We start from the raw sequence: 69,401 nt of genomic DNA, 5'->3' as shown, positions 1-69,401 counted from the left end.
GAGGAGGCTGTGTGTGAGAGGAGGCCGCGCTGCAGACGTGCGTGTGAGGGGAGGCCGCGCTGCAGACGCGCGTGTGAGGGCGCGCGTGTGAGGGGAGGCCGCGCTGCAGACGCGTGTGTGAGGGGAGGCCGCATGTGAGAAGAGGCCGTGCTGCAGACGCGCGTGTGAGGGGAGGCCACGCTGCAGACGCGCGTGTGAGGGGAGGCCGCGCTGGAGACGCGCGTGTGAGAAGAGGAGGCTGTGTGTGAGAGGAGGCCGAGCTGCAGACGCGCGTGTGAGAGGAAGCCGCGCTGGAGATGCGCGTGTGAGAGGAGGCCGCGCTGCAGACGCGCGTGTGAGAGGAGGCCGCGCTGCAGACACGTGTGTGAGAAGAGGAGGCTGTGTGTGAGAGGAGGCCGCGCTGCAGACGCGCGTGAGAGGAGGCCGCATGTGAGAAGAGGCCATGCTGCAGACGCGCGTGTGAGGGGAGGCCGCGCTGCAGACGCGCGTGTGAGGGGAGGCCGCGCTGCAGTCGCGCGTGTGAGGGGAGGCCGCGCTGCAGACGCGCGTGTGAGGGGAGGCCGCGCTGCAGACGCGCGTGTGAGGGGAGGCCGCGCTGCAGACGCGCGTGTGAGGGGAGGCCGCGCTGCAGACGCGCGTGTGAGAGGAGGCCGCATGTGAGAAGAGGCCGTGCTGCAGACGCGCGTGTGAGGGGAGGCCGCGCTGCAGACGCGCGTGTGAGGGGAGGCCGCGCTGCAGACGTGCGTGTGAGAAGAGGAGGCTGTGTGTGAGAGGAGGCCGAGCTGCAGACACGCGTGTGAGAGGAAGCCGCGCTGGAGATGCGCGTGTGAGAGGAGGCCGCGCTGCAGACGCGCGTGTGAGAGGAGGCCGCGCTGCAGACACGTGTGTGAGAAGAGGAGGCTGTGTGTGAGAGGAGGCCGTGCTGCAGACACGTGTGTGAGAAGAGGAGGCTGTGTGTGAGAGGAGGCCGCGCTGCAGACGCGCGTGTGAGAGGAGGCCGCGCTGCAGACACGTGTGTGAGAAGAGGAGGCTGTGTGTGAGAGGAGGCCGCGCTGCAGACGCGTGTGTGAGAAGAGGAGGCTGTGTGTGAGAGGAGGCCGCGCTGCAGATGCGCGTGTGAGAGGAGGCCGCATGTGAGAAGAGGCCGTGCTGCAGACGCGCGTGTGAGGGGAGGCCGTGCTGCAGACGCGCGTGTGAGGGGAGGCCGTGCTGCAGACGCGCGTGTGAGGGGAGGCCGCGCTGCAGACGTGCGTGTGAGAAGAGGAGGCTGTGTGTGAGAGGAGGCCGTGCTGCAGACACGTGTGTGAGAAGAGGAGGCTGTGTGTGAGAGGAGGCCGCGCTGCAGACGCGCGTGTGAGAGGAGGCCGCGCTGCAGACACGTGTGTGAGAAGAGGAGGCTGTGTGTGAGAGGAGGCCGCGCTGCAGACGCGCGTGTGAGAGGAGGCCGCATGTGAGAAGAGGCCGTGCTGCAGACGTGCGTGTGAGGGGAGGCCGTGCTGCAGACGCGCGTGTGAGGGGAGGCCGCGCTGCAGACGCGCGTGTGAGAGGAGGCCGCATGTGAGAAGAGGCCGTGCTGCAGACGCGCGTGTGAGGGGAGGCCGCGCTGCAGACGCGCGTGTGAGGGGAGGCCGCGCTGCAGACACGTGTGTGAGAAGAGGAGGCTGTGTGTGAGAGGAGGCCGCGCTGCAGACGCGCGTGTGAGAGGAGGCCGCATGTGAGAAGAGGCCGTGCTGCAGACGCGCGTGTGAGGGGAGGCCGCGCTGCAGACGTGCGTGTGAGAAGAGGAGGCTGTGTGTGAGAGGAGGCCGAGCTGCAGACACGCGTGTGAGAGGAAGCCGCGCTGGAGATGCGCGTGTGAGAGGAGGCCGCGCTGCAGACGCGCGTGTGAGAGGAGGCCGCGCTGCAGACACGTGTGTGAGAAGAGGAGGCTGTGTGTGAGAGGAGGCCGTGCTGCAGACACGTGTGTGAGAAGAGGAGGCTGTGTGTGAGAGGAGGCCGCGCTGCAGACGCGCGTGTGAGAGGAGGCCGCGCTGCAGACACGTGTGTGAGAAGAGGAGGCTGTGTGTGAGAGGAGGCCGCGCTGCAGACGCGTGTGTGAGAAGAGGAGGCTGTGTGTGAGAGGAGGCCGCGCTGCAGATGCGCGTGTGAGAGGAGGCCGCATGTGAGAAGAGGCCGTGCTGCAGACGCGCGTGTGAGGGGAGGCCGTGCTGCAGACGCGCGTGTGAGGGGAGGCCGTGCTGCAGACGCGCGTGTGAGGGGAGGCCGCGCTGCAGACGTGCGTGTGAGAAGAGGAGGCTGTGTGTGAGAGGAGGCCGTGCTGCAGACACGTGTGTGAGAAGAGGAGGCTGTGTGTGAGAGGAGGCCGCGCTGCAGACGTGCGTGTGAGAGGAGGCCGCGCTGCAGACACGTGTGTGAGAAGAGGAGGCTGTGTGTGAGAGGAGGCCGCGCTGCAGACGCGCGTGTGAGAGGAGGCCGTATGTGAGAAGAGGCCGTGCTGCAGACGCGCGTGTGAGGGGAGGCCGCGCTGCAGACGTGCGTGTGAGAAGAGGAGGCTGTGTGTGAGAGGAGGCCGAGCTGCAGACGCGCGTGTGAGGGGAGGCCGCGCTGCAGACGCGCGTGTGAGGGGAGGCCGCGCTGCAGACGCGCGTGTGAGGGGAGGCCGCGCTGCAGACGCGCGTGTGAGGGGAGGCCGCGCTGCAGACGCGCGTGAGAGGAGGCCGCGCTGGCCTCCTGTCCCCTCACCCTGGACTCTGTGGGCGCTGCCTTCACACCTTACAGACCCTCACTAACTACAGGGCTATTATTGTTCTCTAGTTATCTTTTAAAGAGACTTCCATAAAATGAGCAAAAAGTCCTAAAAAGCCGGCATGTATCCGCGTGACCGCCGTCCCAGCCGCCTCCGGCTGTGTGACCCACGCTACCAGTGCGGATTGTTCCCTTCTGCCCCGAGGACCGGCGTGAGCCTCCCCCGTGCGGTGGCGGGTCTGAGAACACACTCGCTGCCTCTGCGTCTGGACAGTGCTTTGTAGGGTGACCACTCTCTCTGTTCTGATGCTTCTTCATCTTCTGTGTGCTCCCTCACCCTGGCTTTTTATTTTGGCCGCATCGTGTGACGTGTGGGATGTTGGTTCCCTGAGCAGGGATCAAACCCATGGCCCTGCATTGGAAGTGTGAAGTCTTCGCCACTGGACTGCCAGGGAAGTCTTTTTCTTTAAAAAGTGATTTATGTGGCGGTAGCAGGGCTTGGTTGTGGTGCGTGAGATCCCCTTTTTAATGAATTGACCAGCCGGGCATGGTGTGGCGTGTGGGACCCCGTCCCCGAGCGGGGGCGAGCCCAGCCCCCTGCATCAGGAGCGCAGAGGCCTCTGGACTGCCAGGGAAGCCTTCCTTAGAGCCTCTTTCCGTCACTGGTTTTGAGCGACGTGATGGCTTGTCTCATACAGTTCTCTCCATGTTTCTTGAACTCGGGGCTATTGAGTTCGCGTATCTGTGGGCGTCTGGTTTCCATCATTCTGAGCAAGTTCTGGCCCGTACTTCTCCATTCTGTCTCCTGTCCCTCTCGCCTTTTGGAGGCAGCTGGACACACACGGAACTGGCAGCGTCTCCCCACTGCTCGCGCGAGCTGCTCAGTGTTGGCGTCTTCTCTCTTTCTGTGTCTCGTCTTGGATAGTTTTCACCGCTGTTCCTCAGGCTCACCCGTCTTTTCTTTTGTAGGGTCTGAGTGGATGTTAATCCCTCCGGTGCACTTTTCATCTCGTGTGTGGCCATCGTTTTCATCCCTAGAATCGTAATTTGGACTATATATATATGTATGTGTGTAATGTATATATATTTATCTTCCTTGTCTCCGCTTAACATGGGCAATCGATGCTTATTTTCTATGCTTTATGAATTGGACAGAGGGAATATAATTTTTTAATTTAATGTATTTTAATTCAGGCGACTATAGTTATAATACAGAGAAGGCAATGGTACCCCACTCCAGTACTCTTGCCTGGAAAATCCCATGGACGGAGGAGCCTGGTAGGCTGCAGTCCGTGGGGTCGCTAAGAGTTGGACACGACTGAGTGACTTCACTTTCTCTTTTCACTTTCATGCACTGGAGAAGGAAAAGGCAACCCACTCCAGTGTTCTTGCCTGGAGAGTCCCAGGGACGGTGGAGCCTGGTGGGCTGCCGTCCGTGGGGCCGCACGGAGTCGGACACGCCTGAGGCGCCGCAGCAGCGGCAGCGGCAGAGCTGTGATAACCGGCTTACACCCTTGTCTGCTCACTCTAACATCCGCGTCAGATCTGGGCTGGTTCCGAATGACTGATTTTTCTCCTGATTACGGGTTGGACGGTCCCTTTTCTCTGCCCTGCTGGGATACATCTCGATTGGGTGCCAGGCGCCGGGACTTTTGCCCTGTGGGCAGGTGCTCTCGGCCTCCTCTGTGTCCTGGGCTCTGTGCGGGACACGGTCGAGGCTCGTGGGTGCCGTCTGGTCTGGCAGGGCTTACCCTGGTGGGCCGCCGGTGGGGCCGGCATAGTGCTCTGTGGGCAGGGCCGGGGCCGTCTGCCTGCTGCACCGTGACCCTGGGGTTTGCCCGCATGGCCTGGGGGGCCTGCCCCCTGCCCGTGGGGGCCCTGGCTGCTGCTCTCCTGTCCTTGCAGGTGGCTCCTCCCAGCCTGGGCACATCCCTCACTTGCGTGCCCTGCCCCATGGGGCTTGGGGTTCTGCCCGCCCAGGGCTTGCTCTGTGCAGCCCCGTCTTCTCCAGCATCCCCTGAACTCCATCTACCCTGTCCCCAGGAGTCTCTGTCCCCTCCCCACACCTCGTCCTGGTAGCAGTTTCAGGGCAGTGACCAGGAAATTGTAGCTGGCACCCACCTCGTGGGTGCCCATCTCCTCTGCGTTCCCTGTACTTCGCTGCCTGACGTCCAGGGTCTTGACCACAGTCAACCTCACATGTTTTTTCCCATCCTTTAGTTGTTAAACCTTGTCACGTGGGGAATGCAGGGAAGGGCGGGAAGGAAGGCACTGCCCCCGGAGCCCCCGCCCACAGCCACGCTGCCAGCATGGGCTCTTCGGGCACCTCCCCCTCCTGAGGCGTCGGGCAGCACCACGGGGACTCCCGTTTTACCTTTCCAAGGCGGCCTGAGCACCTGGCGTTTATCAACTCCCGGTTCTAGAGGCTGGAGTCTGAGGGTCAGGCCTCAGCAGAGTTGACTCCCAGAGGCTGGGAGGAGCGTCTGGTCCACGACCTGCCCCTCACCGCAGCGCTTCCTGGCCACCCTTGGGGTTCCGTGCGCTGTGGACGCACCATCCCTATCTCTGCCTGCATTCTCAGGTGGCGTTCTCCCTGTGTGTGTCTGAGTCAAATGCCCCCTCTTTTTATGAGGACACCGCCACGTGGGCGAGGGCCCACCTGTTTTGGTGTGAACTCACCGGAAGCAGTTGCGTCTGTAAGGACCCTACTTGCATGTCCGGCCCCCACTGAGGCTGGGGTCAGCGCCTCCCCCCGTGCGTGCATCTTCAGAGGGGCCGCCTTCCCTTTGGAGACTCCGCTTTGGGGGCTACTTTGTGTGCTTTCCTCATCTTCTGGGGAGCCGGGGGCAGACCCATTCCTCCCGAAGATCTGCCTGCACCCTCCATCCCGCAGACCCCCTGGGCCCCTGTCGCACAGGAGAGGCCCATCTCAGGGGTCCTGCCTGCTGTTGCTGGGGGCCTCCAGAGGCTGTGGGTTCGGCCTCTGAGCTGGAGCACTGTCCCCGCCCCTGCTGGGGGACCACCCCTGGGGAGGAGTCTCCTCGCACCTCCTTCTGAGCATCACTGAGATGGACGGGCACCCCCAGGCCTGGGCCTTGCTGGCCTGAGCCAGCCCCCCGCCCCCTGGGTACAGCCTCACCAAGCACTCATGACTTGTGGATCAAGGGTCCTTTCAGCCACAGTAACGGATGTGGCGGTAGCCGCTGCCGCAGCCCACGCTTGCAGCCCCGTGCCAGGCCCTGCCCTTCGCATGTCTGTGGTTGGTGGGGTTGCCTGGAGTCCAGCGCTGCCCACCGGGCCCCATCCCTGTGTGGCTGCCCCTGGGGTCACGCTGACCCATGGGTGACAGGCAGGGCAGGTCCCTCAGCTGCTCCTTGAGAGCTTTCTGTTGACTTTCCTGCTCACCTGGCTCAGTAATCTGCTGGTGCAAAGGCCACATCCGCTTCCTTGAGGCCCGCTCCCACCACACTGCGTCACCTAGACTTGGCTCTGGTTCCAGCCCTGGCCTCCCGGGGGGTCACCCCTCCTGGGAGGTCACCACTGAAGGCTGCGCTCCCCACCATGGGAAGGCAGGGCATCAGGGGCTCTCTGTACGGTCTCTGTGCCAAGGACACGTTGCCACGCCTAGGAGGACAGGCTCCTCTCTGGGGGAAGCAGGGGCAGATTCTAGTCGTCCAGGAGGGGGCGGTGTTGTGGCCAACTCCAGGCAGGGTCCCACCTCCTCCCAGCCCCAGAGCTGGGGCAGTCATTCTGGGCACTTCTGAACCCTCACACAGCCCCTGCCCTGAGGACCAGCCGGCAGTGCGGGCCCTGTTGCCTCCGTCCTGCCCCCGTTCCAGGCAGTCTGTTTGCAAAGGGCCCTCTAAGGGTGGGGACTGAGGCTGTAGGCAGAACCCCAGGACCACCGGGTGGGGGCTCTTCTCTGGAGGACGGAGGCCATCGGGTTGTCCATTTCCCCCGCACTTGCAGGCTGCCACCTGGTTCCCTGCGCAGGCGCAGAGGTGGGCGGCCCTCTGTGGGGCAGGGCCAGGCAGGGAGGGCCCAGGGCCAGACCAGCAGGGCGGGCTGGTCAGCTGGGGAAGGGTCCCCAGCAGGTGTGATGCTTAGAGCGACTGATGATTCCCAGCCCCCACTGCGCGGACGCCAGTGACCTGCCCAAGGTCAGGCAGAGCTCCCTCCAGCCCAGCCTGTGAGCCCCGCCAGCTGGATGCTGACTCCGCAGCACGCGCTGCTCACCTGGCACAGGGCCGCGATGCGGAGACAGGCGGGCTCAGGGGACGGCGAGACGCCTTCGGACTGACCCCGCCCCCGGCTGCAGGGGCCCTGAGGCCGGCGCAGACCCCACGGATCTCCGGGTGGGCGAGGTCCACTCAAGCCACGCCCACGCGGGGGGGGGGTTCCGAGGGGGCGTGACCCACTCGCTGAGCCACGCCCCCGATCAGGTCCGCCCACGCCCCGGCGCAGGAGTGCACATGCGCAGACTTCCCTCTGGGCGGCTGTGCGGGCGACGCGCGCCACCTGCTGGCCAACGTCTGCATCCCCGGTGCCTCCCGCGCCTGCGACCTTCCTTGGTCCGGTCGCGCTGATCAAGGCGCGCGCGCTTGCCTGGGATGCTGGGACGGGCTGGGGCGGGGGGCGGTGAGCTCCCTGCACGTCTGGCTGCGGGAGCGCCCAGAGGAAGCACTGCAGTGGGCAACGACGAGGTGGCTCTGGGGGGCCCTGGGGCCTCTGGCTCCTGGGACCTCGGGGCCTGGCAGGGCCTGTGCGGGGCTCCGGGGTGGGAGGTGGCGCTCCGCTGGACTTGATCCGAGGGACCTGGTGGTCGCCAGTTCTCCACGGCTGTGCCAGGCCCCCACCCACTCCCGGCCCATCCCTGTGAACGTGCAGAAGGGGCAGCTGTTGCCAAGATCCCAGACCCCAGATACAGGAGGCTTGTTCCAACCCCCTAGGCTGCTCATGGCCCTCCACGGTGATGTGGGGTTTCAGAGCTGACCCCCATTTGCTGCCAGGTCCCTGCAGGCCCCAAGGGGACAGCACCCCTTGCCCCTGCACCCCAGCCTAACGTTCTGCCTGAGTCTGGGGGGAGCACCCCCAGGACCCCGCCCCTCCCAAGGCCACCCTCTGGCAGGAGGGTGCAGGTGGGGGCAGGAGGCGGCAGCCCACACAGGGCCCTGAAGTGCCACAGTATGCAATGGAACTGCCCTCCACCACAGAAAAACTGCAAGCTTTTACTGAGTGTCAGCTGTATGCAGAGCGCATTGGGTGGGGGGGCGCCCGGGAAGCAAAGAGTGGGCTGGCTCAGAGATCCTGGGAGGACCTGGGGAGGACCTGGAACCCCAGGAGGGCCCGGTTCCAGACGCCTCTTCCCACACATTCACCAGGATCAGCGGCGCTAGGATGGAGCTCTCCATGGCTGAGAGAACTCTCCAAGTTCGCCATGGCTATGCCAAGCTCCCCCTCCCTGCCCCGTCCCCCCCACCCTGCCCCATCCCCCCTTACCCTAGCTGTTTGGTGTCCTGCAGGCTGCCTGGGGGAGCTACTTGCAGGGGCTTGGGGGGTGCTACTGGGTAGGTGTGGACGTTGCTCCCTCCTCCCGCCCCCCACCCCCCCAGCCCATAGACGAGCTTGGAGGAAGTAATTTCCCAGTGATCTTACCTGTGGCTGGAGAGGTAGGCCCCAGTGTCTGCATCTCAGCGCCCCACCCCCCAGGGCAGAGCCAGGTGGGCGGCCTGGGCACCAGCCCATCAGCTGTAAGGGGCGCCTGGGGGCCCCACCTGGCGACTCTGGGCCTGAGGGCAGTGGGTCCCCCTGGTGGTCCCCTGGGCCCTGACCAGAGGGAGTGGTCAGTGGCTGTGGCCGTGAGTCCCTGACCTGGGAAAGGGTGCAGGGATGAGGAGGCCCCCAGAGGCTCCTGGAGGCTCTGCTGCACGGGGTGGGCGCCCTCGCTGCCTCCCAGGGCAGTGTGCCCGGCCGCTGGGTGGCTGACGGTGGTCTTGGGCTCTTGATCCTAAGTACCGCCCCCCAAGGCCCCTTGGTTCTGACACTCTAGTCCTCAGACCCAGCCCTGTGCCCAAGCTGTACCCTGACCCCACCCCTGCCCTAACCTGCCTCTTAGAAGCCCCCTGGGCCTCTGGGCTGACCCTGTCCCCCCTTCCTTAGCAGGTTTAACACATGAGGCTCAGGGGAAGCAGGTGGGTCCCCGTCAAGGCTGCACCCTGAGTGTGTGGCCCTGTGCCTGGTCGGGGCACACAGGGCAGAGGGCAGCCTGGGCCACGGGGACGCCTGTCCTCCCCTCGTCCTGACCCCACCCCCGACTCTGCATTGGACCAGGGAGCAGCTGCCTGTGTCTTGCTCTCTGGGGAGCTCCCTCCTGGCCTGCACCCTTGATGGGCCCCCAGAAGCCGCTGGAGGAGGAAGGGCGGGGGTGCTGGAACGGTGCCCCAACAGGACCTGGCCATAAACTGGGGCGGGGCGGGGCTGCGGTCTGGACCGCTGACCCTCCCTGCTGGACTTTCCCCCCAGCCTGGCCCCCAGCTGTCAGCCCTTCCTGGGAATGGGCACCTTTGTTTGTTCCTTGAGAGCTCAGGTGTCACTGACTGCCTGCCCAGGTCCCTGCGGGGCACTCTGCAGGCCTGGGGAGGGGCCGGTGGGGGCTGGGCTCTCCAGGGGGCCTGGGGCTGTAGTGAGGCCCGCCCTCCCACCCAGCAGAGGGGCTCAGGCCTGGAGAGGCCACCAGTGGATCAAAGGCCGGGCCTGCGTGCATCCACTCAGCCATCGCCCAGCCCTGAGCTGGGAGCGCGGCCGGGGGTCGGGGGTGGTGGTGGTCATCTGAGGCAGAAACAACCACTTTTGCCTAGTTTTGAAAGCAGGGAGGTGATAGGGTTTCCCCAGCTCCTTGCTGGCTGCCCTGCGCAGTCGCAACCAGGCGTCAGCCTTCAGCGGGCGGTTGTAACAGAGCCCTCGGGAGGGTGCCCTGCCCCACTCCCAGCACGGCCCGAGACACCCCTGGGGGGAGGCCGGAGCGCTGAGCTAGTTTCATAACAAGACTGAGAAGTCGTTCGCCTTTCTCACGGGGCTCCCGTGGGCACGGATGGTGCAGAAGCCCTGGTGGGTGAAGCCGTTGGCTCCTCGGCGAGGATCCCGGCGTGGCATGGCAGGACCCCCTCACACACGCCCCCCGGAGGAAGCGCCCGAGCGAGCCCGGGGCCTCGGGGAGAGCCGGCAAACGCCCCCGACGCAGCGGGCTGCAGTCTGGGCCCTCGGCGAGAGCCCTCGGGTGCCAGCCTCCCGCAGCGCTCGCTCGGGCGACGGGCGAGCCCCGACCCACGCTGGGCCGGCCGTGCTGTTCACACCTGGGGTCTTGGCAGGCGTTCGCCCCCGAACGAGAAGCAGCAGGCAGTCTTTGCTGCCGCGGCAAATGCGCGCTTTCTACTGGAAGTTAGAGTGTTGGAGCCTGCCAGCGTCAGCGAGCCAGCTCCCCCACCTGCAGGCCCTTCTCCGAGCGTGTGATGCTGGAAAGGGAGGCTCTGAGTCCGCATTTTCCAACAACCGACGCGCGGTGTTACAGAGTCACGGGGCCCAGAGACCCGTCCTTGGAGCGGGAGGGACCAGGAGTCCCCGGGGCCCCAGTGAGCCGCGCCCGGGGTGGGCTCCCCGTCCAGACGGCGGCTGCCCGGAGAGACGCCCCGAGCTGGGGTTCAGTGTCGGTCGGGGGAGAACGTCCCCGATGACCCGGAAAGGCCGCTCACCTGCTCCTGGTTTCTAGCTGCGAGTCCGGGCGAGGCCGGGTTTTCTCCGGATGCTCCGACCAGGATGGTGTCCCCAACAGAACGAAGGTGGGCATGGGGATGAGGTCCAGCTGCCGCTGGGAAGCCCGACGTCAGGGAGAGCCGCAAAGACACGCATTCATGCCACTCTTATTTCTGCATTTTTGTTTTGGAAAACGGTGTTTTTGGTAAAGAGGTTATTTCTCTCAGCATGTAGTATATTTAATTTTTTAATGAAATAACAAACACTAAAAATTTTTCTCATTTTTATTGCCTAACATGGCGAATACTGAGAGATATCACGCTCAGAAGCCGAGGCTCTTTGTGGAGGGGTCTTCAGCTGGGGCAGCCTGTCCGGTCGTCAGGGAGGAGGGAGACTTTGTCCTCGTCCTCTTCGGGGACTCTGACCCTGAGCAGGGTGGGTGACCCCGTGCAGAGGTGCTACTGCTCGGGGGCCCCACTCCACAGACCCGCCCCTCTCTTCCCCATCCCCGAAGGTCTCACTTGGGGGCTGCTTCCCTGATCTGCTTTTATTTACTTATTACTTCAAATAAATTTTCTCTTAAAAATATTTATTTTGTTTTGGAAAAGTACACCCAGCACAGAACTTCTGGGGGTGCAGCTTGGGGCGCTGGAACATTCCCCTGGCTGTGCCTTCCCCACCGCCATCCCCAGGACCTGTTCATCTTCCCTAGCCCCTGGCCCCCCGCTGCTTCCTGTGTCTGGATGCGACCCCTCCAGGGACCTCCCGTGGGGCAGTCAGACAGCATCCGTCCTTCTGTGCCTGGATTTTTTCTCCCAGCATCACGACCTCAAGGGGCAGCCACGCTCACAGTGTGTCAGAACGTCTTCCTCTGTGTGAGCATCGTCCGCGGACGGACGCTGGGCTCTCCCCTTCTTAGCCGTTGTGATCATGTTGCTGTGAACACATGCAGGCACCAGGGAGGCCCACCTGCTCGTCTCTGGGGGTGCGGGAGGCAGGATGGCCCGCTCAGGCTGCGGGCGGGTGGGAAAGGTTCTGAGGCCCCTCCGTGCCATTTCCCACATGCTGCCCTGGGGGTCACACCCACCAGCAGCGCAGAGGGGGTTCGGGTTCTGTGCCTCCCCGAGCACAACTGTCTGGTTCTTGGACAACAGGCAGCCTAGAGGCTGCGCCGTCCTGGCCTCTAGCTCGGGTCCGTTCTCAGCGGGCCCTGGGGCTCAGACACCCCTTTGTCATGGGGCCAGCCCCCTGCCCGGCTCCTGCCCCGCGCTCGAGGTCCCCTCCTGCCCCCAGCAGCCCCTGGCCGTGGCGCCTGTCTGGTAAGAGGCCAGGGATGCTATCGGGACGGGTGTCCTGGGGTCTCTGAACACGGAGCCTCCCCCGGGGCCCAGGTGTCGTGTCTGGGGTCTCAGAACTGAGGCCGGGACAGCAGCTGGAGTCCAGGCCGGGGCCTCCCTGCCCCGCCAGTGGTGGGCACCGGATGTGGGCCCTGGGCTGACGTCTGGCCTTTACTGGGCTGAGTGCTTGCGTCAGGAGGTGCCTGTGGCCGGAAGCGGGCGTTTATAGCCCCGGGCGGGCCGTCGGTGGCTCTGAGGGCCGTGATGTCACCGTGCCCAGGCCGGCGGGCGGGCAGGGCTGGAGGGACGCCAGGCACCTGCCCCTCCCTGCCCCTGGGCCGCTCTCAGCTCAGAGCAGCGGAGGTGCAGGCCGCCTCCCTCCCCGCTCTGCTGCTCTGGGCAGCTGCTCTGCCTGAACGTGGTGGGGACAATTTGCACCTGGTTCTCTTTGCTCACTAGCATTGACTTCCCTGAACCATCAGTGACCTGGGGACCCTGGTGAAGCCCCTGTAGAGGGGCCACGGCCCTGCTCACCCCCCAGCCCTGCCTCTGAGCCCCCAGTTCCCGTGCCCACCTGCGTTCTCCTCATGATGAGTGAGCAGTGATGTGGGCGGTGGGTGAAGAGAGGCTGCTCGCCGCCCACGGGCACCCACCAGCTGGGGGCCGCGGGGTTTCTCAGAATGGGTCGCCCACCCTCCAGTTGAGGGGCTGTGGGCCAGGGTCTCACGCTGGCCGGGGACAGCTGGAGGGCAGGGTGATGTGACCTGTTCTCCTGGAGGCATGAGGCTGGCCTGCGGGGGGCTGGGGAGCCCTTGTGGGTCTGCTGAGGCTTGCAGGGTATTGGTGGGGGCCTGCTGGACCCCCTGCCCTGGCCGTTGCCTTGGCTTGTTTTGTGGACTCCCTGACGCGCCCGTGTGGGTACTTTGCATGACGCCCCCCGATTCGAGTTTGCTGCACGCTTCCTCACAGTTGGGAGGGGTTTGTGCAGGAGGAGGGCCCCCGAGCGCTGTGTGGGAGAGCGTGGCCGCACTGTCCTGCCCTTGGGGTGATGAGAATCCCCCCTTCTCGCCTACTGAGCCCTGCAGGACATTCTCACCCAGAAGCTCACCTGCTTCCCCAAGGAGCCCCAGTTCCTTTTATTGTTTGCAGGCCCCCTAGGCGGACAACGTTAGAAAGACGGCAACTGCGCACACATCTGTCACCCGTCCCTCCACCAACGATCACCCACCTATGTCTGTTGTTACTACCTCGCACCCACCTGTCACCTGCGCACGCATTCACCACCTGCGTATCCATGATCTATGTGTCATCTGTCCGTTCAGTTCAGTTCAGTCGCTCAGCCGTGTCCGACTCTTGTGACCCCGTGGGCTGCAGCACGCCAGGCTTCCTTGTCCATCACCAACTCCCAGAGTTCACTCAGACTCACGTCCATCGAGTTGGTGATGCCATCCAACCATCTCATCCTCTGTCGTCCCCTTCTCCTCCTGCCTCCAATCTTTCCCAGCATCAGGGTCTTTTCCAAGGAGTCAGTTCTTTGCATCAGGTGCCCAAAATATTGGAGTTTCAGCTTCAACATCATCCTTCCAAAGAATAGTCAGGACTGATTTCCTTTAAGATGGACTGGTTGGATCTCCTTGCAGTCCAAGGGACTCTCAAGAGTCTTTTCCAACACCATGGTTCAAAAGCATCAATTCTTCAGTGCTCAGATTTCTTTATGGTCAAACTCTCACATCCATACATGACTACTGGAAAAACCATAGCTTAGACTAGGCGGACCTTTGTCACAAAGTAATGCTCCTGCTTTTTAATACGCCGTCTAGGTCAGTTACAGCTTTTCTTCCAGGAACAAGGCTGTCCATCCTCTGTCTACCACCTGGGCATCAGCTATGTGTCTGTGTATCTCTCTTTCTGTGTGTTTATCTGTCATCTATGAATCCATCATCTGTCTTGGGCTCATGGTTTGAACCCACTGGGTCTAAGGTGCTGTGTTGTGAGCGACAGCTGATTCACACTTGCTGGGGCCTTGGAAACTGTGTTTCCAGCCTCCCTGGCAGCTGGCTCCCTGGAAAGGGCTTTTGGTTGAGGGGAAGGGGAAGCCGTGCTGTCACCGTCAGGGCGGCTCTTGGGCAGGCGGTTCCAGCACCGGCTGTGCCCCCCAGGAGGCCTTCCTCTCTGCCCCTCAGCCCTGCGGCCCCCAGGGCCTCCTGTCCTCGCGGCCTCCAGCTCCTGCGTGACTGGCTCTGAATCACCTTATGCAGTTTCCTTTCTCTGACGGGACAGTAAGGTGGGTTTCTGGGGAAACAGTAGAAACAGTGTCAGACTTTATTTTTTGGGCTCCAAAATCACTGCAGATGGTGACTGCAGCCATGAAATTAAAAGACGCTTACTCCTTGGAAGAAAAGTTATGACCAACCTAGATAGTATATTCAAAAGCAGAGACATTACTTTGCCATCAAAGGTCCGTCTAGTCAAGGCTATGGTTTTTCCTGTGGTCATGTATGGATGTGAGAGTTGGACTGTGAAGAAGGCTGAGTGCCGAAGAAGTGATGCTTTTGAACTGTGGTGTTGGAGAAGACTCTTGAGAGTCCCTTGGACTGCAAGGAGAGCCAACCAGTCCATTCTGAAAGAGATCAACCCTGGGATTTCTTTGGAGAGAATGATGCTAAAGCTGAAGCTCCAGTACTTTGGCCACCTCATGCGAAGAGTTGACTCATTGGAAAAGACTCTGATGCTGGAAGGGATTGGGGGAAGGAGGAGAAGGGGACGGCCGAGGATGAGATGGCTGGATGGCATCACGGACTCGATGGACGTGAGTCTGAGTGAACTCCGGGAGTTGGTGAAGGACAGGGAGGCCTGGCGTGCTGCGATTCATGGGGTCACAAAGAGTCAGACATGACTGAGCAACTGAACTGAACTGAAGGGGGGAAATCTGTAGACCCACCTCCCTCACGAACATAGATGCAAAAAGTCTAAACAAAATTTTAGCAAATTGAATCCAGGAACAAATGAAGATCATGACTAATATTTTTGTCCTGGAATACAGGATAGGTTTGACGTTCATGAGTCAATATAATTCACAATATTACCAGACTAAAGAGGAAAACCTATAGAATCATCTCAATAGATGCAGAAAAGACAGGTAACGAATTTCAACATCCCTGCCTGATAAGATCTGTCAGCAAACTAAAACTAGAAGAGAACTTCCTCAGCCTGGGGAAGGGTGTCTACCAAAAGCCTGCAGCTGGCGTCACACTTGCAGCCTGAGCTCTCTTCTCTGGAAGTGGAAACAAGATCAAGATACGTGTTCGTACCACTTCTAATCAATACCGTGCTGGGGGTCATTGCCAGTGCAACCAGGAACAATGAGGAAAATAATTAGACTAGAAGGGAAGAAGCAAAACGGCCTTCATTCACAGGGAACACGATCTTCTACGTAGAGAACCTGGAATATAACAAAACAGCTACTGTAATTAGTGGGTGAGTTTACCAAGGCTGTTGGTACTACAAGATCAGTTACAAAAATCAATTTTATTTTTATATACTAGGAACAATCAGAGATAAACAGCATAAAAAACCTGAAATCCTCAGACACAAGTCTGACAAAGAAATGAAAGACCTGTACACCGGAAACTGTAAAACGTCGCTGAGAGAAGCCAAAGGGCTGGAGAAATGGAGAGACACGCCTCGTTCGTGGGACGGAGGACTCAGTATTGCTAAGACTTAATTCTTCCAATGCATCTTATTGGTCCAGATAGTCAATGCAATCCCAGTCAAAATACTATCAGGATTTTTCTTGGTGGAAATCAATAGATTCTAAAATTCAGATGGAAGTGCAGAGGACAGAAAGTAGCCAAACAAAACGAAAGAAAACAAATACCACAACTTTGGAAAAGAAAAACACAATTGGAACACGAACCTCAGGGGATGTTACAGTTATTACAAAGCTCCAGTGACCAGAGCAGTGTGGCATTAGCATAAAGACGGACAAATAGATCAGTGCAACAGAAGAGAGAGTCCAGAAATACACACACACACATATAAAGACCTAGCTTTTTACGGGAACAGCGCAAGCAGGCAAGGGCGGCCTTGTCCAGAAGGAGCTGGAACAGCTGGGTTAAGAAAGGAAAGGGAATTTCAGTTCATGCCTCACACTGTAGGAAAAAATAATCTCAACTCATCGTGTAAAACCTAAAGGCATAGGGCTTCCCTGGGGGTCCAGCAGTAAAGAATCCGCCTGCCTAGGCAAAGGACATGGGTTCGAGCCCTGGCTCTGGGAAGATCCCGTGTGCCTTGGGGCAACTAAGCCCACGCCGCAACTGCTGACCTCTCGCGCTAGGGCTCACGCTCTACAACTAGAGGAGCCCCGCCCGGAGGGGCCGCGGTGAAGAGCGGCTCCCGCCTGCTGCAACTAGAGAAAGCCCACCAAGAGCGCAGACCCAGCGCAGACAATGAAAAACGGAGAAAGCAAGCAGACCCCCTCGAAACCTGAAGGTGTGATGCTTCTAGAGGGGAACTCAGGAGGAAGCATTCCTGACCTGGGGCTGGGCAAAGCTTCCTTGCTACGTCACCTTAGTCCTGTCCGACTCTGTGCGACTCCGTGGCCTGCAGCTCCCCAGGCTCCTCCGTCCAAGGGACTCACCAGGCGAGAATCCGGGAGAGGGCTGCCCTGCCTGTACTCCATCATCCCAAGGTACCATCCACAGAAGAGTAAACGGATGCACTGGGCCGCATCAGAATGGAAAGCTCCCACTCTTCCAAAGACGCTGTTATGACACTGAGCAAAACGAGCCACGGAGGGGAAGAAAAATACTTGCGAAGGGTGACTCTCGTGCCGGATGGTGTCATGAGTAGATGAGCCAGACCTGGAGCTGAATAACAAAAATCCACCCAAGTAACCCAATCAATTGGCAAGAGATCTGAGCAGACACTTCCCCAGAGAAGACAGGTAGGTGCCAGGTAGCCTTTCTGGCACGGAAAGGTTCTCAGCTTCGGCAGTGATTAGGAATGCAGCTCCAACCAGGGTGAGGCCTCAGCACAAGTGTGGCTGGGGCGGGGCGTGTGGGGGAGTGGGGCTCGCCCGCCGCTGGGGGGACGTGATGCACGGCCCCTCTGGAGAACAGCCCGCGGTTGCTGAGACTTCGGAACAGTGTGGCCCAGACGCCCGACTCTCAGGAACGCAGGTCCGGCACAAGCTCCTGGTGGTGTGGCCTGTGATGCTGTCAAGCTGGGAGCAGCCCGAGGCCACCAGCAGCGGGAGAAACGGGCGCTTCTGTGTGTGCTCAGCAGCTCAGTCAGGTCCGACTCTTTGCCACCCTGCGGACGGGAGCCGGCCGGGCTCTTCTGCCCGTGGGGTTTTCCAGGAAAGAATACTGGAGCAGGGTGCCACTTCTTCCTCCAGGGTGCCCTCCCGGCCCGGGGATCGAATCTCTTGCCTCTCCTGCATTGGGAGGCAGATTCTTTACCACTCGCGTGACCTGAGATGCCCCGAACACAGTTTTATTTCCACAAAAGAAAGCCACTCAGTCATAAAAAAGAATGGACGGTGCACGCAAGTGACATTGTGTATGGGTCTCAAAATAATTATGCTGACTCTGCGAGGAGCCAGCAGCGATGATGGCAGCAGAGGAAGTAGCCAGAGGTCAGAACCCAGGAAATCAGGATGACCAGCCGTGGGGGCCTCCCTGGAGGCCCAGTGGTCAGGGTGCCGCGCTCCCACTGCAGGGCACGTGGGTGCCACCCCTGGTCCGGGACCTGAGACTCTGCACGCCGCATGGCGCGGCCAAAAGGTGGGAAACAGACAGAAGCCATTGGTGACCCCCCGAGAAACTGGCCGCCCGCGTCTGGAAGCCGGTCCTCCCACGTGAGCTCTCTCTTCCCCTCCACCGTGCGTGAGCAGTACGGATGGAATGCCTCCATTCCAACGAACGCAGGTAGCGGGGAAATTAGTTCAAAGTTTAGACACAAGTGCAGACGGGCTCTCAGAATGAAAAATGGCCGAAAGGTAGGGATATACCCAGAAAAGCAGCCGTTTCCATGATTCGGGAGAGGTGCTTCCCGAGGGTGCTTGCTTCCAGAATCTTTCCCACAGAGAGGTCTCTCTTTTGGGACAAAAGCTATCCTGAGTGAAAGAAATCGAACCAACAAATAGTACCAGTGTATGGGCTGTTTGCATAAGATTCCAGAAACACAAACTAACCCGAGGGGCCAGGAAGCAGACCGAGGGCAAGGGGTGTGAGACTTCCTGGGCGGCAGCTGCGCACACAGGCCCCGTTTCGATTCAGGTGGCGAAGGTTTCAGGTGCGTATTCTGCCCAAACTGGTCAGACCCACACTCAAACACATGCTGTTTATTGTATATCAGTTACACTTCCGTCAAACTGAAAACATATTTCAGATTAGCACTTAGACAAAACTCTAAGCTTTCCAGACCCGTGAATCGTGTTTTCCTTCTAGCAACAGAAAACCACGGCCATAAATTATGGCACAACAAAGAGGCGGCCAGGGCTGAGCGGCTGAGCGCAGCGCGGCCCACGGCACGGTGTCCTAGAATTATTTTAGCAGTTAGAGATTTAGGATTAACCATAAAAATATACTCAAGCCAAGACCATGGTGACGGTGGAAAGGACCGTTGGTCTCCGGGGTTTGGTGGGGAGGGTTGCAGAGGTGGAGAGGGGCTCCACACTGCACTGGGGCTGGAAAAGAGGGGGCTCTGTCCCGGGGCGCCACTCCAGGAGGGAAGGGGAAGAAACCCCTCCCTGGGGCCATGAGCGCGCAGGATTCGGCTTTTCTGCTACTCACCCTGGGCTTCCACAAAGAGCGACAGTCACCCTCCTGCGAAGAATGGCCACACCATTGCCAAGTGGTGGACCGCGTGGGCTGAGGGCCGAGGGGACCACTGCGAGCGGTCTCAGGCTGGGTGAGTGCAGGGGGCTCTTCACACTCTCGGATCCCTGGTTTCCTCGCGTCCAGAATGAAGCAATGTGAGCGCCCGCCTCTCAAGGTTGTGGAGGGCTCTAATGAGGTGGGCTGGCTGAGCTCCTGGCCACTGCCTGCCATGCCCTCGTGAGGTGGTAGCCCTGTGGGGCTGCTGCAGAAGGCACACCCCATCCCTCCTAGAGACTGTCCATCTATCCATCCATTCCCCCCGCAACCCAGCCATCCCCTCACCCAGCCACCCACCCAGCCACCCCCTCACCCATCCATCCACTCCCCCCACCCAGCCACCCATCCATCCATCCCCCCACCCATCCATCCACTCCCCCCACCCAGCCACCCATCCATCCATCCCCCCACCCATCCCCTCACTCATCCATCCACCCATCCACCCAGCCACCCACCCCCCAACCCAGCCACCCACCCATCCATCCATCCACCCACCCATCCATCCATCTACTCCCCCACCCAGAAATGAAGTTTGTAAGCGTCTACTGTGACGCTAGTCCGTGGAGGCGCCCACACAGCTGAGCCCTCAGGCGCTCAGGCTGAAGGCAGCCGTGGTCCCACAGTGCAGTCGGGGCGGTGAGGACGATGCCCAGGGTGAATGCTGGGTCTCACAGTGGGAAACGTGTGAACTGGTCTCTTGAACTGCAGAGGCCCTGTACCCCCAGGGAGGCCATGCCTGTGCCCACCTGCTCCCAGGAGCCCGGGTGAGGAGCCCAGCCCCCTGCCCCGGCCCTGCCCCACTCAAACCTGAACAAACACCTGTGTGTGAACCCGGCCACCCTTCCCATGGTGCAGGGCGGGGGCAGCAGGGGTGGAGAGGTGGTGCCCTCTCGTAAACCCTCGCAGGCTCACGCCTGTGCACCAGGCCTTTCGGATCCTGGGGGGTGTCACCAGGCCTCAGACTCCCCTTCCGACGTCTCGGGGAGCACTCAGGGAGGGGTGGGCACAGCTGACGCTTTGTCAGCCCCTCACCAAGTTTTCAGACACAACTGCCAGGGGCTCCGTCTGGGCCTGGCTGGGGCTGGGGTCTCCCTGGGGTGTTCAGAGGGCTTCCCTGGGTGCACCCTCCAACTGCCCATGGAGGCCGGGCCAGAGCCGAGGGCCTGGGGTGGGGTCTGAGCAGGGTCCACACATACGGAGCCCCTGGCCTCCCCCTCCCTTCCCCTCCCTCGCAGTCCCTCCCCTCCGCTCCCCCCTCCCCTCTCCCCTCCGCCCCCTTCCTGGTGAGCCAGGGTCTCTGGACCTGACTCATCCGTCTTGGGCTGCGTTTTGTGACGTCTCTGGGCCCCTCCCTCGGTCAGCGGTGACCTGTGCGGTCCTCGGGAACAGTGTCTTGTCAGGGTAAACACTGCTGGGTGTGGGGCCTGGCAGGAGGAGGGCCGTGCCTCCCTAGGCTGCTGGTGTGTCTGCGCCCTGCAGAGGTCCGCCCAGCGGGCAGGCACTCAGGCCCCCCGCAGCCCCGGCTGGGCAGAGCGCTGTCCTGGTGGCCTGGGGTGTCACAGCTTCATGAGACAGGGACACTGGGCAGTTTGCTCAGCCCTCTCCCAGCGAGGAGTGGGGGTCCCACTGGGGCTGGAGCGTCAGGGTCTGCAGGGCCTCGTCCCGCGTCCCTGAGTTAGTGTGATGGATAGGTGGACGTATCCAAGCACCCAGGGGTCCGCAGCCCTGCTCAGAGGCTGGAGCCCTCCCCATGCCCGACCCAGTCAGGGGGCTGACGCCACTGCTTGTGGGCCCGCCTGACAGCCTGCGACTGTGCCCAGAGGGGTGGGGGCCGGACACAGGGGCCTCGAGCAGCCTGTTGCCCACCCAGAGGGCCCACAGGGCTGACCTGCTCAGACGCAAGGGGGACCCCACCTCCTCAGTCCCAGGGGGCTCTTCCTTCTCAGACCAGAGGCTGTGCTGGGCACCCTGTGTCTGGCCAGGAATCCCTGACCCCACCAGGGCAGATGGAGCCTGGCAGGGAAAATGACTGCCCCTGGGGCCCACGGCGGGCCCGTCCTCAGGTTTTCCCAGGGCTCGGTGCCAGCCGTGCCAGCCCCATGGGGAAGTGGCATGGCCGGCCTGCTGGCCCTGCAGCTCTGGTTCCCTAATCCCTGGGCCTTCTGCTTCCAGCCTCGTGCTGTGCAGGTCCCTGGGGTCTGCAGGGAGGCATGTCCCCAGACCTGGGGTGGGCGGGATGAGGGGATTCACCCCCAGGAGGGCTGGGTCTGGGGACTGTGGCTCCCAGTCACCCTCTCAGACCCTGGGGTGCCCATCCCTTGATGTCCTGGCCCTGTGGGGGCCCCAGGAGCCATCACCTGTGCTGGGGGGGAGCTCGTGGCCCTGGGCGCGGCCAAGGGAGGATGGGCTGTCAGGAGAGGAAGGCCCGGGAGGGGCCTCTGTGGGGGTGCCGGGCTCAGGGACGCAGGGGGTCCCATGGCCCCCACGGGGCAGCCCCCTCATCCAGAGTAACTGCTGAGATGAGCCCCTCCCGCTCACCCTGAAACCGGGGACTGTGAGGCTGGAGCCTGCAGCTGCCCCCCATCCGAGTGGCCATCCACACTCGTGTGGGCCAGAGTCAAAAGCTGAATTCAGGACGGGTGGACTGCCCGGAGGGGAGGCCCGGCCTCGGTTTATCCAGCAGTAACGGGGGCTGCCCAGAGGCTGCTAAGGTTTGGGGCCGGTGCAGCTCAAGCGCCCCTTTCCAAGGCATTTCCAGACATGCTGGGCTCAGCTTGGAGGGTCTGGAATGAGCCTGAGGCCACAGCTCCTCTCCGGGGCAGGACCCTCTCCTGCAGGAGGCCTGGTCTGGGAGCACCTGTGGGCCGCCTCCCCCAACCCTGGTCCTCCCCACTGTCCTGGGAGGTGGCAGGGCCAGGACCTGGCCCCTGCCGGGACCTGGCCCCTTCCCCTCCGGGATGGCCACTCTTGGCCTGGGGCCAGGTGCCCTGTGTCCCAGAGGATGCTGGGCTCCCCAAGTTCCAATTACATGTAATTCCAGAGGCGGGCTGGGCTGGGGGAGAGGAAGGGATTAGCGAGTGGGCTGGAGCCGGGCCCTCACAGAGCTCGCAGGGTCCAGGAAGGAGCTGTGCTGAAGTGGGGGATCCCTGGGCCCCGAGTAGCCCACACCTGCCCTGCCTCGGGCAGCAAGGTTCAGGGAAGGCAGGGCCCTTGGTGGGGTGGCTGTGGCCCAGATGACCTCTGGCAGGTCCCCAGATGGGAGGGGGTGCCCGCCCTGCATACTAAGCTATCTGGGCCCCTGGGGAGGCCCCCACTGGACCTCGCTGTGCCAGGGGTGCTGGATGGGTGAGGTGGGGACGCGGGGAGCGCGCTGTCTGCTGGGACGAGCTTCCGGCAGGACCCCCAGCCCCAGGCTGGTTCGGCAGCAGGAGGGACGGAGGCCTGCCTTGGGTGTGTGCTGGAATCGGGTGGATGATGCCGCATCCCGGGCACAGCCAGCTCTAGGAGCAATAAAAGATAAGCCCCAGATAACCTGAGTCAATATTTCCCCAGCGGGCCCTCGGAGCCCCCACAGCTGTTTTCCTGATGACCTGGGGGGGCGCCCCACCCATCCCGCGCCCTCCTGCCCTCCCCGCCCTCTGGCGGCTCTGCGGGGCATATAAGGCCTGGCCCCTGCCCCGGGCGCTCTGCCCTGCCTTCCTTCTGGCCACCATGAGGCTGCTGCTAGCCCACCTGGCAGCCCTCTGCCTGGCTCTGACCTGGGCTGGGGGCACGAAGCTCCAGAGAGGTGAGATGGCTGCGGGTGGCCCGGAGCAGACGGTCCTGCCTGGAGGACAGGGGGTCTTCCTCGGCCCAGGCTTTGGGGTGGGCGACCCGGCCCAGCATTTGCGGCCCCACCCCTGCTGATTCTGGGTGCAGGGAGGGAAGGCGGAGTCCCTTTGAAGGTGATGGTCCGGCCAGCATGTCCAGGGGGCAGTCCCAGGTGGATACACTGGGCTGGGCAGCTGCCTGTGGCTCTGAGGGAGGCAGGGGCCCACCAGGAGGGGCCAGGCCCCCAGTCCTGGGTGTCAGGGGCCCTTGGAGGGTCGAGACTAAGAGTCCCCTCGGCAGAGCTGGCTGTTTGCGCCTCTGCTCAGGGGCGGCTTCAGCCAGAGAAGCCCGTGTGAGTGCAGGACGGGGGGCTCTCCATCCAGCAGGGCCACCGGGGACGGGGGTGGGGGGCCGGGGGTGAACCTGGGGGCCCCTCTGAGGGGTCTGGCACCGCCTCTCTGCTGCGTGCGGGCAGGCTGGAGCCGGGGGAGGGGGCGCTGGCTGGGGCATCAGTGGACAGAGTGTGGCAACCACCAGGGTAGGGGCCCGGGGTCAGGCCATGGCTGCAGCCCCTGCAGGGTACGAGTGTGAGGGCGTGGCAGCTGCAGACGCCCTTGCGGGGGCCCAAGACCACGAGGGTGGGTGACCAGGGGCCGGCAGAGGGCCCTGCAGGGTGACCTCCCTGGGGCCTGGCCGAGACCCCGATGGCTCTGAGCAGCTGGCAGGCGCCTCCGGAGCAGAGGGTCCTTGAGGGAGGTGGCCAGGCCACTCACGCCTCCCCCTGCGGCCCCCAGAAGGCAGAACCCGGAACCACGGCCACAGCGTGTGCAGCACCTGGGGCGATTTCCACTACAAGACCTTCGATGGCGACGTCTTCCGCTTCCCCGGGCTGTGCGACTACAACTTCGCCTCCGACTGCCGCGACGCCTACAAGGAGTTCGCCCTGCACCTGAGGCGCGGCCCCAGCAGCAGTGGGGGCCCGTCCCAGGTCGAGCACATCCTGCTGACCGTCAAGGACGACACCATCTACCTCACCCGCCAGCTCACTGTGCTGAACGGGGCCATGTGAGTGGCCGGGCCCGCCCCCTCCTGCGCCCTGGTGACGGGGCTGCTGCCCCTGCCCCCGAGCCCACCAGCTCCCCTGGACCGCATCTATTCTGGCCAACGGCTCAGAAGCAGAGTGTTGGGTCTGAGCCCGGGTCACCGATTCATTCAGCAAACACTGATGAGGCCCTGGCAGGAACTCCCAGGGGTGCGGGGCTGGGGAGGGGGCTCGAGGGATTTATTTATCCCGTGCGTCTCCGCCAGCCCCTCTGCTGGGAGCCCACCAGGCTCTGGGCTCGGCCGTCCTGGCGGCCTGGAGGGCTAGGGTTACGCGGGGCCGCAGGAGGCCGTTCCTCCCCTACGTTGTCCAGCATTGTCTGGGGAACAATGGGGCTCTGAGTGCACTCCCGCCCAGCGGGTCTACACCTGCAGGCTTTGCCCTTTCCCTGCTGCTCCGGGTTTAGTTTCCCTCAGCCTGGGCTCAGCGTCAGGGTGGGCACAGGGCCCCGGAGGTGGTGTGGGGTGGGCACAGGGCCTGCCCTGGGAGGCTGGGTGAGGCTTTCCCAGTTGGCCCGCCCTCCTCCTAGGGCTCCTGGGGATTCCTACCCGGATTGGAGCCTGAGGTGGGGGTGTGGAGAGGGCCCTGGGCAGGTGCATGTGGCCCCACCTGGCCAGGCAGATGGGCAGGGGCTCAGCCACTGCGCGAACGTCCCCAGAGGGTGGCCACCTCACCCACACCCACAGCCTCGGCCCCTCTGCTGGGGGGAGCTGTGCGGGCCAGCGTGACCCCCGTGCCCACCCCCAGGGTCAGCACGCCCCACTACAGCCCGGGGCTGCTCATCCAGAAGACTGACGCCTACACCAAGGTCTACTCCCGCGCTGGACTCGCACTCATGTGGAATCGGGAGGATTCAGTCATGGTGCGTGGCGGGGGAGGGCCGGGGGTGGCTGGGGGCCGCCAGAACCGTCCCTGGGTCTCCCACCGCAGCTGACCAGGCTCTGAGCCCCACTTGGCTGCAGCCGGGGGCGACCCCGCGGCCTGCTCACCTGCCCCCTCCCCCGGCAGCTCGAGCTGGACAGTAAGTTCCGGAACCACACGTGCGGCCTCTGCGGGGACTACAACGGCCTGCAAACCTACTCGGAGTTCCTCTCCGAGGGTGAGCGCCTCCTCGGGGGCTTCAGCGGGCGGTGCGGGCAGCCCCCGGCGCCCTCCAGCCCTGCTGAAGGCCTTGACCCCCCCAGGTGTCCCCTTCAGTCCCGTGGAGTTTGGGAACATGCAGAAGGTGAACAAGCCTGAGGTGGTGTGCGAGGACCCCGAGGACACGGTGGTCCCCGAGTCCTGCTCCGAGCACGTGAGTCCCGGCCGCGGTGGTGGGGGGTGTGTGGGGGGGCGGGGAGAGCAGGGGGCGTGAGCGGCCCCGCCCATGCCCGCCTCCTGCACCGCCCCCACAGCGCGCCGAGTGCGAGCAGCTGCTGACGGCCGCAGCCTTCGAGAGCTGCCAGGGCCTGGTGCCCGTGGAGCTGTACGTGCAGGCCTGCGCGCAGGACCGCTGCCGCTGCCCGCAGAACGCCTCCTGCGTCTGCAGCACCATCGCCGAGTTCTCCCGCCAGTGCTCCCACGCCGGCGGGCGCCCGGAGAACTGGAGGACCGACGCGTTCTGCCGTAAGCAGCGTGCGGGGACAGCGGCGGGAGGACGCGGGGGGCCCTAGGGGGGTGACCCTGGGGAGCGTGCTGGCCTTTGTGGGTGCCGGGCAGGGCGGCCTGGCGTGTCTAGGGCTGGGGGGCCACGTATGTGCACCAGACCCTTCACGCTGTCCGCTGCGCCCGCCCCTCGGCTCAGGGGTCTGCCTTTGCCTGTCCAGCTAAGAGCTGCCCTGGGAACATGGTCTACCTGGAGAGCGGCTCGCCCTGCATGGACACCTGCTCACACCTGGAGGTCAGCAACCTGTGTGAAGAGCACCGCATGGACGGTTGCTTCTGCCCAGAAGGTGAGGGTGAGGGCGGGGGTGGGGGGCGGGATGGGGACAAGCAGGAGAAAGAGCACAAGCGCTGAGACCCTCCTCCCAAACACGCGTGCACACGCACACACACACATGCACACACACGCGCGCACACACACGTGCACACACACAGTGTCAGCTTCCTGCTCCTCACCCCTGGACAGTCCTCCAGCCTGGCCCGTGGCCCTGAGTCTGGAGGCAGGTCCCTCAGACACAGTGTGGGTCCACAGCGCCCCCAAAGAGGGGTCTGTGGGCGGGAGGCCAGGTGTGCCTGTGGCCCTGGGAGCAGCGGGATCGGGGCGGCTGAGAGGGACGTGTCCTGCTGTCGCAGGCACTGTGTTTGATGACATCGCGGGCGGCGGCTGCATCCCCGTGAGCCAGTGTGGCTGCAAGCTGCACGGACACCTGTACACGCCTGGCCAGGAGGTCACCAACGCCTGCGAGCAGTGGTGGGTGCCAGGGCGGGGGGTCCTGGCAGGCGAGGGGTCCCGGCGGGAGGGGGTCCTGGCAGGCTGTGGATCCCGATGGGCTGGGGGGTCTAGGTGGGCTGGGGGGTCCCGGCGGGCGGGGGGGGTCTAGGCCGGCTGGGGGGTCCCGGCGGGCTGTGGATCCCGATGGGCTGGGGGGTCCCGGCGGGCGGGGGGTGGAAGTCGAGCCTGACCCTGGTCCCTCTGCCTCACAGTGTCTGCAACGCTGGCCGCTGGGCGTGCCAGGACCTGCAGTGTCCGGGGACCTGCAGCCTGGAGGGCGGTGCGCACATCTCCACCTTCGACGGGAGGAAGTACACCTTCCACGGGGACTGCTACTACGTGCTGACCAAGGTGGGCTGGCACCCGGGGGTGTGTGGGCACTGGACCCCTGCCCCACCCGCCGTGTGACTACAATGCCCTCTCCCTCCACCCCACAGACCCTGAACGACTCCTACGCCCTCCTGGGCGAGCTGGCCCCCTGCGGCTTCACGGACAAGCAGACCTGCCTGAAGACGGTGGCGCTGCTGGCCGACGGCAAGAAGAACGTGGGTGTCCCTGCCTCCCACCCTCCAGCTCCCCCGGGGCCCACGGCCCTTCTCAGCCCCTGTGTCCCCTTGGCCTTGCCTGCAGGTGGTGGCCTTCAAGTCGGATGGCAGCGTCCTGCTGAATGAGCAGAAGGTGAACCTGCCCCATGTGACGGGTGAGTCCTGCTCCGGGCACCCCAACTTTGGCGGGGAAGATGGGGAAGGGGGGAGGAGATGGGGGATGGGCAGACCCCCCTCACGCCCCCCTCACTGCCCCTCACGCCCCCCCATCCCCCTCACGACCCCCCTCATGCTCCCCCTTGCAGCGAGCTTCTCCATATTTCAACCCTCCTCCTACCACCTCGTCGTGACCACCAGCTTCGGCCTCAAGCTGCAGATCCAGCTGCTGCCGGTCATGCAGCTCTTCCTGACGCTGGACCAGGCTGCCCAGGGCCTTGTGCAGGGTGAGCGGCCCCACCCGGCTCCCCCTCGCGGCCGCCCTCGGGCCTCTGCAGCCCGCGCCCTTCCCAACCCTGTCTCGGCCCCTCAGGCCTCTGCGGGAACTTCAATGGCCTCGAAGGGGACGACTTCAGGACGGCCGGGGGGCTGGTGGAGGCCACGGGCGCCGGCTTCGCCAACACCTGGAAGGCCCAGTCGAGCTGCAGCGACAAACTGGACTGGCTGGACGACCCCTGCGCCCTCAACATCGAGAGCGGTGAGGCTTGGCGGCAGGGCCCTGGCCCCGGGCAGATGGGGATCCTGGGGGGGCGTGGTGGGTGGGTGAGGAGTGGCCGGCCGGCTGCCGGCTGCCTTCTTCCTTGCGGCCGGCTTACGGTGGCCCGCGGGGGCAGCCGGCCGAAGGACCCAGCGGAGGGTCTGCTAATCGGTGGGTGCTGGCCTCGACCGGATGCCCTCACACCCACCGGCCACCCGCCATGTCCGGGGAGCTGGCGAGAGGGGAGGGGCACCTTGCTTACCTGCCCTGAAGGGAGGGGCAGTGTCTGCTCCAGCCTGGGTGATGGGGAAGCGGGGCTGTCCCACTGAGGGGCTGAACCCTCCACAGCCAACTACGCCGAGCACTGGTGCTCCCTGCTGAAGAAGACCAAGAGCCCGTTCGCGAGGTGCCACTCCACTGTGGACCCAGCCGAGTATTACAAGGTGGGTGGGGCACGCAGCGGCCCCCGCCCCTGGCTAAGCCCCACCCCTCCTGTGGGAAACTGCTGAGTGTGTGGGCAGAAGCATATGTATATCACTGCGTGTGTGAGTGTGCACATGCGATGAAGGGTGTGTGTGTGCACGCATGTGTGTGCCATGTGTCTGACTGCTGTGCACGAGTGTACGTGCTGTGTGTGAGTGCTTGTGCACGTGTGTACATACTGCATGTCCGAGTGCTTGTGCACACATGTACATGCATGTCTGAGAGCTTGTGCATGTGTACCTGCTGCATGTGAGTGCTGTGCACGAGTGTACGTGCTGCGTGTCTGAGCACTTGTGCACGAGTGCACGTGCTGCGTGTCTGAGCACTTGTGCACGAGTGCACGTGCTGCGTGTCTGAGCACTTGTGCACGAGTGCACGTGCTGCGTGTCTGAGCACTTGTGCACGAGTGCACGTGCTGCGTGTCTGAGCACTTGTGCACGAGTGCACGTGCTGCGTGTCTGAGCACTTGTGCACGAGTGCACGTGCTGCGTGTCTGAGCACTTGTGCACGAGTGCACGTGCTGCGTGTCTGAGCACTTGTGCACGAGTGCACGTGCTGCGTGTCTGAGCACTTGTGCACGAGTGCACGTGCTGCGTGTCTGAGCACTTGTGCACGAGTGTATGTGCTGTGAGTGCCATGCACGAGTGTACGTGCTGCACGTGAGTCCTGTGTATGAGTGTTAGGGCTGTGTGTCCGAGCTCATGTGCACGAGTGTACATGCTGCGTGTCTGAGTGCTCGCACAGGCAAGATGCTCCCCAGCCGGCTCCCACCTCACAGCCCATTTGCCCCCAGAGGTGCAAGTATGACACGTGCAACTGCCAGAACACGGAGGACTGCATGTGCGCGGCTCTGTCCTCATACGCCCGCGCCTGTGCCGCCAAGGGCGTCATGCTGTGGGGCTGGCGGGAGCATGTCTGCAGTGAGTATCGGGCTCCGGCCGGCCTTCCGGTCGCTGGCGTCCCGCCCTGGCAGTTGAGGGGGGAGGGGTGGGAGGTGACATCGCAGGGGCCAGTGGCAAACCAGCCTGGGCCTCTCTGCTTGCACAGAGGAGCTTGGAATCCCTCAGCCCAGAAGGCGGGGCACGAGGCCCGTGTGTGGCCAGGATGGGCCCTGGGTGACCGCTCTGCTGGCGGCCTCACGTGGGCCCCTCCCCTCTGCAGACAAGGACCTGGACTCCTGCCCCAAGTCGCAGGTCTTCCTGTACAACCTGACTGCCTGCCAGCAGACCTGCCGCTCGCTGTCCGAGTCCGACACCCACTGCCTGCAGGGCTTCGCGCCCGTGGATGGCTGCGGCTGCCCTGACCACATGTATCTGGACGAGAAGGGCCGCTGCGTGCCCCTGGCCAAGTGCTCCTGCTACCACCGCGGCCTCTACCTGGAGGCGGGGGATGTGGTCCTGAGGCAGGAGGAGCGATGGTGGGTGTCCTGGGGTGGGGGAGGGTGCGCCCCGTCGGCTCTGGGGGCCCACTCCCTGCCCGCCCACCCCACGGAGCCGCTGGGCCCGGCTCACTCCACCGCTCCCTCTCAGCGTCTGCCGGAACGGGAGGCTGAGCTGCATACAGGTCAAGCTGATCGGCCAGGGTAAGTGGCTGCTGCCTCATGCGCGGCCTCCCACTCCCCACGCTGCTCCCTGGCCCGCCCGAGCCCCCACCCAGCTTCAGCTGAGCTCAGCGGCCCCTTCCGTCCTGCAGCCTGCGAGGCCCCGAAGATCAGTGTCGACTGCAGCAATGTGACAGCGCTGTCCACCCGGAGCCCCAGGCCCATCAGCTGCCAGACGCTGGCCGCCGGCTACGTGCGTTCTGGGGGCACCGCTGAGGCGGGGGGCTCAGGGGGCTCCCGTGCGGCCCCGAGGCTCCAGATCCTGGGCCCTCGGACGCTCGGGCTTTGCTGCCCCCTCATCCCTTGATCCCTTGAAGGAGTAGCTGCCCGCCGGCCCCCGTAGGGACCGTGTAGGGGCCCCAGGTCTCACTTGTCTCCCAGCCTCGCAGGGAGCCTGAGGGTGGGGCTCTGGAGGCTGGACCAGGGAGCGGGGTCGAGGACTGGAGGGTGGGGTGGGGGACACGAGTGGGTGTCTGCAGCGTCAGAAGAGGGGCTGGCCATCCTGGGCCTGGCATCTGGTCCTTGAACCCCACTCTCCAACCGCCCCCCAGTACCAGACAGAGTGCATCAGTGGCTGCGTGTGCCCTGAGGGGCTGATTGACGACGGCCGGGGCGGCTGCGTGGTGGAGGAGGCGTGCCCGTGTGTGCACAACAGCGACCTGTACCTGCCCGGGGACAAGATCAGGGTCGACTGCAACACCTGGTGAGAGCCCGGGCCCCGCCTCTGATGCCCGAGCGCTCCGGCGGGAGCCTGCTCTGGGGCACGGGCCTCCTCCGTGGGGCCGACTTGGGTCTGCAGGGCCCTGGTCCCCACAGGGGCTGCGGTAGGAGGGCTTGGAGGTATGAGCTGCTGGGGGCTTTCTGCAGGGCGCCGGGCTGCTCTCTGAGCAGGGCTGGGGAACCCGGGCCCCTGCAGCCCCTGCAGCCCCCCCTCCCTCTCTCCAGCACCTGCCAGAAAGGGCGCTGGGCGTGCACCCAGTCTGTGTGCCACGGCACCTGTACCATCTACGGGAATGGCCACTACATCACCTTCGATGGGAAGTACTATGACTTCGACGGGCACTGCTCCTATGTGGCCGTTCAGGTGAGGCCGAGGGCACGGGCAGTGCCTGCCTCTGCTCTGTGGCCCCTGCGCCGCTGGCCCTGGGTTGTCCCAGCCCAGTGAGGAGGCTCGGAGCGGACGGGGTCTGGGGTCGGAGGGGAGCCCTTCCTCGGTCCTCCCATTCCATGACCCTCCCGCGGGTGTCAGGGGTGTGGCATGCACAGGGCCGTGTGTGGGGGATGGTCAAGCCGCCTCTCAGCAGAGGAGGGGCTGAGGTGCGGCCCAGCTGGGGTGGTGTGCCCCTCACCCCATGGCTGGGTCGGCCTGGCTCACGTGCCCCTGGGCCCCCAGGACTACTGTGGCCAGAACACCTCCCTGGGTTCCTTCAGTATCATCACCGAGAATGTGCCCTGCGGTACCACGGGGGTCACCTGCTCCAAGGCCATCAAGATCTTCATTGGGGTGAGTGCTGCCCACCCCCCAGGGGGTGCATGGTCCCTGGGGGACCCTTGGACCAGGCCAGTGACAGGCTTCTCCCCTGGGCACAGAGGACGGTGCTGAAGCTGGAGGACAGACACTGCACGGTGATCCAGCGTGACGTGGGCCACGACGTGGCCTACACCACACGGGATGTGGGCCAGTACCTGGTGGTGGAGGCCAGCATCGGGGTCATCGTCATCTGGGACAGGAAGACCACCATCTTCATCAAGCTCGACCCCTCATATGAGGTGCGCAGCACCCTGCCCACCCGGGCCTCCCAGGCACGACCGGGGCCAGCCCCCTGCCTCCTGTGAGGCCCCCTGGCAAAGCCCCCTGTCCGGCTTGTCTCTGCAGGGCGCGGTGTGTGGCCTGTGCGGGAACTTCGACCAGCGGTCCAAAAACGACTTCACCACGCGGGACAGCATGGTGGTGGACAGCGAGCTGGACTTCGGGAACAGCTGGAAGGAGGCCTCCACCTGTCCGGACGTGAGGACCACCCCGGACCCTTGCACCGCGAACCTGCACCGCCGCTCCTGGTCGGAGAAGCAGTGCAGCATCATCAAAAGCCGGGTTTTCGGGCTCTGCCACAGCAAGGTGGGTGGGGTGTGGGCGTGGGCGGGGCCACCGCAAGGTGGGCGGGGCGTGCCGGCCTGTGGGCGGGGCCGCGGGCCAGGCGCTCTCCCTGCAGAGTCACGCCGCAGCTCCATCCTGTGTGTCCTTTGGACACATAACTAGAGGTCCAGTCTTTTCTCTGAGAGACGTGGCTGGACCCCCAGGCTCTCCCATACCTTCCAGGAAGGGAGACGGCGCAGCCCGCCCAGACAGCCGTCTGCTCCCGGCAGTGGGCGGGAGCAGTGGTCGGTGGGGGGTGGGTGTGGTGGGCACCGTCGCGGGACCCCCCCTGGCAGTCCCCTGGGGGCTGGTGCTGGGTCACCTGTCCCTGTCCCGGCTTGGGGTCCTGAGCTTCTCGGGCCACGGGGGAGGGCCTGGCCCTGGGAGGGCAGCGTGGACCGCGGCACATGGAGGCCCCTCCCCAGGTGGACCCCATGCCCTTCTACGAAGCCTGCGTCCAAGACTCCTGCTCCTGCGACACCGGCGGGGACTGCGAGTGCTTCTGCTCCGCCGTGGCCTCTTATGCCCAGGAGTGCACCAAGGAGGGCGCCTGCGTGTTCTGGAGGACCCCCGACCTGTGCCGTGAGCGCCCGCCTGCCCTGGCCCCCAGGCCCCCGCGGGGCGGGGTGGGAGCTGCTGAGCGGTGGGCGGGGCTGCTGCTCGGGGAGGGGCGTGTCCGTGGCCCCCTCCCCGCCTCCGCCCTCCCCAAGTCTGACCGCACCCCTACCCCCAGCCATATTCTGCGACTACTACAACCCCCCGGGCGAGTGTGAGTGGCACTACGAACCTTGCGGGAATCGCAGCTTCGAGACCTGTCGGACCGTCAACGGCATCCACTCCAACATCTCCGTGTCCTACCTGGAGGGTGAGGGGCCTCGTGGGCTGTTGCCGAGTGCCAGGGGGCCAGGCTCGCCCTGCTGCAGTTTGTGCATCAGACAGTCCGCTGGGAGTCTGAGCTGAGACCCCCTCTCCAGGGGAGGGACAGAGAGGGGTCAGGTTAGCACCCCACGGAGTGAGGGGGCCTCTGAGTCAGGAGCGCAGGTGCCGTGGGAAAAGAGCAGGTCAGGATGAGGCGGGGGCTGAGGAGGCCTCTGAGCTGGGAAAAGCTGGGGACTAGAAAGACCATCTGGGGAGGTGCAGGGGCCGTGCCCCCCAGGAGGCTGGGCGGGGCCTGGCTGTCCCTTTGGCCGGGCGGCAGCACCAGGGTGTTAGCAGGGGGATGGTCCAGGCCCCCCTTCCCAGAGGGCGTCCTGGAGAAGAGGACCTGTGGGGCGGGGAGGGTGGATGCGGTGGGCATGGATCCTCCGTGCCCGTTCAAGTCCAGTGCCCTGTGCCCACCAGGCTGCTACCCCCGGTGCCCTAAGCACAGCCCCATCTACGATGAGGAGCTGAAGGCGTGCGTCACGAGGGACAAATGCGGCTGCTACATCGGCAACACTCACTATGTGCCGGGAACACCCGTGCCCACAGGGCAGACCTGCCACTCTTGGTACCTGAGCTCGCGTCACAGGGGCCCGGGGAGGTCGGCGCGCACACACAGACATGCACGCGCATTCACACGCACGCACCCGGCGGGAGGGGAGGGCTGGCCCGTGCTGCCTCTGCACCTCGCCTCGTCCCTGCCCTGCCCTCACCGGGAGCCCAGGCGGGGTCCTGAGCCGGCCTCTGGGGCAGCGTCGCCCTGAGGCTTCGGGCCTGTCGTGGGGTGTGGGGGGCGGGTGAGAGGGCACAGGCCGGCGGCTTCTCGGGCCTGCAGCCTCGCGCTTGCTTTTCAGCGTATGTACCGACTCCTCAGAAGTGGTCTGCCGGGTTGATGAAGGTAAGCTGCCCACCCTGGATGCTCCTCCCGGGCTCACCTAGCTTCCGTCCCCTGCCCCCCTGAAGGTCCGCGTGGCTGCCCTGAGCCCCTGCCGGCTCGGAGGTGCCTCTGGTTTGCAGCAGCCCCTAGGGCTCACCCGGCGCATCTGTGTCTCCTGATGAGGAGTGAAGCCCCTTCTGTGACGCAGCTTCTGCATTCTGATGGGCACCGCTGAGGGTCCTGGGCGCGGGGTCCTGGCGGGTGCTGGCTGGCTGTTGGCTGGGGGTGGGGGACCTGTCTCCCTTTGTGTGGACGGGCTGAGGGGGCCTTGGGAATCTCTGTCTTGTTCCTGATGTATTGATACTGGCCTCCCACAGGGAAGATCGTCAGCATCATACAGAACGGCTCTTTCTGCTACTGGGAGTTCTGCGGCCCCAACGGGACGGTGGAGAAACACTTCAACGTCTGTGTGTCCACCTCAGCACCCTCAACCCCTGCCACGACCACGCCCACCACCACCACCCCTGCCACCACCACCCCCACCAGCACCACTCCGACCCCCAGCACGGGTAAGGCCCTCTCCCCTGCCGGGGGCCTGCCTTCCTCTGAGCCCGGCAGGGACGGCCCTTCTAGGCAGGCGGGAAGTGATGACCTGCCTCTCAGCTCGGGGCGTGTCCCCCGTCCCCTCCCACATCTTAACCACAGCCCCAAGCCCAGAGCAGGGTGACAGCCACGCGGACGTGGGGCCGCTTCCCCAGACCTGCAGGAGCCAGGGCTAGAGGCGGCCGCCGGTGCCCTGGGTCCCTCAGCTGGAATCATAGCTAGTGCTGAGAAAGCTGCAGGTGTATAACAGCTGCCGGGAAGAGAAACGTGAAAATTAAGAGACTTAACAAACCTCAAACCTGTGCAATGACATTCTCTTCCCCCCACGTTTTACCGCAGCACCACCTTCCTCTTCACCCACTACAGGTAAGTCACGTTAGCAGCTGGCCCCGTGATGCAGAGTGAGGAGCAGCAGAAAGCGCGCCTCCCTCGAGACCCCGATGCGGGCTGGGCTGGGAGGCCGGACCACCGACTCAGGGACTGGGGGTGGTCTATTTCGGTGACCTGATCCCTGATTTGCTGAGCCCAGGGACTCAGGCAGGGAACTTAACCAGCTCTGGGTGAAAACACTGGTCAAGAGTCCAGCCTGAGCCCTGCCAGCGGGCTTCTGGGCTGAGCTGGGTGGCCTTTCCTCGTTCATTTGTTTGGCTTATGGATTTGAAGGTAGCTGAGGAAGGGGCACTAGGCTGGTGCCTCGGGCCTGGGTCTGCCGGTGGCGGGGCGTGGGGGACTCGGGTTTTTAGCTGCAGAAAGAGGGGAGAAGTAGAGGGTGGAAGTTTAGGCTCAGCCTGAAGTCTCTGAGCCTGCCCCGGGCCCTTTGGTGGTGATGGGGACCGCTGGTCACGAGGGTCTCTGGGTTCTCTGAGCCTGTTGACCTCCCGAAAGGCGCGCCCCCACCTGACTGGCCAATGCCGGTCTTGCTTTTCTAGTTTCCTGCTGCTTCTGGTCCGACTGGATCAACAACGACCATCCCAGTGACAATAGTGACGGCGGGGACCGAGAGACGTTCGACGGCGTCTGCGGGGCCCCCCAGAACATCGAGTGCAGGGCGGCCACGGAGCCCTTCCTCAGCTGGGAGACGCTGGGCCAGAAGGCTCAATGCAATGTCTCTGTTGGGTTCATCTGCAAGAACGAAGACCAGTTTGGAAACGAACTTTTTGGGCTCTGTTACGACTACGAGATACGGGTCTACTGCTGCCAGAAGAGGGACGAGTGTCCTACCTCGAGCCCAACCACCACCCCGCCGACCACCACCCCGACCACCACCCCGACCACCACCCCGCCGACCACCACCCCGACCACCACCCCAACCACCACCCCAACCACCACCCCAACCACCACCCCGACTACCACCCCGCCGACCACCACCCCGACCACCACTCCAACCACTACCCCAACCACCACCCCACCGACCACCACTCCAACCACTATACCAACTCCCACCCCACAAACCACCACCCCACTGACCACTACTCCACTGACCACCACCCTGCCAACCACCCCGCCGACCACCACCCCAACCACCACCCCGACTACCACCCCGCCGACCACCACCCCGACCACCACTCCAACCACTACCCCAACCACCACCCCACCGACCACCACTCCAACCACTATACCAACTCCCACCCCACAAACCACCACCCCACTGACCACTACTCCACTGACCACCACCCTGCCAACCACCCCGCCGACCACCACCCCAACCACCACCCCAACCACCACCCCGCCGACCACCACCCCGACTACCACCCCGCCGACCACCACCCCGACCACCACCCCGCCGACCACCACCCCGACCACTACCCCAACCACCACCCCACTGACCACCACTCCAACCACTATACCAACTCCCACCCCACAAACCACCACCCCACTGACCACCACCCCGCCGACCACCACCCCACTGACCACCACTCCAACCACTATACCAACTCCCACCCCACAAACCACCACCCCACTGACCACTACTCCACTGACCACCACCCCACCAACCACCACCCCGCTGACCACCACCCCACCAACCACCACCCCAACCACTATACCAACTCCCACCCCACAAACCACCACCCCACTGACCACTACTCCACCGACCACCACCCCGCTGACCACCACCCCAACCGCTACCCCAACCACCACCCCACAAACCACCCCGCTGACCACCACCCCACAAACTACCACCCCGCCAACCACCACCCCGACCACCACCCCAACCACTACACCAACCTCCACCCCACAAACCACCCCGCTGACCACCACCCCACCGACCACTACTCCACCGACCACTACTCCACCGACCACCACCCCGCTGACCACCACCCCAACCGCTACCCCAACCACCACCCCACAAACCACCCCGCTGACCACCACCCCGCCGACCACCACCCCGCCGACCACTATACCAACCTCCACCCCAACCACTACCCCAACCACCACCCCACCGACCACCACTCCAACCACTATACCAACCTCCACCCCACAAACCACCACCCCACTGACCACTACTCCACCGACCACCACCCCGCTGACCACCACCCCAACCGCTACCCCAACCACCACCCCACCGACCACCACCCCACTGACCACCACTCCAACCACTATACCAACCCCCACCCCACAAACCACCCCGCTGACCACCACCCCGACCACCACCCTGCCGACCACCACCCCGCCGACCACCACCCCGACCACCACCCTGCCGACCACCACACCGCCGACCACCACCCCGCCGACCACTATACCAACCTCCACCCCACCAACCACTACTCCACCGACCAGCACCCCACAAACCACCACCCCGCTGACCACTACTCCACTGACCACCACCCCGCTGACCACCACCCCAACCGCTACCCCAACCACCACCCCACAAACCACCCCGCTGACCACCACCCCACCAACCACCACCCCACTGACCACTACTCCACCGACCACCACCCCACCGACCACCACTTCAACCACTATACCAACTCCCACCCCACAAACCACCACCCCACTGACCACTACTCCACTGACCACCACCCCGCTGACCACCACCCCAATCGCTACCCCAACCACCACCCCACAAACCACCCCACTGACCACCACCACACCGACCACCACCCTGCCGACCACCACCCCGACCACCACCCCAACCACTACACCAACCTCCACACCACAAACCACCCCGCTGACCACCACCCCACCGACCACCACGCCACCGACCACTACTCCACCGACCACCACCCCAACGACCACCACCCCACTGACCACCACCTCACAAACCACCACCCCAACCACTACCCCACCAACCACCACCCCAACCACTACCCCAACCACCACCCTACAAACCGCTACCCCAACCAGCACCCCACAAACCCCCACCCCGCCGACCACCTCACCAACCACTGCCCCAACTTCAACCACCACAGCCACCACGGGGTCACCAACCTCTCCGTGTCTGCCGGACTGCTGGTGGACTGGCTGGCTGGATTCTGGGAAACCAGATTACAGCAAAACAGGCGGGGACATTGAATCCCTTGAGAACATCTGTGAGGGGGGCTGGGTAGCCAACATCTCCTGCAGAGCCGCTGTGTTCCCCAACACTCCCCTCCAAGAGCTTGGACAAACTGTGGTGTGTGACACCTCTGTTGGGCTTGTGTGCAAAAACCAGGACCAGAAGCCGGGCGGAGCCACCCACATTCCTGCCTGTATCAACTATGAGATCGACGTCTACTGCTGTTTTGTTCCACGTAACTGTGTCTCCACACCTTCGACCACCACTATGAAGACCCCAGGCCCATCGTCTACCACACTTTCATCGGAGACTACAAGTCCTACCGCTACAGAGACCCCAGCTACAACACTCTCCACGGCTTCAACTGGGACTCCAATGCCAACCTCTAGCACCACCTCAAGGGAGACAACAACCACCACACCCACAACCACAGGGACCACAAGCCCGCCATCTACCACCACTACAACAGAGACTGCAACCCCAACACCCACCACCAGTCACCCTCCAACCCCATCGACCACCACCACAACCACCACCGTCTTTCCAAGCACCCCCAGCACATTGCCACCCACAGTGACAACCCCCAGTATAACAGCCACGCCTACCTGGGAAACCACTACCACCCCAGCCACAACCACGTCTACCACAGAAGGGACCACCATGGTGCCATCAACCTCTCCGTGTCTGCCAGACTGCAGGTGGACCGGCTGGCTCGATTCTGGCAAACCGAACGATACCGAAGCAGGTGAAGACGTTGAATCCCTTGAGAACATCTGCAAGAGGGGCTGGGTAGCCAACATCTCCTGCAGAGCCGCCGTGTTCCCCGACACTCCCCTCCAAGAGCTTGGACAAACTGTGGTGTGTGACACCTCTGTTGGGCTTGTGTGCAAAAACCAGGACCAGAAGCCGGGCGGAGCCACCCCGACGTCTGCCTGCCTCAACTACGAAATCGACGTCTACTGCTGTTTTGTTCCACGTAACTGTGTCTCCACACCTTCGACCACCACTATGAAGACCCCAGGCCCATCGTCTACCACACTTTCATCGGAGACTACAAGTCCTACCGCTACAGAGACCCCAGCTACAACACTCTCCACAGCTTCAACTGGGACTCCAATGCCAACCTCTAGCACCACCTCAAGGGAGACAACAACCACCACACCCACAACCACAGGGACCACAAGCCCGACATCTACCACCACTACGACAGAGACTCCAACCCCAACACCCACCGCCACAGGGACCACCGCCCCCACCACCACCACAGAGACCACCGCCCCCACCACAACCACAACCACAGGGACCCCAACCCCAACACCCACCACCACTCCAACAGAGACTCCAACCCCTACACCCACAACCACAGAGACCACCGCCCCCACCACCACCACAGAGACGACTGCCCCCACCACAACCACAACCACAGGGACCCCAACACCAACACCCACCACCACTACAACAGAGACTCCAACCCCAACACCCATCACAGAGACCACCACCCCCACCACAACCACAGAGACCACTGCCCCCACCACCACCACTGGGACCACCGCCCCCACCACCACCACAGGGACCACCACCCCCACCACAACCACAACCACAGGGACACCAACCCCAACACCCACAACCACAGGGACCACCGCCCTCACGACCACCACAGAGACCACTGCCCCCACCACAACCACAACCACAGGGACCACCACCCCCACCACAGCCATAGAGACCACCCCCTCAACCACATCCACAACCACAGGGACCACCCCCACCACCACTACCACAACCACAGGGACCCCAACCCCAACACCCACCACCACTCCAACAGAGACTCCAACCCCTACACCCACAGTCACAGAGACCACTGCCCCCAAGACGACCACTGAGACCACCGCCCCCACCACAACCACAGCCACAGAGACCACCCCGCCAACCACAACCACAACCACAGGGACCCCAACCCCAACACCCACAACCACAGAGACCCCAAGCCCAACATCTACCACCACTATAACAGAGACTCCAACCCCAACACCCACCACCAGTCACCCTCCAACCCCATCAACTACCACCACAACCACCACCATCTTTCCAAGCACCCCCAGCACATTGCCACCCACAGTGACAACCCCCAGTACAACAGCCACGCCTACCTGGGAAACCACTACCACCCCAGCCACAACCACGTCTACCACAGAAGGGACCACCACAGTGTCACCAGCCTCTCCGTGTCTGCCGGACTGCAGGTGGACTGGCTGGCTGGATTCTGGCAAACCGAATGATACCGAAGCAGGTGAAGACGTTGAATCCCTTGAGAACATCTGCAAGAGGGGCTGGGTAGCCAACATCTCCTGCAGAGCCGCCGTGTTCCCCAACACTCCCCTCCAAGAGCTTGGACAAACTGTGGTATGTGACACCTCTGTTGGGCTTGTGTGCAAAAACCAGGACCAGAAGCCGGGCGGAGCCACCCCGACGTCTGCCTGCCTCAACTACGAAATCGACGTCTACTGCTGTTTTGTTCCACGTAACTGTGTCTCCACACCTTCGACCACCACTATGAAGACCCCAGGCCCATCGTCTACCACACTTTCATCGGAGACTACAAGTCCTACCGCTACAGAGACCCCAGCTACAACACTCTCCACAGCTTCAACTGGGACTCCAATGCCAACCTCTAGCACCACCTCAAGAGAGACAACAACCACCACACCCACAACCACAGGGACCACAAGCCCGCCATCTACCACCACTACGACAGAGACTCCAACCCCAACACCCACCGCCACAGGGACCACCACCCCCACCACCACCACAGAGACCACAGCCCCCACCACAACCACAACCACAGGGACCCCAACCCCAACACCCACCACCACTACAACAGAGACTCCAACCCCAACACCCATCACAGAGACCACCACCCCCACCACAACCACAACCACAGGCACAGGGACCACCGCCCCCACCACAACCACAACCACAGAGACCACCACAACCACAGAGACCACCACCCCCACCACAACCACAACCACAGAGACCACCACCCCCACCACAACCACAGAGACCACCGCCCCCACCACAACCACAACCACAGGGACCCCAACCCCAACACCCACCACCACTACAACAGAGACTCCAACCCCAACATCCATCACAGAGACCACCACCCCCACCACAACCACAACCACAGGGACCACCGCCCCCACCACAACCACAACCACAGAGACCACCACCCCCACCACAACCACAGAGACCACCGCCCCCACCACAACCACAACCACAGGGACCCCAGCCTCAATACCCATAACCACAGGGACCCCAAGCCCTCCATTTACCACGACTACAACAGAGACTCCTACCCCAACACCCACCACCACAGAGACCACCACCCCCACCACAACCACAACCACAGGGACCCCAACCCCAAAACCCACCACCACTCCAACAGAGACTCCAACCCCAATATCCACCACCACAGGGACCACCACCCCCACCACAACCACAGAGACCACCACCCCCACCACAACCACAACCACAGGGACCCCAACCCCAACACCCACCACCACTCCAACAGAGACTCCAACCCCAATATCCACCACCACAGGGACCACCACCCCCACCACCACCACAGAGACCACCGCCCCCACCACAACCACAACCACAGGGACCCCAACCCCAACACCCACAACCACAGAGACCACTGCCCCCACCACAACCACAACCACAGAGACCACCGCCCCCACCACAACCACAGGGACCACCACCCCGCCCATCACCACAGGGACCACAGGCCCCACCACAACCACAACCACAGGGACCCCAAGCTCAACACCTACAACCACAGGGACCCCAAGCCCTCCATTTACCACGACTACAACAGAGACTCCAACCCCAACACCCACCACCACAGAGACCACCGCCCCCACCACAACCACAGAGACCACCACCCCCACCACAACCACAACCACAGGGACCCCAACCCCAACACCCACAACCACAGAGACCCCAAGCCCAACATCTACCACCACTATAACAGAGACTCCAACCCCAACACCCACCACCAGTCACCCTCCAACCCCATCGACCACCACCACAACCACCACCGTCTTTCCAAGCACCCCCAGCACACTGCCACCCACAGTGACAATCCCCAGTACAACAGCCACGCCTACCTGGGAAACCACTACCACCCCAGCCACAACCACGTCTACCACAGAAGGGACCACCACAGTGTCACCAACCTCTCCGTGTCTGCCGGACTGCAGGTGGACTGGCTGGCTGGATTCTGGCAAACCGAATGATACCGAAGCAGGTGAAGACGTTGAATCCCTTGAGAACATCTGCAAGAGGGGCTGGGTAGCCAACATCTCCTGCAGAGCCGCCGTGTTCCCCAACACTCCCCTCCAAGAGCTTGGACAAACTGTGGTGTGTGACACCTCTGTTGGGCTTGTGTGCAAAAACCAGGACCAGAAGCCGGGCGGAGCTACCCCGACGTCTGCCTGCCTCAACTACGAAATCGACGTCTACTGCTGTTTTGTTCCACGTAACTGTGTCTCCACACCTTCGACCACCACTATGAAGACCCCAGGCCCATCGTCTACCACACTTTCATCGGAGACTACAAGTCCTACCGCTACAGAGACCCCAGCTACAACACTCTCCACAGCTTCAACTGGGACTCCAATGCCAACCTCTAGCACCACCTCAAGAGAGACAACAACCACCACACCCACAACCACAGGGACCACAAGCCCGCCATCTACCACCACTACGACAGAGACTCCAACCCCAACACCCACCGCCACAGGGACCACCGCCCCCACCACAACCACAACCACAGGGACCCCAACCCCAACACCCACCACCACTCCAACAGAGACTCCAACCCCTACACCCACAACCACAGAGACCACCGCCCCCACCACCACCACAGAGACGACTGCCCCCACCACAACCACAACCACAGGGACCCCAACCCCAACACCCACCACCACTACAACAGAGACTCCAACCCCAACACCCATCACAGAGACCACCACCCCCACCACAACCACAACCACAGGGACCACCGCCCCCACCACAACCACAGGGACCACTGCCCCCACCACCACCACAGAGACCACTGCCCCCACCACAACCACAACCACAGGGACCCCCACCCCAACACCCACAACCACAGAGACCCCAAGCCCTCCATTTACCACGACTACAACAGAGACTCCAACCCCAACACCCACAACCACAGAGACCACCACCCCCACCACAACCACAACCACAGGGACCCCAACCCCAACACCCACCACCACAGAGACCACCGCCCCCACCACTCCCACGACAGGGACCCCAAGCGCAACACCCACCGGCACACCTCCCACCAGCAGCACAGCCGTGGAGCCCTCCAGCACACCCCTGACCCCGACGCTGACAGTGCCGACGGTCACTCCAGCGGGAGGCACCACCCTTCCAGGCACGTGGGCACCGGTGTGGTTGTGTACTCATGCTTGTTCCTCCCATCAGGGGCGCAGCTCAGCTGCTGGGACTTCAGACAGGTGCCTCCACTCTTCCCTGGGAATGCAGTTCCCAGGAAGGTTTTAGAAGGGCTCACTGGCCATCCCGCCAAGACCTGCGGCTAGGTGCTCATGGAGGTGCTGCCCCTCGGCCTGTGCCTGCCCCCACGGGATATCTTTCCTTGGGCACGGCTGCCCGTGGCCCACGTCCTCTCCCTACAGCTGTACGATGGGCTCTGTGGGCAAAGCCACCCTGCAGGAGCCACCGAAGGGCCTGGGGCCTCGTGGGGAGTCTAGGTTGCTGGTCAGGCTCCCTGGGAGACCCTCCTCTGTCCCCCACTCCCACCGGCACTTCCCCACTGGGGCTTCAGGGGCCCGTGGCCAGCCCCTCCGGATGGAGCAGTGTCCCGTGGTGGCCTCCTCGCTACACACCCTGAGGCCGGTGGGCCTGACGCCCCGCCCAGCCCCGAGGCCCGGAGCTGGAACGTGGATGGGAGGCCTCCACACCACGTGCCGCGCTTCCAGGGGGTTGCCTGCGTGTTTGCTGCCAGGCCACCTGTGCAGTGAGAGGAGTGGACCCCCTCAGCCCTCCCTGCACCCTCCATTCTTACAGGCTCGCCGACCCTGGGTCCCACCTCCTCGAAGACCACCCCCACCCCTGGTTCCACGACGAGGCCGCCTTTACTCAGCACAAGCCCTACCTCCAGCCCCACTGCCACGCCTGTGTCAGCCACCTCCACAGGCGCCCCCACACCAACAGGACGCCCGTCGACCCCGCCGGAGACCCCCAGCACCTGGACCTCCAGTGTGTCCACCTCCACTGTGACCCCAGCAACCTCCCTCCTCGTTACCACCAGTGGGGTCACCCCCTCCAGGTTGCTTCCATGCTGCTTCTTGAATGGGACCTACTACGCCCCAGGTGCGCAAGCTCTTCCTTCTGATTCAGCAGCACAGGCTGGTGGCGGTTGGGTTCCCTGTGCTTGGGGGTCACTCAGAGGTCTACACTGGGAGCTTGCTTGGGAAGCTGGGTGCTGGGCCTGGGTGGATGTCTCCATGGCCAGCCCCACGAGCTGCAGCCACAAATCAGGACAGTGGGAGGTGTGGGCTTCTCTCTCCTGGCCTCTGGGGGAGCCAGCCTGAGTGCTCGGGGGCGGCATCAGCACTGGTCTCTCCCCTTGCAGGCGAGGTGGTGTACAACGGCACGTATGGAGACACGTGCTACTACGTGAACTGCTCGCTGGAATGCACGCTTGAGTTCTTCAACTGGTCGTGCCCATCCACACCCACCCCAACACCCAGCCCATCCACACCCACCCCAACACCCAGCCCATCCGCACCCACCAGCCAAGAATCCGGGACATCTACCGCGCCAGTGCCCGGGGTCCCCGGGTGCCCGGACTTGGACCCTCCCAGGCAGGTCTGTGTCTCTGGCGGCTTTTGTTGCCTTTGACGTCTAAAGCCCCATGTGCTGCCTTCCTGTAGGTCATGACCTTGCCCCTGTGCCCCACACCAGCCCCAGTCGGGCCAAGGCTTCAGGCAGCCTGAAGCCTTCTCCCCCTGGCTGGCTGCCCTCCTGGACAGGGTCGCCCTTGGCTCTCAGCCTCCTGGGCAGGGCTGTTAGCTGCTCACCCGGGGCCTCGCCAGCGCGGCCCAGCCCTCCCGTGTGAGCCAGGCTGGTCCCGCTGAGCCCGTGTCCTCCCCCACCGGCAGGAGAACGAGAGCTGGTGGATGTGCAACTGCACGAAGGCCACGTGCAAGTACAACAACATCGTGGAGCTCGTGAAGGTGCCGTGCGAGCCCCCACCCATGCCCACCTGCACCAACGGCCTTGCGCCCGTGCGCGTCCAGGACCCCGACAAGTGCTGCTGGCACTGGGAGTGCGACTGTGAGCCCGGCGCCGTGGGGACCCCGCCTGCTCCCGGGGGGCGCTGCAGACCCCAGGGTGTCATGCTGGCTTCGGTGGCTGGGTGCCCGCGGAGAGTCAGGCCCCGGTCTGAAGTGGTTTCTCCCACCTCCTGCCGGCTCCTCCTCTCAGCCACGGTCCAGGAAAGGGCGGGGCTGGCCTGGTGGAGGGCGGCCACTGCCGAGAGTAGGGCACAGAGGAGGCGTCGGGACCGACGCTCAGGGCTGCTGTGGGCCGAGGGGTGCTTGCCCTCTCGGGGCCCAGATGCCCCGAGTGCCCCGGGAACCAGACTGCAGGGCCTTCCGCAGTTTCTGCCTGCCCTTCCCACCCGAGCCTTGAGCACGTCCTGTCCCCGTCCTGCCCCCAGCTGGGGGCGCGACCCGGGCTCACCCCACGTGCTCTGCAGGCTACTGCACTGGCTGGGGGGACCCGCACTACGTCACCTTCGACGGGCTCTACTACAGCTACCAGGGCAACTGCACGTACGTGCTGGTGGAGGAGGTCAGCCCCAGGGTGGACAACTTCGGCATCTATGTCGACAACTACCACTGCGACGTCAACGATGAGGTGTCCTGCCCCCGCACGCTCATCGTGCACCACGAAACCCAGGAGGTGCTGATCAAGACCGTGCAGATGACGCCCATAATGGTGCAGGTATGCGGGGGGCGGGGTCCACGGTGGGCGCACGGGTGCGGGCTTCCTCACGCAGCGGGAGGCTGGGCTGCCCCCGACCCAGAGCCAGGCTTGGAGAGGTGCTCCATGGACACATCTCACGGGCCCTCTGGAGGCCTTCAGGGGCCCCTTGACCTCCGCTGCTCACGCCCCTACCACTCACCCTGGACGCAGGTCTCTGCGGCAGGCACCCCTCCCTGAGGACAGGGGCTCTCTACACACCATGTAGGGAGTTCTACCCCCTTTCGGGGTCCCCAGGCCTCCCGGGGGGACCCTGAGGACGGTGCCCCTGCCACCTGGCCCCTGGGATTCGTCAGGACAAAGATCTGGCCCAGTGTGATGGGAAGGAAGCGGGGAGGGGGAGGGGTGGCCCCCACGGCTCGCCCCGCCCCCTGACCCCCGCCCTGGGGTTCCCACCGCAGGTGCAGGTCAACAGGCAGGCCGTGGCGCTGCCCTACACCAAGTTCGGGCTGCGGGTATACGAGTCGGGCATCAACTACATGGTTGACATCCCCGAGCTGGGCGCCCTCGTGTCCTACAACGGCCTCTCCTTCTCCATCCGGCTGCCCTACCGCCTGTTCGGCAACAACACGAAGGGCCAGTGTGGTGAGCCCCTGACCACTGCACCCCACCTGGGGAGGACGGCCTGGCAGAGGCTGGCTGTGGGAGCTGCTCCCCAGGGGCGGCCCCGCACACTGCTTAGGCCCCCACGGGCCCCCAGCCGCGTCTGGGTCTGGCCCCTGTGGGAGGCCTGTCGGAGCCGTGTCTGTGCCCTTAGGCCCAGCCAGGTGCCCTCCAGGGACCTGGGCTGGAGCGGGGGGTCCCGGGGGCTTGCCCTGCTGGACAGCTGGGCCTGGTGTGTGTTCACGTGGCCTTCCCACCCGCACAGGCACGTGCACCAACAGCACCTTGGACGACTGTGTGCTGCCCAGTGGGGAGAGCATTGACAACTGCGAGGTCGCAGCTGACTCCTGGGTGGTGAATGACCCCTCCAAGCCACGCTGCCCCCACACCAGCTTCACCACCAGGCGCCCGGCCACCTCGCCCTTGGCGGGCACCAGCAGCTTCCCCACGAAGAGCTGTGCGTCTCCACTCTGTGAGCTCATCAAGGACAGGTGATCGCCCTGGAAGCTGCACCCCCACCTGGTCTGCCACGGAAAGGCCGCTGGCGCTGGGCCTGGGGCTGGGAAGGCAGATGGCAGTCACAGCGGGGCCAGGACTTGGGCCCCAGCAGGGTATCCAGGGCCCTCTGTGACTCCCCCACATCCCGTCTCTCCTGCCTCCTGAGATGGTGCAGCGTCTGCTGAGCTTGAAGGCTGGAGTAGACCAGCTGGCCTGGGATAGAGTTAGCGTCCACAACTGGTGCTGGGGAGGGGAATTTGGGCTTAGAGAGGGGGCCAAAGCTGGTATCTGTGGGAGTGAGCCCCTCACCCCCAGAGGTGTGTGCGTGAAGGCCAGGATGGCCACTGCTGGCCTTGCTGGGGGACCTTGGCACCTGGTGACCACTTAGACGCAGACCTTCCCTCTCTGGGGGCCGAGCACAGTGCTCTTCCTCTGGCCTCAGTGCTGGCTGCCGTGGCCTCAGGCCAGCTGGTGCCCCCGAGGCCGCCCCTGATGCTCTGCTCCCACCCTTAGCCCACAGGCATCTGTCTGGTGGTACAGGCTGAGCTGGGCCCCCGAGGGGGTGTAGCCCAGATGGAGGTGCCAGGGCAGGGGGATGTGAGAGGCTGGGGGCACCGGCCGGCCGGTGACCTGCATCCCTCCTCCACAGCTTGTTTGCCCAGTGCCACGCCCTGGCGCCCCCCCAGCACTACTATGAAGCCTGCCTGTTCGACAGCTGCTATGTGCCTGGCTCGAACCTGGAGTGCGCCAGCCTGCAGACCTACGCGGCCCTGTGTGCCCAGGAGGGCATCTGCGTGGACTGGCGGAACCACACGGGCGGGGCCTGCCGTGAGTGCCCTCCTGCTCACCCCAGGCTCAGCGGGAATCCTGGCGGGGGTGGGGGGCCAGGCCGCCTGAAGACGGGCTGTGCTAACCCCTGTGGGGCTGGACCCTCGCCTCCTGGCTCGGGACAGCATGAGGGGCAGAGGCCACGCTCGGCCTGCGTGGGCTGGGGTCCCATGTGGGAGGGGCTGGGCGGCGGTCAGTGGGGGTGGGGTGGGAGCCCAGGCCCCGCCCTCTGACGCTGCCCCTCCCCAGCGGTGACATGCCCCGCCCATCGTGAGTACCGGGCCTGCGGCCCCGTGGAGGAGCCCACCTGTAAGTCCAGGTCAGTCACGGTGGAGGCGCTGGGACGGCTGGCTGGCCCTCCGTCCTGCTCTGGGCAGCCCTGTCTGGGCCTGGTGGTCCCACCCGTCCCCACACCTGTCTCCTGATGCCCTCCCCCAGCCCCTCCGAGCCGAACAGCACGCGCCTGGTGGAAGGCTGCTTCTGCCCCGAGGGCACCACCAGCTACGCGCCCGGCTTCGACGTCTGCGTGGACCTGTGCGGTAGGCTGCCCGCCGCGCGGCCTCTGCCCTCCCCTTCCCGGGGCTGAGCCCAGAGCCTGCGGCAGGGGCTCGAGCTCACAGGGCCTGTCTCCTCTCTCTCCTAGGCTGCGTGGGGCCGGACAACGTGCCCAGAGAGGTAGGCCACCCCCTGGGCGCCGGGGCCAGGCCCTCCCACAAGCCCTGCATTTTGGGGGGGCGGGATGGGGTGGAATGAAAACCTGGAACCCTCAGAGGCAGAGTAATGAGTCCCTGGAGTCCTGGAAGGTTGAGCAAGCGCGGGGCCCATCCACCCGCCCCTCTGCGCGTCCGCCTGCCCGCCCCGCCCATCCGCCCACTAGCCGCTGGATATTCCGGCTACACCTGCGGCCTGTCTGCCCTGTGGCGTGCGTGTCTCCTGCGCACGGCTGGTTCTTTAGCTCTGCTCTGCGTGAGCCCCGCAGACACACCTGGTGCCTCCAGCACGCGCCAGGCCTGCGGGCCCACGGGAGCAGGTCCCAGCCCTGGTGTGAGTGTCCTCTCCAGAGCCGGCCCCGGGCACTTGGAGGTGGGGAGGGCTCGGGGTTTCCTGCCAGTCGCTCGGTGGGCCTCGCGGCACGGTGCTATGTCGCGCTGACCGGGGCCGGCTCCCCCGCCCCCGCAGTACGGGGAGCACTTCCAGTTCGACTGCAAGGATTGCATCTGCCTGGAGGGCGGGAGCGGCATCATCTGCAAGCCCAAGACGTGCCGGCCGGAGCCCCGGCTGGAGTGCGAGGAGGACGGCACCTACCCACTCACGGAGGTGGACCCCGCCAACACCTGCTGCAACCTCACCTCCTGCAGTAAGGCCCCCGCCGGCAGGGCGCGTGGCAGCCGGGCTCGTGCGTGGTCCCAGAGGCCGGGGCCTCAGGCGTGTCTGCAGGGCGTGGGTGCTGGGCAGGCGGGGGTTGAGGGGGCCCGGGGCCCACCCTGCCCGGGGCAGCGTCCAGGGTCAGCGGGCAAGGGGCTGCGCTCACCGGCGTGTCCCCGCTGCCTGCAGAGTGCAACGCCAGCCTGTGCAGGGAGAAGCCCCCTCTGTGCTCACTGGGCTTCCAGGTGAAGAGCGAGATGGTGCCCGGGAGGTGCTGCCCCCTGTACTCGTGTGGTAAGTGGGCCAGGCCGGGCAGGAGCGAGGCCTAGGGTGGGCAGGGCTCTGGCTGGGTGTTGGGGGCAGAGGACGGCTGAAGGGGCTCCTGCTTGGGGCCTCAGGGTCTGCCTGGTGGAAGCATCCAGCCCCACGCCCCCATGCTGTCCACCGGATGTGCGTCCACCCTGGGGTCCGGCAGGACAGTCTGACCCTTGCTCTGGTTCTTTCTCCCAAGTGCCCAAGGGCGTGTGTGTGCTGGAGCATGCCGAGTACCAGGTGAGGCCTGCCAGCCGTGGGGAGCGGGGCGGGGGCGCAGAGGGGGCTTTGAGGGCAGGGTCCTGGGCAGGCTCAGCTGGTGGGGGCCCCTCTCCCGCCATGGGGTGACGTCTTGGAGGAGAGGAGGCGCCATGTGGGCCCGCCTCACCCACCCTCCCTGTGCCCGAAGCCTGGCTCTCCAGTCTATTCATCCAAGTGCCAGAACTGCGTCTGCACCGACCGCAGGGACAGCGCCACGCAGCTCAACGTCATCACCTGCACCTACGTGCCCTGCAACACCACCTGCAGCCCGGTAAGCAGCCCCGGCCCCTGCGAGCCGGGCCCGCCGGGCCCGCCCACCCTGACGCCACATGGCCCTTCCTCTTCCCGTGCCAACCCCCCACCCCTGGTGTCCCGCAGGGCTTTGAGCTGGTGGACGCCCCCGGGGAGTGCTGCAAGAAATGCGAGCAGACTCACTGCATCATCAGCCGGCCTGGCCAGCAGAACCTGGTCCTGAAGGTGCGCCCTCCGCCTGAGCCCGGGGCCAAGCTGAGTCCCCCGCCCCCACCCGCAGGGCCGAGCACGTCCTGCCTCCCGTCAGGGCACCTGTCATGGGGTTTTGGGCCCTCTGGGTGGCTTCTCCAAGTCAGGCCACCGCTGTGGGACATGGACCATCTGGGGACTGTGGGCCGCGGGTCCCTGGGCCCCTCCTGGTGTCGCTGGCTCTGCAGCTCTGGACCTGTGGGCCACACTTGGCAAGGTGGTCAGGGAGCTGCCTGGGGGGCTCCCACCAGGCCTCACACAGAACTCCCCCCACCCTGTCCCGCAGCCCGGAGACATGAAGAGTGACCCCCTGAACAACTGCACCTTCTTCAGCTGCGTGAAGATACACAACCAGCTCATCTCATCCATCTCCAACATCACCTGCCCTGACTTTGACCCCAGCACCTGCGTCCAGGTGAGCAGGCCCGTCACTCCTGGAGTGGGGCCCGGATGTCCGGGGTGGGGGGTGCTGGGCTCCGTCGCAGGACGTGGCTACAGCTGCAGGCTCCACTCTGGGCCCGTCTACAGGAACTGCCCCTCCCACCCTCCTGGCAGGGGCGGCACTGTCACCACTGGGGGGGGTCTGGGGTCTCAACCGCCTCTCCTTCCCCCTAGGGCTCCATCACGCTCATGCCCAACGGCTGCTGCAGGAAGTGTGAGTGCAGGCCTCGGCGGGCGCTGACTTTGAGGACATCACCTGGGGTGCCCAGGAAGCCCAAATCCCTTCCAGGAGCCCATGACAACCCAGCTTGCTTGAGGGCCCTGGAGTGGGTGGCACTTGGGAAGGCGGGAGGAGGCCGCGAGGGAGGCAGGAGGGCCACGGAAGGCGGAGACCCCCTCCCAGCCTCTGCCTCTCTGCCCAGGCATCCCTCGAAATGAGACCAGCGTCCCTGTCCCCTGTGCTGCCGTCCCTGTCACAAGGGAGATTTCGCACAACGGCTGCAACGCGTCGGTCTCCATGAATGACTGCTCTGGGTCCTGCGGGACCTTCGCCATGTGAGGCCGGGGCGCCGGGGCCTGGTGGGGGCAGGGTGGGGGAGGCTGTGCCCACCCCAGCGGGCGGCGGACCCTGACCCCGCCTTCCCCCAGGTACTCGGCCGAGGCCCAGGCCCTGGACCACAGGTGCTCCTGCTGCAGAGAGCAGCGCGCCAGCCAGCGGGAGGTGATGCTGCGGTGCCCGGACGGGGGCACGCTCCGCTACACCTACACGCACATCGACAGCTGCCTGTGCCAGGACACCCTGTGCGAGCTGCCCACCCAGCGCAGGGCCCGGCGCTCCTCGCCCCTTGGGGTGGCCCCCGGGCGGGGGTGAGGGGAGGGCCCGGCTCCCACCATCCCGAGTCCCCTTCCCGCTGACTCCCTCAGCTGCCTCACCTCCTGAGCTGACTTTCTCTCTGCAGATATTTATTTTCTGAGCCTTTGTTCAATTCTTTGCTTTCCAAAATAAACTTGGGCAGAGACGCCGTGCTGGTGTGCTTCAGTAGTGGCTGGGGACCTGGGTGGGCTGCTGGGCACAGCCCAGGTCTGGCCACTTCCAGGGGGGTGCTTGGGGCCTGGCCGCCAGGCTCTGCACACGGGACATGGGGGAGGCTGTACACAGATGCCTGTCCCGCCCTTGGCGTGCACAAAGCCCTCGCCGCGCCTTCCAGATGCTGGAGGCTGCCCCTGCGGGAGGCCCGCCAAGCCTGAGTTTGTGGAAAAGGAGCCACTGAGCTGCATTTGCCCCGTTTGTGTGCGTGTGAGTGTGTGTTTGCCTGTGTGACCTGTGTGTGAGCACGCACACATTTGCATACATGCGTGTGAGATGCACTTCCTCCTGGGGGAAACAGAGACAGACCTGGTCCTGAACCACGCCCCACCGTGTGGCCTTACGGGTCCTCCCGGCCGCCGTGAAGCGTTTGGCAGGGCCGTCAGACCCTTCAGACCAACCTGACGGAGCTCCAGGGGGCTCTGGGGACCTGGCCTGGAGGCAGCCCTGTGTGTGCCCACGTGTTCAGCTGCCCACGCGTGTCTATGTGTGTCCACTGCCCACGCGTGCCCACGTGTCCACCTGCCCGCGTATGTTGTGTGTCCGTCTGCCCACGTGTGTCACACATCCGCTCGCCTGTATGTGCCCACCCTCCCGCATGTGCTGGGGAGCTGCGCTGTGAGCTGGCCGAGCCGCCAGAGTGGGAGTTCCAGGGAGGGACCATCCGACTCTTTGTGGCCGAGGGCAAGGCTGGTGGCCAGGGACCCTGAGGTTGGGAGGCAGCTGGGTGCCTGGGTGCCTGGGCTGAAGGCCCTTGAGCACAGTGCCATCTGTGGGCATTGTTGGAGGCCTAAGAGGAGGGTGCCGACCCCCTGCTACGGCCCCTGGCTCCCTTTACCCCAGACACCTGTCTGCCACATTAACGCCTGAATGATGGATGGGCGCTGGGAGAAGCTGCTCCAGGGCCAGCGGGCTTGCCCAGGGCAGACCCAGGCCCCCCTCCCATCCACTGCCCTCTCCTCGACCGCCCGGCTCCCTCCCGGCCCACCCCCCATGGACACCAGGTCAGGACCCCACAGCAGCAGCCCCAGCCTGGGTTCTGGCTCCCAGTGACCCCAGGAGCTCACATGGCTGCTGGCCCTGCCCTGTGGACTCCTGGGTGGTCAGTGGGCCTGGGTTGGTCTTGGAGCTACCACGTTCCTCCCTGGAGCAGAAGTTTGCTAAGGCGATGGGGGCTGCCCGCCCAGCGGCATGGCCACGAGGGGGTTCCGGGAGCCTCAGAACCAGCCTTGCACCTACCTCAGGCTCTGAGCTCTTCCTGTGCCCGGCCTGGCCGTGGGGCCGTGAGCTCTGGAGCGCCAGCCCTGGGGCCTGCAGGACAGGAGTCGGTGGTGGGAGCTGCGGTCTGAGGGGCTGGTGTGCGGGCCTTAGGCTCTGCCCAGCATCCGCCTCCCAGGGCCCCTGAGAAGTGGGGGCTCCCAGGTGACCGGGCGGGGGTGGGCTGCACTTCCGGACCCGCTGGTTTAAGCCCAGCAGCCCTGGCTTGTCTCTTCCGGACACATGGGTTTCATGAGGTTTTGTTTGGAAGGAGGTGTTTGACGACCATCAGGAGGCCCAGGCCCGGAGGAGTCAGGGGCCGCCTCCCGCCCCGCCCACGCTGGGCAGATGGGCCAGAGAAGGGCTGAGCCTGTGTGCGCACGCCTCAGTGACCCCAGGCTCCCCCTGCACCCCAGCGGGGGCAGGGAGGTGGGAGGTGGTGGGTGCTAAGTCACTTCAGTCGTGTCTGACTCTGTGACTCTGGAGTGTAGCCCTCCAGGCCCCTCCAGGCTCCTCTGTCCACGGAATTTCCCGGGCAGGAATCCTGCAGTGTGTGGCCATGCCCTCCTCCAGGGGCTTTTCTCTACGTAGGGGCTGAACCCGCACCTCTTACGTCCTGTGTTGGTGGGGAGCCCAGGGGGTGGCATCAGCTCATCACCTTGCTTCTCTCAGGTCATCAGTTCCTGCCCCCACCCCCATTTTTTGGTGAGGGCTCTGAGGGTCCGCCGGACACCTGCACAGTGGACAGCGACCCTGCCCCTCTGCTCTGGGGGCAACTGCCTTGGCCCACCCACCAGGCTCTCGAGCAGAGCTGTGACAGGGGAAAGGCCTGAGATGGTGAATGTTCCCCACTGCCTGGGGGGCCCAGCGTGACGCCTTTGGTAAATGGGCGCTTCCTGGCAAGAGCTCTGGGGAACAGGTTCCCTCCCCACCAAAGCCCCTGCAAATGGCCCACCCAGGTCACAGACATGTAAGAGGGGTGTTGTTCAATCGCTCAGTCATGTCTGACTCTTTGTGACCCCATGGACTGCAGCACACCGGGCTTGCCTGCCCTTCACCATCTCCTGGAGCTTGCTCAAACTCATGTCCATTGAATCAGTGATGCCATCCAGCCATCTCATCCTCTGTCGTCCCCTTCTCCTCCTGCTCTCAGTCTTTCCCAGAATCAGAGTCTTTTCCAGTGAGTCAACTCTTCACATGGGTGGCCAAAGTATTGGAGTTTCAGCTTTAGCATCAGTCCTTCCAGTGAATATTCAGGACTGATTTCCTTTAGGATTGGCTGGTTGGATCTCCTTGCAGTCCAAGAGACTTTCAAGAGTCTTCTCCACAGCCACAGTTCAAAAGCATCAATTCTTTTGTGCTCAACCTTCTTTATGGTCCACCTCTCACATCTGTACATGACTGCTGGAGAAACCATAGCTTTGACTATATGCACCTTTGTTGGCAAAATTATGTCTCTGCTTTTTAATATACTGTCTAGGTTGGTCATAGCTTTTCTTCCAAGGAGCAAGCATCTTTTAAATTTCATGGCTGCAGTCACTGTCCACAGTGATTTTAGAGCCCAAGAAAATAAATTCTATCTCTGTTTCCATTTCCTCCCCATCTATTTGCCATGAAGTGATGGGACTGGATGCCATGATCTTTGTTTTTTGAATGTTGAGTTTTAATCCAGCTTTTTCACTCTCCTCTTTCACCTTTTTCAAGAGGCTCTTTAGTTCCTCTTTGCTTTCTGCCATTATGGTGGTGTCATCTGCATATCTGAGGTTATTGATATTTCTCCCGGCAATCTTGATTCCAGCTTGTGATTCATCCAGCTCAGCATTTCGTATGATACACTGTACACATAAGTTAAATAAGCAGGGTTACGATATACAGCCTTGAGGTGCCCTTTTTGAACCAGTCTGTTTTTCCATGTCCGATTCTAACTGTTGCTTCTTTACCTGCATACGAGTTTCTCAGGAGACAGGTAAGGTGGTCCAGTGTTCCCATCTCTTGAAGAACTTTCCACAGTTTGTTGTGATCCGCACAAGCAAAGACTTTTGTGTAGTCAATGAAGCAGAAGTAGATGTTTTTCTGGAATTCCCTTGCTTTTTCTAGGATCCAATGGATGCTGGCAATTTGATCTCTGGTTCCTCTGCCTTTTCTAAATCCAGCTTCTACATCTTGAATTTCTCAGTTCATGTACTGTTGAAGCCTAGCTTGAAGGATTTTGAGCATTACCTTGCTAGCATGTAAAATGAGTGTAAAGAGTTAAATGTGCAGTAGTTTGAAAATACTTTGCATTGCCGTTATTTGGGATTGGAATGAAAACTGACTTTTTCCAATCCTGTAGCCATTGCTGAGTTTTCCAAATTTGCTAGTATATTGAATGCAGCACTTTAACAGCATCATCTTTTAGAATTTGAAATAGCTCAGCTGTAGTTCCATCACCTCCACTAGCTTTGTTTGTAGTAATGCTTCCTAAGGAATCAAGATTGCTGCAAGAAATACCAACAACCTCAGATATGCAGGTGATACCATCCTATGGCAGAAAGTGAAGAGGAGCTAAAAGAGCCTCTTGATCAGGGTGAAGGAGAGTGAAAAGCTGCCTTAAAACTCAACATTCAAAAAACTAAAATTATGGCATCTGGTCCCACTACTTCATGGCAAATAGATGAGGAAAAAGTGGAAACAGTGGCAGATCTTATTTTCCTGGGCTCCAAAATCACTGTGGATGGTGACTGCGGCCATGAAATTAAAAGATACTTGCTCCTTGGAAGAAAAGCTATGACAAACCCAGACAGAGTACTAACAAGAAGAAACATCACTTTGCCGACAAAGGTCTGCACAGTCAGGGCTGTGGTTTTTCATAGTCGTGTATGGATGTGAGAGCTGGACCATAAAGAAGGTTGAGCACAAAAGAATTGATGGTTTTGAACTGTGGTGTTGGAGAAGACTCTTGAGAGTCCCTTGGACTGCAAGGAGATCCAACCAGTTCATCCTAAAGGGAATCAGTCCTGAATATTCACTGGAAGACTGATGCTGAAGCTGAAGCTGCAATATTTTGGCCACCTGATGCGAAGAACTGACACATTGGAAAAGACCCTGACGCTGGGAAAGATTGAAGGTGGGAGGAGAAGGGGACGACAGAGGATGAGATGGTTGGATGGCATCAGCGACGCGATGGACATGAGTTGAGCAAACTCCGGGAGTTGGTGAAGGACAGGGGAGCCTGGCGTGCTGCAGTCCCGTGGGTTTCAAAGAGGAGGACATAACTTAGCAACTGAACAACAAGACTAGAAGGAAATATTACTCACTTGTTAAGGGATATTGATCAAAAAGGACAGCAAACATCAGGGTTAGTGCTGGGGCTTTAGAATCACTCCATGGAAGGCCTGGTGAGTGTGTCCTGCACCGTCCACCACGCCTCTCAGGCCCTGGCAGAAGCACCGGGAACACGCGGCGGGGGGCCCAGGTCTCAGCTAAGGGCGAGGGCGAGAGGAGCCACCCGGCCAGGCTGGAGTGGCCCTGAGCCCCTCATCTCCCGTGTGGTCAGTCCCACTCTGGACCCAGCTAGCCGGGCTGAGCCCACAGCCTGTGACCAGGAGGGCAGAGCAGGGACCCAGGGGCATGACCCGGCTCTGAGAGCCTTGAGGCGCCTGTGGACCCTCGGGACTTTGCTCATGGGGTCGAATCAGATCCCGTCTCTTTAAGTCTCTGCTGGCCACAGTCCCCGACTGCCTCCCTCCCTCCTCCACCTGCTGGTCCTGGAGAGAAGCTCAGCATTTCCTCCTGGGGCAGGGGGTTCACGTTACCCCTTTGTCCTTGCAGGTCGTCTCGGGCTGAGCTGTGTCCCCAGTTCATAAACAGGAATCCTGACCCCAGCCCCCAGCTGCGAGTATTTGGAGATAAGCCTTTAAAGATGGGCTAACATAAAATGGGGGCTTCCCTGGTGTCTCAGTGGCAGAGAACCTGCCCGCCAATGCGGGAGACCCAGGTTCGATCCCTGGGTTGGGCAGATCCCCTGGAGAAAGGAATGGCAACCCACTTCAGTATTCTTGCCAGGGAAATGCCACGGGCAGTGGAACCTGGTGGGCTACGTCCATGGGGTCGCAGGAGTCAAAGAAATGACTGAGCGACTGACTAAGTGAGGCAGAAGGTAAAGCGAGGTCGCCAGAGTGGACCCCGACCTCACAGGACGGACGTCCTTATAAGGAGGTCAGGACACAGACACACAGACGCATGGCCGCGTGAGCACGCGGAGAGGAGACGGCCGTCTGCAAGCCGGGGAGAGAGGCCTCAGGAGGACAGCCCTGCCCCCACCCGGGTCTGGAGTTCCAGCCTCCAGGACTGGAGACAGTCAGTCACCCTGGGAAACAGCCGCCAGGAGGAGCGGACAGGGCGCTCAGGGGGCCATGGGCTTTGGGGCCATTGCCTGTAGGCGTTCCCACTGAAAGCCCACCCCCTGCACGGCTGGGGGGTGTGACCAGGGACGTGCCAGGGGCTCAGAGATCCCAGCCCAGGGTGAAGCAGCTCTGAACAGGGGCAGTCTTGACGGGGGTTAGATGTCTGACAGACATCTGAGCCAGCCGAGATGGGCCAGCAGCCTTGGGGGTCACACCGCTGTGTAGGCAGCACCCCACCAGGCTGACCCGCGAGGCCCAGGCTGGGCTGCCGGGAGATGGGGCGGTGGGGGTGAGGCCGGGGCTGCCCCAGGTCCCCTCCCCGCCCTCCCAGCCTGGTCCTGCAGCAGAAAGCACCTGCCCTGTTCCTCGGGAGCACTTCCAAGCCCTGAATCCCCCTCTTCCGGGGTTGGGATGCTGTCCGCCAGCCGCTGAGCCAGGCCCCATGACCACCAGCCTCACACCTTCTTTATGTCTCGTGACTGTGCCCTCTGCAGCCAGGCTGCCTCCTCCTGGTGGGGCATTGGGGGCGGCGGGGGTGGGGAGTGTTGTAGGGCATTTTCCAGGCCCAACCCCCTTGGGGTCCGCAGGCCCATATAACGAGGCCCCAGGGGGACTGGGGGCTTCACTGCGGGGCGTCACAGGTGCCCCCTGCAGTGGCCTGGGGCCTGCAGTGTCCTGCCTGCTCAGCCTTCCCGGCGCTCCTGGCATCTCCAGGGCAGCGAGTGATCAGCGCATCTTCCCTCTTCTTGCTCGGACCTGGGCTCCAGCTCCAGCTGCAGGGTGGGCTGTGGGCCGAGACTCCCGCGACCCTCTGTGGCCCCTGTGCCCGGCCAGACCCTTCCCCGGGGCCCTGGACGCCGCCCTTGTATGGCCTCGGCCCCCTGGCACCCACCCCCCAGCGCTGCCTGAATTGCCTCTGTTAGTCTGCAGAGTTGACCCCGCCTCTGCCTGAAGACGGGACTCCACACAGAGAGCCGGGAGGTGGGGCAGCGTGCCCCCTGCTTAGTGTCGGCTTTTAAGACCTTTCCTGAAAACTAGTCTTGGGTCTCCGGGGTGGGGGGTGCAGTGTCCTCTAAGGATGCCAGCGCCCACAGCGGCCTCCTGTCTGAAATCTGGGCTCAAACAAGATCAGAGCTCAAACAGCAGCTCTTGGCCAAACCACAGGCATCTCAGTCCTTTGGCCTCTTGGCACGAGGTGGGCCGAGCTCCAGGCCACGGAAGTTTACCCAGGGATGGGGAGGTCTCCTGCCTTCCCCTCTGGCAGGAAGCGTTGGCACAGTTCACTGATAAGCTGGTCAAAGCTCCCAGCAGGGCTGGGTGCCGGCTGCACCTTTGAACCGGTGGGCCGGTGCATGGTTTGGTGGGGGACAGCTGTCCCTTCTGGCACTTCTCCAGAGGCCATCCAGGGGTGGCTCCAGCCACTGCCTGGAGCCCACAGGAGGCCTAGGTAGCTGTAGACATGGGGACCAGGGGTGGTCGTGGGCAAGGTGAGCAGCCTGCTGGCCACGAAGCCCGGGTGTCTGGAGTCTGATGGTAGCTCACACGGGTCAAGCTCTTCCTTCTGTTTGGCCGAGGTGTTTGGCAGCAAGCGCTCCCGGGATGTCACCCCCGCCCCTGCTCAGCATCCACACGTCAGCGGGAACTCTCCCAGGACCGGCAAGCCCGAGAGTTGTTTGGCACCCTCGAGCTGGAGCAATAATTGGCCTAAATATCAGATGAAATTCAGACTTCTTCAAGTATTTAAATAACTGACTTGTTGGAAAAGACCCCGGTTGGGAAAGACGGAAGGTGGAAGGACAAGAGGCCGACAGAGGACGAGGTGTTTGGATGACATCACTGACTCAATGAACTTGGGCAGACTCAGCGACGGCGAGGGACGGGGGCACCTGGCATGCTATAGCCCATGGGGTCACAAAGAGTCGGACACGACTTGGCGGCTAAAAACAACAACCACAGCCCCTCGGTCCCGTGACCGGTGGGCGTGGAGATGCCCAAGTGGGCCCTGCCGTCTTCTCCCCTGCCCCCTGCTTCTCTATAACTGAGTGCGATGGAGGCTTGGTAATGAGAGGCCTGAGGACTCTGCCCCCCGCCGAAAGGTCCAGAGCCCCTCCGGCACTCTGCTAGGTCCTTCTGGTTTCCCTCACCGTCTCCCCTGTTCTTATGATTCGCGCTGAGAGATGTAAGGAGGAACCCTTTGAACTTGAGATTTGTGCGTGTTGTATCAGCAACTCGTTCTTTTCATTACTGGGCGGTGCTGCGCTGTCGTTTGGCCAGGATTGCTTACTCCTCCTACTGTGGTGGGCGTCAGGTTACTCCCAGTGCCGTGGGAGAACTACGTCCCCCCCACATTCACGTGTTGGCCTCTGAACCCCGAGTACCTCCCAATGTGACCTTACTTGGAGATCGGGTCTTTTCCGAGATGACAGAGGTGACATGAGGTCATTGGCTGGGCCCTATTCCTGTGCGATTATTGTTTATAAAAGGGGGAAATGTGGAGACGGACACACACCAGGGAGGCCAGACGCCATGGGAAGGTGAAGGCAGAGGTCGGGGGGATGTTTCCACATGCCGAGGACGCCGAGGATGCCGAACACCGGAGCAAACCCCCACAGCAGAGGGCAAGAGCGCGACACTCCTCCCTTTAGAGCCTGGGGGGCAGTCCTGCAGGCCCTCGACCTGGGACGTCCCGCCTCCAGGACGGAGCGAACGAACTTCCGCTGATCAAGCCGCCCATGCGGGGTCCTGCCTGCCGGGGGTGCGGCCGTCAGTTCTGGGCAACTGTGGATAGACAATCACCCCGCAGGGTGTTCTGGGCGACTGTGGATAGATAATCACTCTGCAGGGTGTTCTGGGTGACTGTGGATAGACAATCACCCCCACAAGGGTGTTCTTGGTTACTGTGGATAGATAATCACCCCACAAGGGTGTTCTGGGTGACTGGGGATAGACAATCACCCGCAGGGTGTTCTGGGCGACTGTGGATAGATAATTACCCCACAAGGTGTTCTGGGTGACTGTGGATAGACAATCACCCCCACAAGGGTGTTCTTGGTTACTGTGGATAGACAATCACCCCCACAAGGGTGTTCTTGGTTACTGTGGATAGACAATCACCCCCACAAGGGTGTTCTTGGTTACTGTGGATAGATAATCACCCCAAAAGGGTGTTCTGGGTGACTGGGGATAGACAATCACCCCACAGGGTGTTCTGGGTGACTGGGGATAGACAATCACCCCATAAGGGTGTTCTGGGTGACTGGGAATAGACAATCACCCTGCAGGGTGGTAGGTGGTGCAGCCCTCACCTCTCTTGGAACCGCTCAGATTCCCCAGTGGCCCAGGGCAGGCTCTGAGCCTGGGGGGCTCTTCCAGCTCTGCGCAGGGCGGGCACTGGGGGCCGTCCTTCCGTCTCCACCTGTAGCCCTTCTGGAAGTTCCTTTAGTCCTGGCACGTCACTGAGTTGTGCCCAGGTGTTGAGGTTTCCATTTCTCTCAGTGGGTTGCCCCTGAATCCCTTTCTTCTGAGGACTTTCATTTTTTACTGTGGGAAAATGTTCCATTATTACTTTAACACTTTCCTTCTCCATTAAAATTTTAAAACTTTTTATCTGTGGTAAGAAACACATCATAGAGAATTTGCCCTGTCAGTCATTTCCAGGCGCACAGCTCGGGACACCGAGACATTCCCCTGGCTGTGTTACCTTCTTCACTGTCATCCCCAGAACCTGTTCATCTTCCCAAACAGATACTCTGTCCCCACTGGCCACTACTGCCCTGCCCCATGGCCCCAGGCCCTGGCCCTCCGTCCACTTCCTATGTCTGTGGAGGCGACACCTCCAGGGACCTCCTCTGGGGGGAGTCAGAGAGCACCCGTCCTTCTGTGCCTGGACTATTTCTCTGAGAGTCACGTCCTTGAGGGTCATCCATGCTGCAGCCTCTGTCAGAGTTTCCTCCCCCTTTAAGGCTGAGCAACGTCCACCGATGGACAGGCTGCATTCCGTGTGTCCATCCGCTCACCCATCGATGGGCACTCGGGTTGCCCACCTGGGCTGCTGTGAACACTAATGCACAGGCCCTTGGCACCTGCTCTCAGTTGCCTGGGGGTCCTCCAGGTCTCTCGAGGAGAAAAAGGGCTGAGCCCAGGCCCTCAGATTCACCTTGACGTGTCCCCCTGGACCAGATCCTCTTGGTCAGACCTTCCCCAGGATGCTCTGGGGGAGGCGCGTATGCAGGCCTGACTCTCCAGCCAGGAGCTCAGAGTAGGATGCAGGGAGGAGGGATTCTGGGTGGGCTGGTCCATGGCCCTGCCCGGCTATTGCCATTACAGTACCCATCGTCTCCCTCCCACCATTCACTGCTGCCAACCTCTGACCTCTGACCCCAGAGCCCAGGAGCCTGTTTGGGGCTGAGACCAGAGAGTGGCCAGAAGGCCCCATCCGGCCTGCCCACCTGGCCACCTGCCCACCCAGCCGCCCACCCGCCCGGCCAGCAAGGCCACCTGCCCACCTGCCCACCTGCCCACCCGCCCACCGGACCAGCAAGGCAGCCTCCGCTCTCCCGCTCAGCACCTCTGTGTCTGTCTCTCTCTCCCCATCTCTGTCTGTGTCTCTCTCGTTCTCTCTGTCTCTCAGACCATTCCCCACTCTGGGTGCTGATCAGTAACTGCGTCAATAGATAGGAATTAATTAAAACCCCGTAAATCTCAAAACTAAATAAAGCAGCTGGGCCAGCCCTGTGTGCAAACAAGAAGCATCCGTGTGGCCTCCGCCCCACTGCTGGGGAAGGCAGGACAGCCCCCAGCCTCCGGCACTTTCCTGCCAAACCCGCGGACACCTCCGGCTCCGAGGCTTCGAGGCGGAAGGAGGCTGCATCTGTGCTGGGATTCTCACAGAGGAGGGGCTGCCCCAAGGCTGAGAGAGCCCCGAGAGCGGGTGGGGGTGCCCAGCATACCCGGGGCTCCATGCAGATCCATTCCTGGCCTCCCTGCCTCCCACGGACCCCCCAGCACCAGGCTCTGTCCTCGAGGGTGAAGCGGGGCGGGAGCCTCCTGCCCTCCAAGCCCTACCTGTGGGGTTGGCCACCCGTGGGCTGGGTTGATGCCACCCTCCTGCCCACGGTGCCCTGAATGGACAGAGGGAGTAAGGCTATGGGGGCCAATCCCCCACCAATAGGCACCCCCTCACTGAGGTCCCTGGGGGCTACAGGACCACTTCCCCGGGTCCAGTGTCCCTCTGGGATGGGATGGCCATAACCCGAGCATGGGCTGACCTGCTGGTCCCCAGTGGTGAGTCCGGGAGGCAGGCCATGTTCTCAGGTCCCCGAGCTCCACCCCCAGGCCCATGTCTGTGGCCCCAGGAAAGCGGTGTCCCCGGGGGCAGCGGGCCAGGCCTGCATCCCTGAGGCCAGAACAGCAGGCACTCAGGCAGCTCAAGGAGGCCTGGCCCGGCCTGCAGGTGGCGGCTGCCCTGCCCTCTGGGGCTGGGCCCGCATCGCTGAAGACAGGGCCCCCGCCCTCCTGCACAGGCCTGGATGTGGCCTCAGGGTCCTGGTGAACAGCCTGCCCTGGGCAGCCCCGTACCCAGGGCCACCGTGTAAGGAGCACCCCCTGCAGTCTGGGAAGCCTGGCTTCCCTGTGTGATGAGGGTGCTGCTGGGCAGAGAGTCTGATTTGCCAGGAGGGGTCTGTAAGAGTGGGGCACGTGGAGGCCCCGACACTGGTGTCTGTCACCCTCAGTACCCCGCTGTGGAGTGGGAGCAGCGGCCACAGAGACGTCTGGTCGACCTGTAGGCAGCCTGGGGCTTGGCCGCATTCTGAGCCGTATTCCCTTCCTTCCTTCCTCTCTGGCCTGGAGCCTTTGTTTTCCTGGGGAGGGGAGGTCCCAGGAGATCTCTCCTTTGCTGGGGACAGCCCTGCTTTCACTGGCCCCGAGCTGAGTGCATGGCTGCAGGCCCGAGGACCCGCAGATCCGTGTGGGCCTGGTGAACCCGGCTCCCAAAGGGAGGTGCCGGCCCTGGGCTGAGAGACCCCCATGAGCCCCCAAGGGCAGCCAGCTGCCTGTGCCAGCCTGTCCTCAGATCTCCTTGGGAAGCAGTGCCCGCCTGGCCCCTCCCTGCGCAACCCCGGGTTGGCCTGTGGGGTTCGGGCAGACAGCAGTGTCCCGCGTGTGTGCATGGCGGGGCTTCATCAGTATCTGCGGCACAAGAAAAGGAGAGAATGGTTCCAGCCCCGGTCAGCGGGATGTGTGTCCATGCAGCCCCCAGGAAATCCCAGTCCTCCTGGTCTGGAGCTGCAGGTCAAGTCCTCTGGTGTGGAGGGTGGGCAGGGGCCAGGTCTGTGCTGGGAGCGGGCCTGGACACAGCTCTTCCTTGACCCTGCTCCTCCGTCCAGGAGGTGCCCTGTCTTCCTTTCTATAGATTACACTGCCCAGAGGGGTTGGTTTTTTAAGTTATTTTTTAAAAAATGTGGCAAAATGCACACAACCTAAAGTCTGCCATCTTAACCGTTTGTAAATGAGGTTTCAGCAGCGCTGAGCTCATTCACATGGCTGTGCAACCATCACCAACATCTGCTCCAGAAATTTCTCACCTTTCCAAACAGACCCTCTGTCCCCACTGAAGGCCCGCTCCCCTCCGCCTCTGCCAGCCCCTGCCCCTCTGCACACTTCCTGTGTCTATGGCTGTGGCCCCTCCAGGGACCTCCTGTGAGTGGAGTCAGACAGCATCTGTCCTTCTGTGACTGGATTGCTTCTCTGAGCAGCGTGTCCCCCAAGTCGGCCCAGGTCACAGCTCGTGTCAGGGTTTCCTTCCCTTTAAGGCTGAGCACTGTTCCACCAGTGGACGGACCACGTTTTGTGGATCCACTCACCCACGGCTAAACACTGGGTTGCCTCCTCCTCTTGGCAACTGTAGCCCTGCTGTGAGCACAGGTGTGCAAGGGGCTGATGTTCTGTAATGAGCGGGCAGGTGTGATCTGAGGTCATGCAAGAAACGTGGGGGCTCCCACACCCCGCAGAGGCGTGGCCCCCGCACGGGCCCAGCGGGAGCTGGCTGGGGCTCAGTGTGCAGGGGCTGGGCAGGGGTGGGGCCCCCCAGCCCCGCCATGCGCTCAGTCTTGCTGGAAACCCCTCATTGAATGTCTTGCAGGTCTGGTGAGAAGCCCTGGGGACCCCTGCCCATGATGGCATTGCAGTGGGCTCAGAGTGGGCAGCCAGGCGTAGCACTCTCGACTTCAGAGTCCCTGAAAAGCCCCAAGCCTGTTCTCAGGTCAAGGGTGGACCTCAGCCTGACCCCGGGGCTGAAGGCGGCAGAAACCACGAGCTGACCAACACGTCACGGTCTGCCTAAAGCCGTCTATCCTCAGTGATGCCCCATGGCTGCCCCCGCGCCTGGCGGTGCTGAGCCGCTCTCTCTCCTACGAGGCCCAGTGGGCCCACCCCCACCCAGGAGCTCAGATTTCCCTCTAGACCTCCAGCATGACGTTCACATAAGAAGGCTTTCCTTGTCATTTTCTGGAACTCGGCATTCAGCTGGGCATATCTTTCCCTGCGGCTTCCCTGATGGCTGAAATGGTAAAGCCGTTGTCTGCAATGCAGGAGACGCGTGTTTGGTTCCTGGGCCAGGAAGATCCCCTGGAGAAGGGAGTGGCAACCCACTCCAGTCTTCTTGCCTGGAGAATTCCACGGATGAGGAGCCCGGCAGGCTACAGTCCATGGGGTCACAAAGAGCTGGACACGACTGAACGACTAACACCTTCATTCTCATCTTTCCCTTTCTCCTTTGCCTTCAGCTTCTCTTCTTGTCTCAACTATTTGTAAGGCCTCCTCAGACAATCACTTTGCCTTCTTGAATTTCTTTCTCTTTCGGATGGTTTTGGTCTTGCTTCCTGTACAGTATTATGAATCTCTATCCATAGTTCTTCAGGCACTCTGTCTATAAGACATAATCCCTTGAATTGATTCACCATCTCCACTATATAATTATAAGGGGTTTGACTTAGGTCATACCTGAATGGTGTAGTGGTTTTCCCTACTTTCTTCAATTTAAGCCTGAATTCTGCAATAAGGAGCTGATGTTATGAGCCACTTCAACAGTACGTGAACCATGAACGTCCAAATGTTCAAGCTGGATTTATAAAATGCAGAGGAACTAGAGATCAAATTGCCAACATCCATTGGATCATAGAAAAAGCAAGAGAGTTCTAGAAAAACACCTACTTCTGCTTTATTGACTATGCCAAAGCCTTTGACGTGTGGATCACAATAAACTGTGGAAAATTCTTAAAGAGATGGGAATACCAGACCACCGGATCTGCCTCTTGAGAAATCTGTATGCAGGTCAGGAAGCAACAGTTAGAACTGGACATGGAACCTCAGACTGTTTCCAAATAGGAAAAGGAGTATGTCAAGGCTGTATTTTGTCACCCTGCTTGTTTAACTTATATGCAGAGTACATCATGAGAAATGCTGGGCTGGATGAAGCATAAGCTGGAAACAAGATTGCTGGGAGAAATGTCAATAACCTCAGATATGCAGATGACACCACCCTTATGGCAGAAAGTGAAGAAGAACTAAAGAGCCTCTTGATGAAAGTGAAAGAGGAGAGTGAGAAATTTGGCTTAAAATTCAATATTCAGAAAACTAAGATCATCGCATCTGGTCCCATCATTTCATGGAAAATAGATGGAGAAACAGTGGAAACAGTGTCAGACTTTATTTTTGGGGCTAGAAAATCACTGCAGATGGTGACTGCTGCCATGAAATTAAAAGATACTTGCTCCTTGGAAGGAAAGTTATGATCAACCTAGACAGCAGATTAAAAAAGCAGAGACATTACTTTGCCAATAAAGATCCATCTAGTCAAAGCTATGGTTTTTCCAGTGGTCATGTATGGATGTGAGAGTTGGACTGTGAAGAAAGCTGAGTGCCGAAGAATTGATGCTTTTGAACTGTGGTGTTGGAGAAGACTCTTGAGAGTCCCTTGGACTGCAAGGAGATCCAACCAGTCCATTCTGTAGGAGATCAGGTCTGAATGTTCATTGAAGGACTGATGCTGAAGCTGAAGCTGAAGCTCCAGTACTCTGACCACATGACGCAAAGAACTGACTCATTAGAAAAGACCCTGACGCTGGGAAAGATTGCAGACAGGAGGAAGAGGGGGTGACGGAGGATGAGATGTTTAGATGGCATCACCGACTCGATGGATGTGAGTCTGAGTGAACCCCGGGAGTTAGTGATGGGCAGGGAGGCTACAGCCCACGGGGATGCAGAGTCAGACAAGACTGAGCGGCTGAGCGGAACTGAACCAACCTGAGCCACCGTCAGCTCCGGGTCTTGTTTTTGCTGACTATGTAGAGCTTCTCCATCTTCGTCTGCAGAGAAGAAATCAATCTGATCTCAGTATTGACCATTGGTGATGTGCACGTGTGGAGTCACCTCTTGTGCTGTTGGAAGAGGGTGTTTTCTATAACCAGTGTGTCCTCTGGGTAAATCTCTGTCAGCTTTGCCCTGCTTCATTTTGTACTCCAAGGCCAAACTTGCCTGTTACTCCAAGTATCTCTTGACTTCCTACTTTTGCATTCTAGTCCCCTATGATGAAAAGGACATCTTTTTTGATGTTAGTTCTAGAAGGTCTTGTAGGTCATCATAGAACCATTCAAATTCAGCTTCTTCAGCATTAGTGGTTGAGGCATAGACTTGGATTACTGTGATAGTGAATGATTTGCCCTGGAAACAGAGATCATTCTGTCATTTTTGAGACTGTACCCAAGTACTGCATTTTGGGCCCTTTTTGTTGACTATGAGGGCTACTCCATTTCTTTATAATAGAAATAGAGGGAAACAATGGAGTGAGAAAGACTAGAGATTTCTTCAAGAAAATTAAAGATACCAAGGGGATATTTCATGCAAAGATCGGCACAATAGAGGAAAGAAACAGCAAGGGCCTAACAGACGCAAAATAGATTAAGAAGAGGAAACAAGAATACACAGAAAAACTATACAAAAAGGGTCTTCATGACCCAGATAACCATGATGGTGTGATCACTCACCTAGAGTCAGACATCCCGGAGTGTGAGGTCAAGTAGGTCTTAGGAAGCATCATTACGAACAAAGCTAGTGGAGGTGATAGGATATCAGCTGAGCTATTTTAAGACCTAAAACTTCATACTGTGAAATTGCTGCACTCAATATGCCAGCAAATTTGGAAAACTCAGCAGGGACCACAGGATTGGAAAAGTTGTTTTCATTCCAACCCCAGAGAAATGCAATGCCAAAGAATGCTCAAACTACCGCACAGTTGTGCTCATTTCACATGCGAGCAGGTTCACGCTCAAAATCCTTCCAGCTAGGCTCCAGTAGTACGTGAACCAAGAACTTCCAGATGTTCACGCTGGATTTAGAAAAGGCAGAGGAACCAGAGATCAAGTTGCCAACATCCATTGGATCATAGAAAAAGCAAGGGAGTTCCAGAAAAATATCTGCTTCTGCTTCATTGACTATGCTAAAGCCTTTGACTGTGGATCACGACAAACTGTGGAACATTCTTAAAGAGATGGAAATACCAGACTCCCCCAGCCTGCCTCCTGAGAAACCTGTTTGCAGGTCAAGAAGCAAAAGTTAGAACCAGACATGGAACAATGGAGTGGTTCAAAATTGGGAGAGGAATTTGTCAAGGCTGTACATTGTCACCCTGCTTATTTAACTTCTATGCATCATCCGAAATGCTGGGCTGGACGAAGCCCAAGCTGGAATCAAGATTGCCGGGAGAAATATCAATAACCTCAGATATGCAGATGTTGCCACTCTAATGGCAGAAAGTGAAGAGGAGCTGAGGAGCCTCTTGGTGAGGGTGAAAGAGGAGAGTGAAAAATCTGGCTTAAAACACAACATTCAGAAAACTAAGATCATGGCATCTGGTCTCATCACGTCATGAAAATTTGTTGGGGTTGTTGTTCAGTTGCTCAGTCGTGTCCGACCCTTTGTGACCCCATGGACTGCAGCACGCCAGGCTCCCCTGTCCATCACCAACTCCCGGAGCTTACTCAAACTCATGTCCATTGAGTCAGTGGTGCCATCCAACCATCTCATCCTCTGGCGTCCCCTTCTTCTCCTGCCCTCAATCTTTCCCAGCATCAGGGTCTTTTCTAATGATTCAGCTCTTCGCATCAGGTGGCCAAAGTATCGGAGCTTCAGCATCAGCATCAGCCCTTCCAGTGAACATTCAGGATTGATTTCTTTTAGGATGGACGTGTTTGGTCTCCTTGCAGCCCAAGGGACTCTGAAGAATCTTCTCCAGCACCACGGTTCAAAAGCATCAACCCTTTGGCACTCAGCTTTCTTTATGGTCTAACTCTAATATCCATACATGTCATGGCAAATAGATGGGGAAAAATGGAAACAGTGACAGATTTTCTTTTCTTGGGCTCCAAAATCACTGTGGACTGTGACTGCAGCCATGAAATTAAGATGCTTGCTCCTTGGAAAGAAAGCTATGAGAAACCTAAACGGTGTCTGAAAAAGCAGAGACATCACTTTGCCGACAAAGGTCTAAGTAGTCAAAGCTGTGGTCTTTCCAGTAGTCATGCATGGATGTGAGAGCTGGACCAGAATTTCTAAAACCTCTTAGCAGCAGAGCCCAGGGGAGAGGGCAAAGGGGCCGACCCGGAGGCCCACGGGGTCCCTGGTGCGGATGGTGATCTGGCCCCATTCCCTCCGGTTGCTGCGTCTGGCCGACCCTCACCGGGCTGGGCTGGTGCTGTCCTCACAGCCTCCCAGAGGGCGGCAAGTATGCACCTGCCCCAGGGACGGGAGACCCACCTGCCCTGGCACAGGGGTGCAGTCATACCAAGACTCACCTGCCCTGGGGGTCCCAGCCTTGGGGGCCCAGATGCATGGTGTCCAAGTAGAGTCCCCTGCTCTCTGACCCAGTGGGGGTCTAGCACTTGTGACTGAGCCTCCCATAGACTCACCGGGGTCAGAGTCCCTGCTGTGCCCGCATCGCCCCTCACCCTGCTGCACCCGCCTTGCCCCTCACCCTGCTGCGCCCGCATCGCCCCTCACACTGCTGTGCCCGCATCGCCCCTCACCCTGCTGCCCCCACAGCATCGCCCCTCACCCTGCTGCGCCCACATCACCCCTCACCCTGCTGCCCCCACTTCACCCCTCACCCTGCTGCGTCGATGCCCGTGAACAGTGTGTCCCCCAAACCTCGGGGGGTCTGAAGCAGGGGCTCCATAAACAGTGGAATAAACAGATGACTGAAGGTGAGCACAGGTGAGCCAGTGGCATCTGACCAGCTGCTGAGCCAGCTGTAGGCACGGCCCTGGCGTCCTCAGAGCCTCCTGGGTTGAGCTGGCCTGGCAGTCAAGGCAGGAGCATCTCC

At 61.9% G+C, this 69,401-nt stretch overlaps 1 protein-coding gene across 1 annotated transcript; it reads left to right on the top strand.

Annotated features, from left to right (window-relative positions):
- Window positions 1-22,423: 22,423 nt before the first annotated feature.
- Window positions 22,424-51,167, top strand: MUC2 (mucin 2, oligomeric mucus/gel-forming). Its single transcript, XM_052662210.1, has 56 exons — window positions 22,424-22,576; window positions 22,885-22,909; window positions 23,317-23,587; window positions 24,372-24,486; window positions 24,633-24,723; window positions 24,809-24,918; window positions 25,019-25,229; window positions 25,430-25,555; window positions 25,899-26,016; window positions 26,250-26,388; window positions 26,475-26,582; window positions 26,668-26,737; window positions 26,888-27,025; window positions 27,112-27,276; window positions 27,625-27,719; window positions 28,553-28,679; window positions 28,921-29,176; window positions 29,289-29,341; window positions 29,452-29,603; window positions 29,989-30,062; window positions 30,305-30,443; window positions 30,753-30,863; window positions 30,950-31,129; window positions 31,236-31,475; window positions 31,919-32,075; window positions 32,227-32,358; window positions 32,835-32,982; window positions 33,269-33,312; window positions 33,669-33,860; window positions 34,234-34,260; window positions 34,824-35,154; window positions 35,773-36,285; window positions 36,778-36,935; window positions 38,067-38,447; window positions 38,727-39,314; window positions 39,609-40,247; window positions 40,875-41,447; window positions 42,600-42,851; window positions 43,505-43,810; window positions 44,073-44,308; window positions 44,602-44,776; window positions 45,201-45,448; window positions 45,889-46,072; window positions 46,356-46,581; window positions 47,238-47,416; window positions 47,666-47,735; window positions 47,855-47,955; window positions 48,060-48,091; window positions 48,596-48,773; window positions 48,971-49,075; window positions 49,293-49,333; window positions 49,503-49,625; window positions 49,733-49,831; window positions 50,471-50,510; window positions 50,719-50,851; window positions 50,945-51,167. The coding sequence occupies exons 1-56, from the start codon at window positions 22,424-22,426 to the stop codon at window positions 51,165-51,167; spliced, it is 10,101 nt and encodes a 3,366-aa protein (XP_052518170.1).
- Window positions 51,168-69,401: the final 18,234 nt, after the last annotated feature.

Source organism: Budorcas taxicolor, chromosome 25, assembly GCF_023091745.1.
Source record: "Budorcas taxicolor isolate Tak-1 chromosome 25, Takin1.1, whole genome shotgun sequence".
In the NCBI taxonomy this organism is placed as follows: domain Eukaryota; kingdom Metazoa; phylum Chordata; class Mammalia; order Artiodactyla; family Bovidae; genus Budorcas; species Budorcas taxicolor.
Note: the sequence above shows the minus strand (reverse complement) of the source record. Positions and strands in the feature narration are given on the sequence as shown.

Excerpts from the sequence above, each read along its gene's own strand:
- MUC2 (XM_052662210.1), top strand. The coding sequence starts at position 22,424 with ATGAGGCTGCTGCTAGCCCACCTGGCAGCCCTCTGCCTGGCTCTGACC. Across the intron at positions 26,389-26,474 it reads GCTACTACGTGCTGACCAAG|ACCCTGAACGACTCCTACGC; the intron begins GTGGGCTGGCAC and ends TCCACCCCACAG. Across the intron at positions 35,155-35,772 it reads CCGCCGACCACCACCCCGAC|GACCACCACCCCGCCGACCA; the intron begins CACCACCCCGAC and ends CACCACCCCACT.